This window comes from Papaver somniferum, chromosome 6, assembly GCF_003573695.1.
Source record: "Papaver somniferum cultivar HN1 chromosome 6, ASM357369v1, whole genome shotgun sequence".
NCBI classification, from domain to species: domain Eukaryota; kingdom Viridiplantae; phylum Streptophyta; class Magnoliopsida; order Ranunculales; family Papaveraceae; genus Papaver; species Papaver somniferum.
This window is the reverse complement of record NC_039363.1, coordinates 131,003,222-131,064,810: the sequence shown is the minus strand read 5'-3', so window position 1 is coordinate 131,064,810 and position 61,589 is coordinate 131,003,222. Positions and strand designations below refer to the sequence as shown.

Genomic DNA, 61,589 nt, shown 5'->3' with positions numbered 1-61,589 from the left:
TTATAGTTGAATGTAAGAATGAGGATCGTTTTGGTTCTTTTGGTTTTATAATTGCTAGAAATCTTAAAGATGTCAAAAGCAAAGTCATAATATGGAACAAAGTTGTTTATGGTAACATCTAACCTTGAAGACTGTTTAAAAAAGCTTGATTGGGTCATCAAAAACAAAATGATATCCATATAGGTGCTGCTATTAGGGAAGCTAAAAGAAATATCAGGCGTTGGTATGACATTCAGGAAAAGTTTTGGAAAACCAATAGTAGAGATCAACCCATATGACTTAGAGATAGAAATACAAAAAAAATTCATGATTCTGCGGGGGGAAAAAACATAGGAGAAATAGAATAGATTATAGCCAAAATGATAATAGGAAGTGGATTTATGGCATTAAGGAGTTCTCCGGATGCTTTACTAAGCATTTTGAAGTCATGGCCATTGCAAACAACCATTAGCTTAAATCAGGACATTCTCGAGATTAAACTAGGATATTCTCAAGATCATCCCAAATAACATATATGCCTATGAAAACGAATATATTTTTGTCGTTCCTGATAGATTGTAAAACAAAAAGTTGTGTTTAGTTTGGCAGGGGACAAAGCTGTTGGTTCTAATTGTTTTCCTCCTAACTTCTTCCCAGCCAATTAAAATGTAGTTGGGAAGGAAAATGTGCAAATGATTCAAAAAAAATCAATTCTAGTTTCATCCTCAACGAAATGAACTTTATTTTCATATCTCTTATACCAAAAATTGATTCTCCCACTTTTCCCTCTCACTATAGGCTTGTATCTCTGTGTAATTCTACGTATAAGATCGTTTCCAAACTTTTAGCTCAAAGAATAAAACCTTTTCTCTTGATACTCATCTCTCCCTTTTAATTTGCTTTCATCCATGGTAGACAAATTTCTGACAACATTGGTATCAAAAATGCCGGGGTACCAAAATACACCACCAACTTTTTCTTGGCAACCTGTATGGACAAACTTAAATACAATTCCGAAAATTCAAATTAATGGATCTCAATCAAAGAATAATATTTAGAGTTATATCTCTTTCTCTCACAATCAAGGAATAAGTTTATGTTGCGAGTGCTTGGACGATTCCAAAAGTTAATTGGACGATATGTGGCTGAGAGTCTGCGAACCTGATTTACGTTGAGAGTGCTTGGACGATTCCAAAGATCAATATCCAAGAATCAATCAAGTCGTATCCAACAAATAAGGATGGACGAATATACTTTGATTAATTTACGTACAACCTGTGATATTTCAATTATAAAGATAAATAATATAACGCAGAAAAGAAATAACACAGACACCAGAAATTTTGTTAACGAGGAAACCACAAATGCAGAAAAACTCCGGGACCTAGTCCAGATTGAACACCAAACTGTATTAAACCGCTACAGACACTAGCCTACTACCATTTAACTTCGGACTGGAAATGTATTCAAAAACGAGATATACCCTCGCATCAATTAAATTACAGTCATGCTCCTTACGCCTCTTAAATCTCAACAGGACTCCGCGTAATTGATTCCCTTAGATGACATCCTTTACATCCTAAGAGTTGTTTCAAATCAATTGAAGACTTTAAATCAATATGCCTCCCACACATAAGTCTACGTGTGACTTACTTTCTGATCCATAGATCGAGGTGAGACTGAAAATCAATAAAAATAGACAAAGTTTATCTAACCTCAATATCTGGACTTATGCTTCTCGAAGATCAGCCTAGATTATTATTCACCTCATAAGTATTAAACTCGTGGAATCACAAATTCTGAGACGAAGAGAACTTTGCGATTTCTATCTATCTTATTTGAATGAGCAGCTCAAACAATCAAACAAGGGAAAGATACACGAACTATTATGATAAAAGAAAGTTGGACCTAGCTTCACGAGTCCCTAAGTGAAGTATTTTTAGTCACTAAACCCTAGAAGGGTTTTAGGGAGAGGAGGACTCTAATTTACAACTAGGATACACAAAGAATAGTGTTGGGGATTCAAAGATCCCAGTTGCTTGAGGTTCTCCCTTATATAGACTTTCAAAGTATAGGTTGTTTTAGGTTTAAGCTAATATAGATTTGGAAACAATATCCACCGTTAGAATAATATTTGAAATGAGATTACATACCAAGATATACACTCTGTTTAGGATGAGCCGTAACCGAACCATGCACAAAGACATTGTTCATGAACGGTTAGCCGATTGATTCATAAGCTTAATCATTTTCATTAACACTTATATTGTGATCAATCATGTCTATATATTGTTTTTAGAGATTTATTCCAATGCCAATTATCACACATAAATAATTTTTGTGCATCTGAAAATATTCGACAGGGAAAGTACGTGAATTAGAAATTCACAGAGCTTTTCCGCTTTGCATACCGGGTATGGATACCACACCGATTTCAAAACCAACAATTCTTTTACGGTACGCATACTTGGTATGCGTACTATTTCTGGTTCAAGAGCAACATACTTTTTATGGTATGGATACCGGGTATGCATACCAAAAATTTATTGTCGACATATAGTTACGCCGGTACGTGTAGTGGGTACATGTACTACGGCTCTAGATCTATAACATTTTTCTCCAGTATGTGAACTGGTATGCATACTGTCCTGTATCCATATTTACAGTAGTTCTATATTTCTCTCTAAATCAAATCGAAACATTACATAATAACATCAATGACAGATATCACTGTTCCAGGCTATTTTCGAGTGATAATCTTGAATCATGATTTAGATTATGAAAAATAAATTGTTCTTGACCGAAATTCATCAAGCTTGAACAAATATTCATTAAGCTTAGTCATATATATTTCGAGAACTAATTACCAAGATAAACTTGACACGAAATTCTTGATATGCTTTCAATAGTCTAGTTAGCCATACGACATTGTCTCATAGATAGAAGGATGAATATAACTTGAGAAATATGTGTTCAGTCTTCACTTACCTTTTGTTGAAAAAGTTCTCCAAAAGCTTCGGTTGATCTTCTCCTTCAAATGGTAGAATGCAGTGATGTACGATTCTCAACTACGTACTTCTATCCTAATATTAGACTTAACTAATTCTAGACTATAAATCAAGACATAGTTTTGATCAACTAAATTTGACAAATATCTTGATATACCAACACTTGTGAGTTCAAAAGAGCAATGTTATAACAGGTATAGCTCATGAAATTATCCACCACATGAACACCAAATGATGAAATAAAGGAAAAAAATGAAACATGGGGATAAAGATTGACATAACCAAAGCTTTTGATATAATGGACTGTTAATTCCTTCTTGTCGTTATGGCGCCAATGGATTTAATAAAAAGTGTTATAACCTTATTCATCAATGCATATCTACTACCAATTTGATTGTGCTGATAAATAGGGTGCCTTGAAGTTTTCTTAATCCATCTAGAGGTCTAAGACAAGTGAAGATACGTCAAACTCGTACCTTCACAAATTTTCTATCGATGTCCTCTGTTTGGGATGCGATCTCGGTTGTTACTTTGTTCTCTGATCTCCGATCAGGATTCCGGGAGTGTTATATCTGGATTTTATGATTATCTGCAAAATCGGTTAAGGTTAATGGCGGTTAGAAGAGAATCAAAGAGATGAGAGATAATTGTCTGAAGACTATTTCTTATTATCAGAATCAACTTTTTTACATCATCAGCCTTTCTGGCTATTTATACATGACATGAACACAACAATTACATGTAGATGACTAAGCACGTGACATCCTGGAATGCGGTAGTTTTCTGTCTTATGCTTGTACCGTCCTGGGATTGGTTTCTAGGTCTTCCCTTAGCTTACAACATCGAGAATCTTCTTAGCTTCGCATCTGGACTCAGTTTTTCCGCGCCTAACTCCGTGTCTCTGTCTTGGACGATCACCTATGGATCGGTCAAGGGAATATGGTTTGGGTCTTCTACATCTGACCTTGAGTCTTATTTCGTATCTCAGTTGTATTGCTCTTCGGCTGCTAGTTCTTAGTTAGATGCTATATTTTTTTCATCTACAACAATGGGATCCTTTATCTCCTTATCTATTTATCTTCTAATGGAAGCTCTCGATAGAAGTCTTATGAATGTTGAACACCTAGGCTTGATTCATGATACCCAAATTCGTTTTGGAGTTTCCTGTATAAACCACCTTCTGATGACAATTGTGTGGTATTCTTTAAAGCCAACATGGAGATGCAAGAGGTTGTATGATAGGATTCTTATATTTGGAGATAAAAATGAAAGAGAAAAAAAGAGAAATAAAATATAAGTTTAGATAGGGTCGATACTCTATAGGTGAGGTGAGGTGAGAGATATGGAATTTTAGGTGAGAGAAAAGAGGGAAACAGAGCCGTTATCAATGGGATTTCTCAATCCTTAAAAGGCCCGGAAATATCTACCATAGAAACAATATTATGGTAGTCGACTAATAAATTCCTAACACAATTACATCTTGACTTTAGTCAGCCACACATTCCATATGTGGTTATACCCTGATATTTTTTTGTGTCGTTTCATTTTATCTCAGACATCCTTTTTTCCACTGGTGTTGGGATTCTATTTGAAAGCCTGAAGATTTGGAGGTCTTGGTTTTAGGAATATGAAATTCTTCAACAGTGTTATGATCACAAATTTAGGATGGAGACTTATTAAGGAACCTGATTCCATGGTTTTCTATAGTGAAAGATAAACACTTTGAAGGTCAGTCAATCGTAAGAATGAACACTCAGCCTAAAATAACTGATTCATGTGTCTGGAAAGGTATCCTAGAATGAGCGAAAAACATATAAAAATATTACAAATAGAAAGTGAATGAGACTTTGGTATTCTGACTCTAATGGTTCTCTCTAGAAGATCAAGCAGCTGTCCAAGATACTCATTTCAATCTCCAAGAAGATGATAATATAATATGGAGTCCAAATGACAGTGGAGAGTTCAAATTTCAATATAACAACAAAATACAAGACATGATGTTCTTAACACCGCTTGGAAGGACATATGGAAATTATATACTTCTCTCTCCATCCATATGTTCATCTGGAAATGTGCTCATGGTATCCTCTACCAATGTCAAGAGTGCTATCATTCTCAACTACATTGATCATATCTGCAATCTGTGTAAAAGTGTTGAAGAAGACATATCACATATCCTAATTCTTCCCTGATGCTTCTTCTATTTGGTCTCAACTATTTTGAGTAAACAATAAAGTTTTTGGAGGCTCTATATCTTTACTTGTTTGGATCAACACCTGGTTTATCCCAATGAACCCTCTCAAAGGTTGGGTTTCTATCTATACCACTATATGCTGGTTCATTTGGAAAGTTAGATGTGATTTCATGTTCAGGAAAATCATACCAACAACTGGACTTACTTCCAACAAAATCAGACAGCATCCTTGCTTTTTTGACAGAGTCATGCACAATCATATTCATATCCTTAACAATCCCTACTATCAAAGGAACAATCAGGACACTATGGAAAGGGTTACCAAAAAAACATAAGAAGAAAGTTGGCATAATTATTAGCATAAATTCCATGGATTCTATCTCAGACATGGAAGGAAATTATACTCTTTTTCCCTGTACTAATTTTGTTTTCATTGTTTTGTCTTTCTCAGGGAACTGTTTGGGAGCAAGAAGCTTCACAAACTATGGCTATAGCAGAAACCGAGCAAGAACGAGAGCTGATCTAGCAATCAACTAGGCCAAAGAGGTTCATATAGAAAACATAGACTTACATGACGAGATGATGCAACTCTAGAGGAAATAAAGAAGGCTTATCAAAGAGAAGTCAAAGGCAGATTCAACTTGGGATTTCATCAAATAAATGGTGTAAACTTTGAAGAATTAATTTTGTGCTAGATAATCTGATCAAGATTCAACCGAATCAGAACTCTACGAAATTTAATCTGGCAAGTTTAGCAGCCACCACTATAATTCTAGGAAACTTTAATTGGAAGGTTCCAAATTTGATGTATTTATTTCAAAACTTACAAACTGTGGCCATTAACGGCCATTTCAATATGATGTATGCAAGCTCTATGGTTTTGCTTGAGCTAATCTTAGCTCAGCAATTCTCAATCATGTTATGAGTAGATGTCTTAGCAGTTATCTCATTTTTATAATAGTTACAAAAAAGACATATTTTGTGGAATATATCGTTAACTTTTAGGCCATGAGAAAATTCTAGGACGCATATCAAATCTGTGTCCGTACGAGGCATATTTTAAGTTAAAATACAAACATTAATTGGACCGCGTGAAATATTATGGCACAAATTTTTTAAGTCATTATGGGTATGATAATGAATACTCGTATTACAAAAGGTTTGTTTTTGTTGATGCAATAGAATTAAACATTCATCCTGATATTGTTATTATTAGATATGGACTAAGATTTAAAAGAACGAAAACATGTTATGATCAGACTAAAGAATACAATATAAATGATAATGGGATGAATTGATAATTGTTAGAGGTGAAAGAATAGTGAGCAGAAGTGATAATAAAGGGTTTACAAACGAACCCTAACGTCCGATATATGCTTACAGACGATCCTTCCATCCAAAAACGACACACGCAGTGCTATTTCTTTTTAGTAAATCTCTTAATATATTTCTCATTGATTTTGATAACTTAAATAGAATTATAAGACTTATCCCACGTACCCACTTAACAAATAAATCATAGAAACTAGGAAATAACCCTAACTAAAAGACTCCTAAAGACTACTAGGGACTGCTAATATACGTTTTCATAACCATGTTGAATTGGAAATCCATTCAAACTTATTCCTATCTACTGACGAAAACCAAACGGAACAAAATCAAATGCCTAACTAAAAAAACATAAAAGTTGACTATAACAGCTCATTCCCCCCCTGTTTAAGCCTTGACCTCAAGGCTATGGACTGCCATCTTCCATCACATTGTCTCCATCAATTTCTTCGATGTCCGGAGTTATCATAAACAGTTTTTTGCATCGGTGACCAGGTTTGAACATCTCATCACAGTTGAAGCAAAGCCCATTTTTCCTCCATTCTTGTAATTACAAACTAGTTAATTGTTTTATAGGAACCGAACCTTGATTTTTAGTTGGAGTAAAAGTGAAAAACTGTAACTTATCACGAGCCTCAAACAAACGTGTCAACCCAATTGCTTCTGACAGTGTTTCTGGTTTATTTGCCTGCACATCGGTTCGAATCGATTCTCGCAACCCTCTAACAAATAAACTTACTTATCTAGGTTGTGAGAGTGAACCAGGCTTTGCTAATAACTTTTCAAACTATTTTTAATAATCTTCAACACTTCCAGTTTGCTGCAACTTAGTTAGTTCTCCAAAGAAATCAAGAAAAATATTCGGACTGTAACGATTTTGTAGCGCTGATTTGAAGTCTTCCCAAGTACGTAAATCATTTATTGCTTCAACATTTGGTACTAGATTTGTGCATCATCATCAAGATGATAAGAAGCATAAGAAACTTGTTCACTTTCAGGAATTTCATTAAGAAAAAAGTACTGCTCAGTTCTACATAACCAACTAATAAGATCAATCGTGCCCTTGAAGGTTTGAAAAACTAGTTTAACACAACTTTTGAGTTTTAAGGAGTGTTTGTAGAAGCTTCTCCACCTCCCTTTGATTGTGTTCCATCGCCTTTTGCAGAATTTTTCATTGCATCAACCATTGAGCCAACTTTGTAAAAAGATCATTGAGCTTTTCCATGATCACTTTTTGGTCGTCAACCATGGTAATCATAGACTTTTTTAGGTCTTTAGTAGTTTTCTCTAAGCTTTAAACTATTTCATACATTTTATTATATTTTTATTTGCTGGTGGAAATGAAATAGTATGGTATTTCATCCTGGAAGCAACGATTGTAAAACCCTCTACCCACGATACAAAAAACACTGGCTCTATAATACCACTTGTTACGATCATATTAAAGAATAAAATTAAGATGATGATGGGATGAATTGATAATGGTTAAAGGTGAAAGAATAGTAAGCATAAGTGAAGATCAATGGTTTACAGACGAACCCTAATGTTCGATATAGGCTTACAGACGAGCCTTCCGTCCAAAAACGACACACGCGGTGCTATTTATTTTTAGTAAATCTCTGAATATCTTTCTTTCTCATTGATATTTTGAAAACTTAAATAAAGATTACAAGACATATCCCATGTACCCACTTAACAAATAAATCCTAGAAACTAGGAAATAAATCCATAAATAAAAAACTCCTTAAAACTAGGGACTACTAACACACGTTTTCATATCTTGAATTGGCAAGCCACTCAAACTTATTTCCTATCTATTGACAAAAACCAAACGGAAGAAAATCAGATGCCTAACTAAAAAAACATAAAAGTTTGACTATAACAAAATACAGAGCACAGTTTCAGAACTAACAAATAATAAACATTAATCCTAATATTATTACGGTGGTGCTATTCACTGCTCTAAAACAACACTCTACTCACAGCTCAACAACATCTAAGCCCTACATATTTCAAATGGTGAACCCTTTTACCCAATGGTGGGTCCTGGCTGAATAGCCCTGAACCACTACTCTTATGACACCTAACATTGAGTGGTGAATAGAGCTCTAAGTGGAGAGTTGAATATCATTTCCGATTATCATTAGGGATATTTAATGTTTAGTACCCAACAAATGTCCATTATATTGGTATGGTACCCAACATTTAAAATATTAAGGCTCGGTACCTTGACCCGTCAAGGACTGCTAAATCAAACTGTTAACCTGACAATCTGTTAAGTAAATATTAAAATTATTAATTAATAAAAATTATTTAACGGCGTTTAACTCACCATTACAAAGAAAATAAAAGAATTACAGTACAAAGTGAATTTGTTACATCTCTCTCACACCATCTCTACCATATTTTTCTTCTTGTCTTTCTAGCTAATCATGTCCGGCAGATCAAAAGCACCAGCACGAGCAGCACACATACACCTCATACCGCCACCCAAATCAAACAAAATCAATTTACAACCCATCCCCAATATCATTAATCATACCTAATTTTAGATCCCATTAACGAATCAAAAATCAAACAAAAACTCTTATACACAAAATTCAATGAACACATCAACAAGAACTCTTATATACCCCACTAAAATCCCATTTCCAATTCGATCAACACATCAACTATCAAATATAGAATCCAAACTCTTCAAAACCTAATTTTGTCATCAATTAAACCCTGAAAAATTCAACAAATCAATTAAAGATATAATCAAAACCCTTAAAAAAATCACTACCAATAGTAAATCAATACACCAACAAATTAAACAAAACAAATAAAAGATTAAAGTAATAATTTTCTGAAACCTACCTCTTTTATTTCTTCTTCCTATTCATGATTAGAGACCTAATTTATTTACATATGCAAATCAAAGTTTAGAGTTAGGGGAGAAGTTAGAAAAAAAAACGTTGAATTTCATGATGTCTGGTTTTCGAACTGATGAGGTTTTTAATTTTCTTGTCTATGTTCTTTCTTTTTTTTTTTAACAAAAGTAGTTATTTTATTAAGAGATTAGTTGTCTAGGGTAGAAGGTCCCCATGGAGTCATTCATTACAATTACATTAAGGAAATTAGGGCATGTGTGATCCCAGATATTTGTGGACAAGTTGGTGTTGTTGTTGTTTCCCGTTTGTAACTGTTTCAGTACTGCGTAGTTTGCAATCCATCTGCCGCCTGGTTTGATTCCCTATATGCGTGTGCAATTACGTACTGTTGAATTTGGCGAAGGTGGTACTGAATTTCCTGCAGCATTGTCTAAACTATCCAAGGGCCTTGTGAGTAGTGTTGATTAATCATTGTCACCAGCGTCGTGGAATCTGATTCAAAAAGGATGTGCTTCCATTCTTTTGTCGTAGCCATTCTAGCAGATAGTATAAGGGCCTACGTTTCTGCTACCAACGCTGATGTTTTCCCAATCGGTGCTGCTAAAGCCATTATAACCTCTCCTTGTGAATTGTGACATATCCATCCTACACCTGCAGTTTCCGGCTGATCGCCTGGTTGGATTTTACTTGCTCCATCCGTATTGATTTTAATCCATCCCGAAGTCGGTGCTACCCATCAAACCCATATAGTTCTCATGCTCGTTCTTGTTGGTTGTTGGTCATGTGATTGATGTTTTCGTGGTTGGTTGAGTAGTTTGTGTTTAACCGCCCAATTATATTCTTGTGCTAACAGTGTTGATAGGTAGAAGATCTGATTTGTAGTTTGTGTATTATTGTTGTAGACCTTCGCATTTCTCGCGAGCCATATGTTCCATAGTACGAAGCAACACGTTGTGAAGTGTTCTTTTGTGGACTTGAGATTCAAGAACTCACTGAAGTTTGATGGTGGTTGCACATTGACACGATGTTGGTTAGCAGGAGTAGTATGGATAATGCCAGTGTTGTTGTTGTTTACAATAGTAGCTGGTATTGAGTGTGGTGGCCGTACCAGTCCATCATAAGGATTGTGATTCCCATTGTTAGCATTGTACTAAAGGCACCAGAGTTCCCACACCTGCTTTTATCTGGGACAGGTAAAAAGGAAATGTTGGACTGTCTCCGATTGCATATTACCAATAGGGCAGGAATCGCTGTCAGTGATGTTCCTATGTTGTAGTGCTGAAAAGGTGGCAAGTCCGTCATTGCTGACTTTCGATAAGAAAATTCGGATTTTTGGGGACAATCTGTTTTCCAAATCGATTTGGAAAATTCTTCTTAGAGCCTGTGGTTGATCTGTGGTTGTGCATTGTTGTTGTTCGCTTGGGTTTTAATTAGCACCTCATAACCACTTTTGGTTGTGTAGTGTCCCTTTTTGGCGTGAGGCCAAATTGGTTTATCTGGGATCGGTGGATTTGAAATGTGTATGCCTCTGACTACATCTCTCACCGTAGGTGTGAAAACCTGGTCTAGCATATTAATGTTCCATGATGAAGAGTAAGGTCCAATCAATGTACTAACCAGATTGTCTCCTGAGATGCCATATGATATCGTGTGTGCCTGCTTGGGTATCCAGTTCTCTTTAATTGTTGTTGTTGTGCCATCACCTATTTGGATTCTATGATTGGCCTGAACAAAAGGTGCCACTTTGGCCAGATTTTTCCAAGAAAGACTGGCTGCCGCCGGAGGTTTTGGAATGCTTTTCAGTAATTTCTCCTGTTGTAAATATTTGGTCCTATACATAGTGTTGCAGATAGTATTTAAGGTTGGTATGTATTTGCCAGACCCTCTTACCAAGAAGTGCAAAATTATGTTTTCTTGAATTCCGTATTCCCAAACCTCCTTGCTTGATTGGTATATTGAGTTTCTCTTTACAAATCATGTGAAGTTTCCTTGTAATTTGATCATGGCCCCAAAAGAAATACCTAGCCATCCTGTCAATCTTTTGGTGTACATGTGTTGGTAGCAGTTGGGTTTGCATTACATGGTTGAAAGTTGGTAGGAGGCTTGAGTTGATAAGTTGTCATCGTCCAGCTTGATTGAGACACTTTGACATCCAGCCTTTGACCTTTGTTTCTAGTCTCTGCAGCAGATGAGCAAAGACGGGAGAAGAGTTTCTTCCCTGTTTGAATTCAACTCCTAAATATTTAGGCGGGTTGTGGGTGGTCTGGATGTCAAAAGTGTTCGAAAGCCAATCTCTTGTGGTTTGGTTTGTAAGCGGATGGTGTATAATGATTGAGTTGTGTCTACTAATTTCTTGGCCTGCTGACGTTGAATAGGTGTGAAGAATTTGTTTGAGGTTGTCACAAGTGATCTGATCAGCAGAGCATGTAATGATCAAGTCATCCGCATACATGAGGTGTGAGATAGGCGGTGATTTTGACGAGATGTTCAATCCCTTCAACTTTCCTTCATTCTCCAATATGGCCAAATTGGTTGAAAGTATCTCAGCACACATTATGAAAATGTATGGTGACAACGGGTCACTCTGTCGCAGCCCCCTGGGTGGCCTGATGTGTCCCTGTGGAGATCCATTAACATTGATGGAATATGTAACCGATATTATACAGAGTATCAGATATTCAACAAACTTTGCCTGGAACCCTAGAGAAGTAAGTGTTTGTCTAATGAAACCCCAGTTTAAACTGTCATAAGCCTTCTTGATGTCCAGTTTCAGGGCTATTTTTGGGTTTTTAGTGGGTTTGGATGATCGAATGCGTTGGAAGATCTCAGTTGCAATTGCAACGTTGTCATGAATGGCTCTACCAGGAATAAAAGCACTTTGAAATGGGCTTATCATGCATTGCAGAATCGGGCGAATTCTATCCACTAGAATTTTTGAAATAATTTTATACACCACATTGCAGAGCCCAATGGGTCGAAAGTCATTAGGGTTTGAAGGATTTTCATTTTTCGGAATGAGAGTAATTTTGGTGTGATTGAATTGACCTACTAGTTCTACGTTGTCAAAAAAGTTAACCACTAACTCGATGATTTGATTATGAGTGGTATCCCAATACACCTTGAAAAACTTACTTGTGTACCCATCGGGTCCTGGAGCTTTTTCTGATCCAATGCTGGCCAAAGCTCCACGTATTTCATCTATTGAGGGTCGCTTCATTAATTCCATGCAGTGGTAGTTAGATATTCTTGGAGTGATGTGATTGAATAACTGCATGTCCACCTGGGTTGGGTTGGCTATATACTGGTGCTCAAAGTGTTGTATCAGCATCAAGGCAATCTGTTTTTGGTTATATATCCACCTGTTGTTGGAATCTTGTAGCTGGTAGATATAATTTGTTCTTGCGTTAATCGTTTCCTTTGTGTGGAAGAACCTTGTGTTGAGGTCACCATTCTGCAGACGTTATACCCTAGCTCGTTGCTTCCAATAATTGTCGTGACAGTATAACAACATGAGATGAGAATTTCTTGTTTCTTTTTCATGTTGAAGCCAAAACAGAAGTTCATTGCCCATAGTTGTAGCACACTTTGCTTGTGCCAATTTTATCTGGAATTCCGCTTCACGAATCAGTTCTGGCAGATGGCCAAACGTCTGTTTATGCCATTGCATCAATGTTGTTGCAGTCATTCTAATGAGAAGGTTTTGCGCCACCTCTATTGCTTGATGTTGTTGCCAAGTTGTGGTGACAATTTCTTTCATTTGAGGATGTAGGAACCATAAATGCTTTATACGGAAAATTTTAACGTCTCTTCTTGTCATGGCTCGTTCCATTAGTAGTATAGGAGCATGGTCCGATCCTATTCTTGGGAGATGTCGGAGTAGAGCAGTGGGATTGTTGTCCAGCCAAGATTAAGTCGCCAATCCCCTGTTTAATCTTTGCATGATGAATCCTTCATCAGTTTGATTGTTGGACCTGTGAAGTCATCTCCCTGGATCTTATATCAATGAGTCCATTATTATTGATGAAGTGGTTGAAAAATCTGACCTTACTATTCGTCACAGGTCTGCCTCCTTTCTTTTCATGCTGAGCTACAACATTGTTGAAGTCATCCATAAGCATCCATGGAACTGTAGGAGTTGGTATGAAGTCACCAAACGATTGCCAAAAAGATTTCCTTGGTGCAGGTTGTGGAGGTCCATAAATTCCAGTGAACATCCAGTGTTGAGTAGTATCCTGAGTTGCAGGCCTAATATAAGCATGGATAACATTTTGATTTGCTACTAAAATAGAGACATTAAGGTGGGATGTCCACATCAAGAAGAGGCCACCTTTATGTCCTACACTAGGTACAGTACAAGAACCATTAAACCCTAGAGAAGTTTCCAAGCAAGCGTTTCAGACAAAAAAAGTAAAGATGGTCTAAATCTGCGAGTGTACTCTCGTAGTTTAGAGACTGTCAAGTTATTGTGAATACCTTGACAGTTCCAGGATAAGCAACTTATTGTTTGAGCGGGTGTTGGTTCAAACCAACACCTCTCAAAAAGGGGTGAGTCTCTTCTTGTTCCGCCTCTTGTTCCAAAGATAGCTTCCAGGCCGGTGTAACCTTAGTAGGGGAATAGATTCTTTCATCCTCCATTGGAGCTGAGGTAGACGCACAGTTCTTTGAAGCAGGTAAACCAACAATGATTGGGTGGTGTTGTGGTAGTTTGTTGGAGCTTCTAGTACTTCTCGGCTTCTTTTCTCTTGTGGTCGGTACTTCAAAAGCTATAGCTCTCGGTTTGGTGGCATGTTGTGTTTCTAATTGTGCCAAGGACAGATACTTTCTATCTCTTGGTGGTGGAGGTTGCGCTGAAAGTACGGAGTGTTTGGTAACATAAGATGTTCCAGCAGATTCGTCGTAGTTTTGATTGTTCTTCTCTTATAGGTGGAGAGTGGCTTGATGACATCAAATTGCTTGTCCGGCGTTACATTGGTGGTAACAATAACCTCCGGCTTGCCGTGAACATTAAGGACTAAGAGAGTCACCTTTGCATCCTTTTCTGTAACATATTCAACAAGGTTTTAGTATATTCAGGTGTAAAAAATGCTAGCATTCTATTTACACCCGGATTTGCTCTTGGTTGCTTTGATGCTGCTAGTTGCGGTTTTGGAGTGTGGTCCACGGATCCTGGATGATTTGTTTGGGATTCATGGGTGTTGGCCTTCCCTTTACCTTTGCCTTCCTCCCTAAGATGGGCCTGATGAGTTGAGCTGTTGTGTTGGGTCTCCACCGGTGCAGTGGCTCGGCTAGGGTTTTGAGCTGGCATTGTTGACACGTCTCTAGGTGAGACCTTTTTTTCTGCTATCTTTCCGACATTCCCTGTACCCGAAGAATTGAAGGCAGGTGCTTTTGCATGGGCACAGTTTTTAACTCCAAGGTTTTGCGGCTGTGATGGCTGGTTTGTGGCAGTATCTTTGTCAGGTTTCTGTTGGCTCGAAACCTGGTTCCAAGCTAATCCTCTCTGAGTCATTTCAGGTGAAAGGTGAGTCGGGCACTGTGTAGAGTAGGTTGGATTTGTTGGATCGTTAACCTTACCACCATGGTGATCTTACTGTGTAACTTGTACTTCCTGAACAAATCCATCGACCTTTGGCTGTTGATGTTGTGGTTGTTGTTGTTCTTGGATGACTTCCTTACCTTTGATAATCCGAGTTGTTGATGATTCTCCAACATCCATATGTGTGTTCAAAGCCCTGGCTTGGTGCATGTAGTTTATCCTTGGGATTATAGATGACGGAGCCCTGATCTTAGTGTTGAGCATACCATAGGGGAAGTCTGGAAATTTTTTGTTGTTGTGAGCTTGACCAATTCCAAGAAAATTGGTGCATTCTTTGAGGACATTCCCTGATAGTGTGCTTTTCATCTGAGAAAAATCATTATACCCTCCTATCACTTTAACCGCCAAGTTGTGTTCATTGTGAGATTTCATGAGGCTCTACATCCTTTCTGTTAGCTGGAAGATTGGGGTTTGGGATTCTTTTTTATTTTTGGGTAAAGTTGATGGGTAGATCTTTTCAGAAATACCTTTTGGGGGTATAGATTCATACCCTTTTTCCTTCTTCTGATAATGTATTGAAGGCTTTTCAGGAGATGTTTGAGTGGGAGAATCCTTCTTTATAAAAGTGTTGTTGTTGTTACTCGAGACAGATGCGGAGGAGAAGGAATAAAAGGTTGGGTTTGAGTCTTCAGAGGCAGAAGGGATTTTTAATTCTTTCATTGGGGAACCAGAAGAAAAATCTGCAGGAGGGGTATTGCATGGGATTTGATGTTGTTTACGATGCAGCTTTTCAGAGGAGTTGTTTAAAATTGGTTGATGCAGAGAGTTTGTCGAGGAGCTTGGAACTGTATTGGTGGATGAAGCCGGTGCTTGAGTTTTCATTGGTGAGGACGACGGTGGTGACAGAAGCGTGCGAAACGACTCCAGTAATTCAGACACAGCTTATCCTGGAGAAGAAAAATTGATTCCCAGTTGTGATTCTAATAACTTACAGAATCTTGAACAAATCTACTAATTGGTTGGTACATTTGGATTACTCGGCTCTTCAATTCACAAAAGCATAAATTGTGTTGATATGAGATGTTGATATCTTGACTTTAGTCAATGCCCACGGCCCTCATGTTTTGTTATTTAAAGAATACCGGTATGTATAAGATTCTCTGTTTGTTATGTCTATCATATATAACATCTTCCCCTCAACCCATATAGTATTCTCTGTTGTTGCACCGATCCCGCTCTTATAGAGTTAGTGAAACGAAAAAACTGTTTTTACTCATTGGATTAAGAAACGGGCATCATGAATAGGAAGATGAGAGTCTCTGTTCTTGGAGTTGCAGAGATACGAGAAGAAGATGAAACGGAGAGAGATTGATTTTAGGGTTTGATTAAAAGTGATTTAATCATAGCCATATGTTCGGTTTCCATTCCAGATTCGGACACGTATAACAATATAACTGAACGTTAGGACTCAAGGCTACCACGGTATTAAGTTACATTCTGTCACGGAATTTTGACTTTGTTAAGTCAACGCCTTAATTTGACGGTCAATGACGGGTCAAGATACCAAGACTTAATATTTAAAATTTTAGGTACCAAACCAATGTACTGGACATTTATCGGCTCAAATGTTGAATAACACTTATTATTGTTAGATTTGGAGGAAGAGTTAAAAAAAAGAAAAGAAAACACAAACAACAGTTAATCGGAACCAACGAATAGCTATCACGCTGAATCCAAATTATTCATTATCCTTATCATTATCAAGGTTAAGAGGGGTATATAGCCGTTAAAGCGGTGCCGAGCAGCCAAGTCTTTGCCGCTGGCGGGCAAGTGTCCGTTCCGTTATTATTAACCGCTCAGTTCTTATGTTTCGAATTTGACTAGCCACCTGGCCCATCAAATGTCCCACTCATTTGTGGCAAATATCTTGTAGTTGAGAAACTGCGTTAGAGAGATGTGGAGGGAGTAACTACTAGTACAACTGCAAGCTCAGCAACAGTGAGCTGGGCAGTTCGGGAGAACGTGATATACTTATCCATTCAATTATTCAACATCCCATTTCTAACAAATAAAAATCAACAAGCGGTCTTAATCTCTTGCTTCTTTTGGTTGCCGTCTGTCTCAATAATACATTGTTTTTTTTCAACTCCATTGCCGGCTCTCTGTATAGAAATAGTAATTTTTCCGTATCTTAGATTTTAGTAATCCGTTCTTCCGATCTAAAAGGGAGATATGGTGAGAACAGAGTACATAGCCATGAAAACTGATGAAAAAACCACTGAAGCACTCACTTCTGATCTTCAAGATCTCAAATCCGCTGCTAAGAAATTCGCTAACGATGTCATCAAGCTTGGGGGCTTTGGATTCGGAAGTTCCTTCTTCCAATGGTTAGCTTGTGTCGCTGCCATGTACGTTCTCCTCCCCAACATATATCTCTCTCTAAATTTCAAGTATTTATGTTATGAATCCTGTTTTTTCTGTAAAAGCACATTAAATTCTGTTGATTTTGTCAGTTCATGGATCATAATTCAGGTTTTCTGACAGATTTTTGTCTTGTTGAAAGACCAAAATGTAGAATGTCAGAAGGTTTTCAATTTCTAACTAAATACTCCTACTTGCTACTGCAGCTATTTGTTGATCTTGGATCGAACAAACTGGAAGACAGAAATGTTGACTCAACTTTTGATACCTTACATTTTCTTCACTCTTCCTAGCGTAGTTTTCGACTTCATAAGGTGAGTATTTGTTTCCTTTCAGTTGTCTTCCCTCCCCTGATTCACAACAATACAATTAAATGTCTTCGCGTATGGTGCAGAGGAGACCCAGGAAAATGGGTTGCTTTTGTTGCAGTCGTGTTGCGCCTCTTTTTCCCAAAGCACTTCCCAGGTACTTTCTATCTCCCATTTACCTTTTCTTGTGATTTACTACTTTCCATTATTCTACTACATACGCAAATGATGTGATCCAAGTCCAACACAACTCCATTAAGCTTGTTTGTGTTGATCCACTGATCATAATTTTGTCAACTAATGTGGGCACAGAATGGTTTGAAATGCCTGGAGCATTGGTTCTTCTGTTGGTGGTGACTCCTCATCTGTTTGCTCACACCCTGAGAAATAGTTGGGGTGGTGTTGCCATTTGCCTTGCCATCGCATGTTTCTTGCTACAAGAACACATCCAAAAATCAGGTGGTTTCAGAAAATCATTTACTCAAAGTAAGGGTCTTTCCAATTCCATTGGCATCCTTCTTTTGATGGTCTATCCAGTCTGGGCACTAGTTCGATTTATCATCTAGAAACTGGCCCTCTTTTTATTTTCAGCAACAATGCCTTGTGTTCGAGTGTGTGGGTGTGTATCATGTTCTTGTAAATCTGCAGATAAACTGCCACTGAGTGATAAATGTGATTATATGATGCAATTTATCTTTCATTCTTTTTCTCAGCAGCTTCTTGGCCTTGGTACTGTAAAACAATTTCAATCTGAAATCTACATCATACAGAGATTTAGAAGTTTACATTGGTGGATACTAGAAACACAATTTTATTAGGGAATATACTGATCTTACATGCGGTGTAACTGAGTCTTGATGTACCCGTAGGGTATAAATAGCCAATTTTAAATACATACAGATATTTCAGAAATTATTTTGCTACCGAACGGATGAAAATACATCCGAGATGTTAAACTATTTACCTAAGAGTAACTTAGAGAATAAATTTCTAGTGCAGCATCTATTTTCTTTCCCAATTCTGGTATCTTCGATATCGACCAATCTTGATAACACACTGAATACCAATCCTAGGTGTATTAATTTCTCAAGCTTTAGTTCCTTTGCCTTCAATATAGAGCTGATCAACACGATCCTACAGAAGGTGTTGGCAGAAGCATTATAAATGATCAGATTGGCCAAGGGAAATAAAAGAAATAATAGATTTGATGACCCGTACCTTGTAATAGGCAGCTAGCTGAGATCTCTTCAATTTGAATGTAGGAGTAACCAAATCCCTTTCAATATCGAAGGAAGTTGGCTCCAAATAAATTGCTTTTAGCATCTCAAATCCTCTAAGCTGTGGAAACAATTCATAGAAGCAACCATAACGTAAGTTGTGAAAACATGTTGAACTTTAAATGATAAGTACGCGTACGTACTTTATGTGCTTGGCCAGTGCTGTTCAGTTCATCCAAAATGTACTTATTCGCCTTGGGGTTTTCACACAGCAAGCTGAAATCTACGGGCTCATTGTTGAGTGCTGCCCAATCTTCAAGCGCCTTTCGATCAGGAACCACCACCGCCACAAGAAAGGATTCAAAACTGTTACCGTAGACCCAAATCTAAGGCAAGAAAATTTGTCAAACAACTAATTAAGCATCATAAGCTGGAAGAGAAGACGCGATAAAGTATTGCACGAAATGCAAAAAATGTCTATTTGCAGAATTTATTTCACTTGCTTAGCGTACTATGGTTTAACTCACCGACGTGATAAGTGGGCATTGTCCAAATATGCTTTCAAGATTTTCAACAGCAACATATTCACCTTGGGACAACTTAAAAATGTTCTTTTTCCTGTCAATAATTTTCATTGCCCCGTCGGGCTGCCATTCTCCAATGTCACCTGGAATATCCTCCCATATAAGTTACGTTCATGAATCATGAGGTGGACCAAAATCGTTCCCTTAATTTTTGTGCAAGTTTAGTAACCGTTTACAGAAAACAAATTCAGAACACAATATACCTGTATGAAACCAGCCATCCACAATGACATCTTCCACAAGATCCTGTCTCTTATGGTAACCAGAGAACATAGTCTTACCCCTCAAACAAATTTCTCCACGTGGTACTGCAGAGAGTGCATCATATCCCATCTCAGGCACTGATTCAAGTCTTACTTCAATAGTTGATATTGGAATTCCCACAGTTCCCATCATAGAGAACACATTGGCGACACAGCTCATACAACCACCAGAACTCTCAGTGAGACCTGTCGGTCACACCAGATAAACAAAATATGCATAAGTGGATGTGAGAAAATCTAGAATCGAAAAAGACAATTCATAAGACAATTAAAAAGTTCCTATAAAGGTCGTTTAGTTTAGCATACCATATCCTTGTGATACGATACCGCAGCATGTGACTCTCAGAAACTCTTCCACGGGTCTGCGTAATGGTGCAGCTCCAGATATTAAACAACGAACTCGTCCACCAAGTACTTGTTTGATCTTAATATTAAATTCAGACCGGTGATCAGGGAATAGAAGCATATTATTCACCAAAACAGAAACAACAAGAAAATGAAATAGAGACCTTGCTAAAGATAAGTTTATCAAAGAAGGGTGATGCTTGATCTTGTTTCAGCCCCTTCTCCAGATTCTTCAACTTGCTGTCGTCAATGGAAAAGGTTATTTGAATTAAACAAAAAATGTAAAAGATATGTAAAGGTAATTGTGAGGAGTTTATTGAAAAGCGTACAAGTTATAAGCAAACTGAAACAATCTCTTCTGCAGTGCCCCTCCTGATGAGACTTTATCAAGTGTACCTTCAGAAAGAAAATAATATATGAAGCATGGTCAGAAGTCATAACCAGACATCAAACAAAATGATAACCCAGTAAGAGAAAAATAAATCAAAACCTGTGTATATACGGTCAAAAACTCGAGGTACTCCACATAATATCGTTGGCTTCAGTTCCTGAATGTCCTCCATCAAATACCTCACATCCTGCAAAGTGACAACGAGCGAATACAATGATATAGCAAAGTAGCATGTAGGAAGTAGATGGATTCACAATCTGAAGAATCTTACCCCCCTCCAGAATCCTACGGAGGCACCCTTGTATATACAATAATTCTCCATTATCTGATCAAATACATGAGCAAGTGGAAGGAATGAAAAGTAGGAATCTTCTTCTGACACCTGTTTGTCAAAAAAAAAAAACAGCTTTACTTCTCGTTTGAAACCTCGGGATAGAATCATGAATCACATATCCATTCATAAAATAATAAAGAGCTAGACAATTTACCGCTTTATCTGTTACAAAAAGCATATGATCCGTAACCAAGACTGACGCCATTATAACCTCGTTAGTCAGTATAACTCCTTTTGGATCTCCAGTTGTTCCACTCGTATACATAATTGTGCATATATCACTCTTCTTTCTTGGAGGCAATTCTTTACAGTATTGACTTCCCTGGAAAAATGTGAGAAAATTGGTCAGGTGTCACCACTGAAATGAGAAAACCTTAATCTATGAGCTCGTGCAAATACAACTAGCTAAATATTAAATCAACATACACTAGATTCAAACCAACAAACAAATTTCAAGTTGTTACCAATGAGGAATATTCTTTCCAGGAGAAGCAAGAAACCCCCACTTGCTCAGCTTCTTTCTTTTGCTCATCAGTAACCTTCCCAAAGCTAACAATTGCTGATGAAAAAAGATGAAATTGAGTGTTAGTTTCTCAAACATTACAAACTCCCCTTTCTATAAACGAAAACACATTCTCAACATACTTTTTAGATGTGGTGTACACCTCTCAAGGCATTTTAGCACCTGCACAAAGAATTACCACTTACATATGCGTCTATAAGATATCAAACACTGAGATATTTCAAGTATATCCTAGCATGTTCCATTAGAGATGGAATTTTACCGCTTGTATTTTAATTTCTTGAACAAAGACTAGAGAGATTTCAGCATGGTTTATAATGAACTCCACTGCATTAGCTCCTGCAAAATTGATAGAGCGTAAAACATCAGCTATGTACTCTTGTTTTATCAACTATATAACAAAACCAACAGTAGTTACACACTTTTCTAGACTTCATCAGCAGAGAACCCTTTGCTAAGAAACTGAAAACTTACCAAGAGTGTCATAGAGCGGCACATACTGTACACCATGGCTATTACATGCCTCCATAGCTGTAATCCATTCAGGACAATTGGATCCGTATATGCCACATCGATCTCCCTAACAACATATACATGAAAACCAAACAATTATTTGATGAAATTCCTCAACCAGAATGATTAGAAGTTCATATGAAAAAGAAACAAAATTTAATGACAAATTGAAATGTGAGATAACGGGCTTACTGGATTAACACCAGAATGCCTAATGGCAGACCCAATTTCAATAGATTCATCATATACTTGTTGATATGTTGTCCATACATATGGACCCACCTGTAAATTCAAAAGTGTTAGATGATGTGATTTGGATTCACTTCATATGATCATATGGTGACTATAACAGTATAACTTGGTGTACTGAGAGAGGAAATAGAGGGTAAGAAACTGCAGTACCTTGCCATCAACAATTTCTCGACGACCCAGCATAGGATTTTTAGGATTTTTCTCAACAGATTTACTGCAAAAGCAAAAATATAAAAATATAAAATCAAGATAAGAAATTTGCAGAGAGATGAAAAACGAAAAACAACCCAAGAGCTGGTACAGTGTGTTTGAGAAAGAAGCTGGCTACATTTGTGAGATACAGGAAGAAAAGGTGAGGTTTGTCTCGCCATTGTAGTTGCAGCAAAATTTCTCCTTCGGTTAATTAGTTGGAAATTAGAACTTCTCAAAACGTATTTCGAGAAGGGATATGTTGAGGCTGGCTGGGAAGCATAAACTTAGTAACCTCATCAAATTAATATTTGCCACCACAGTAAGCAAATTGGCCCATTAGCTCAGTTGGTTAGAGCGTCGTGCTAATAACGCGAAGGTCGCAGGTTCGAGACCTGCATGGGCCACTGTTTTTACTTTTCATATTTTTTTATTATCTGAGCTGCTCTCAAATTGTATGAGCACAACTGAGAATTCTGAGATTGTAATGATACTAATAACGAGATGAGTAGCAGTGGGGCGATGAGAAATTGCTGAAATTGGTGCCATAATTAAAAAGCAGGTTTTTCTTCTCCCAGTTTTTGTCAATAATGATATCAAAATGCACGTAAAATGGAGCACTGGTATTGATTGTAATAGAGATGTAACTGACAAGTTAAAAGGTTAAGTTAGCACACCTGAAGAATTCCCAAGGAGATTCAATTCCAGCAGGTAACTCCAAGAGACCATCCTTGGCAAAAATTGATCTATACACAGGTCCAGCTGAAGGCCTGTCTCCTACAGCCGGCTTTGATTCTTCGACTTCAACCGTATACTTCATCAACGCCATTGCTCCCTTTCCTCGCAGATCGATATTGACGATCAGATCATAAGCATATCATGTGATATTTAAGATGAAGAAGATGAAAGAAGTAGACAAGGTTGGTACTCAGAATATTTGAGCTAATGCAGTATTAGTAGCAACTTGCAAAAGAAAAGAGTGACTTATGTAATGGGTGGGAGAAGGTGACAGTTGGGTAGCTGACAATAAATTCAACAGTAATAAATAGAGCCAGTAATCGCTGGATGAAATAGTAGGTGGTTGGTCTTTATGACTTCCAGAAGCAAAGAAAATTACATTTTTCACTCTTCCTTTTAGTTCATTTCTAGTTGGAACCTCACTAAAGAAATCAAGTTCAGATATAATGATTTGGTTTCTGATATTCATTAAGACTTGGTGATTTGGTCTAGAACAAAAGTGACACTCCCAAGATCTACCATCTTGATAAGCCTTATCTACTTGCATTCTGCAAACCAGTATCAACTTGCTCAAACAAATGGGAATCGTGTCTGAAGAACAAAACTCCCCATGTGCCTGTATTGGTTGGTAATTGATACTGTACTTGGAATCTAAATTGAAGAAGTTACTGCAATCATGAAGCTCCGACAAATGAAAGAACATATGACCATGATTGGCACTAGCAGTCAAAACATTCGAGTGTAGAGAACTGAAAAGTCAGAAGCATAAAACACAACAATACGAGGAGGGATTGGGGAAAGAACAAACCTAATGGATCAATGAATTTATGTTTTCAGTGTGCCACTACATGCAACAAAAAAACAATATACAGGCAAGAAAATGGTGATAGAACATCAAATAACCAACCAGTCCACTTATAAGCTGACAAATTTTATAAGAAAGTTTTTAAGGGACATGCTCTGCATGTAGTTTAAGAAACACTAAATTGAATTACAAACAGGAGACTAGGAAAAACTACATTTCCTAATCACAAAAAGGAGAGGGGTATTTCGGACTGTACATTACAAGATAAGGGGAGGGGCGAATAGGCATTCACATTCCTCTCTACATGGTAGCAAGAAGATCTTTCATTTCTGACACAGCGGGAATGGTCTCGTTGGGGTAAATCTTGCCAACCGTTTGTGCAAAGCTCTCATATTTGTCAAGAAACTCTTTCTGTAACAATATACAACTTTCGGTTACTCATTGGATGACAAAATGTTCGCCCTTTTTGAAAATAAAAATTAATGGTTAAAATGAAAAACAGGAAAGAAAAGATTGACCTTGCATTTGTCCCATAAAGAAGGTAACAACTCCTCTGAAGTTAAAAACTTCTGTAACTTTCTATACATTGAGGCTACAGACTTGTCAACCTGTCCAGTGAAAAGTAAAAAAAGATCAGTTAAGAAATCATACTGTAGAAAGAAACTAGCAATTTATATCACATTAATTTTAACTTACCCCTGATAAACTCGATTTCAACATCTTCCTTAACTCCATCTTTGATAGTCCTAGCTGGAAAGGAATCTGCGGATAATGATTTAAAATCATCACTTGAAATATGCATGAGCGGTTTCAGTTTGAGAAAACAAGGACAATTACTAAGATCCGCTAACCTCTTCTGGGGGAATGGTATACATCAAGTCCTCGATTTTGCGGTGAAACTGGAAAAGCTTCTCGAATTGCTGACAAGATATTTTTTATGAATATTAATATCTTCACAAGGCAAAGGTCTCTTAAATGGATACGAAAGGGACAGAGAAAGGGGAAAAGGTGAAATCCTTACGAAGTATATAATAACATTAATATGGCGTGTGCAAGCTTGCTCATAAGATTCACTTGCTTGATGATAGAACTTGGCAAGTGTTGGAACAACATTAGCTAGATCATAGAGACTGCATAGAATAACCTCAAGTCAATATGGTAAACACAGAAAGAGAAACCAAAGAAGAAAAAACACATCTTGACATTAAGAACAAGTTGAGCAAGTGACTAAATATGTGAAGCAGAATACTCGAGACCTGTTCTGGAAGGCTGCATAATTCTCCAAAAGCACAATATCAGCATATTTTGGGTCCGCTTGTGCAATTTTCTCCAAAGTTGCAAACATAATGTTAACCTGTCCCCAGAAGAGCACAGAAAAATCAGTGGGCACGATTAAACAACTAATAAATGCATGTGTGAATATAATTTTGTTTAGATAGTCTTCTTCTCTATTCAAGACCACCTACGTTAGTGACCAGCAAATCCCCTTCTATTTTATTTGCTTGTTCAAAGTTTATTAGAGGACTCTCATACTGACACTCTCAACTAGATCCAACCATTACATGTCTAACGAGGATTGTAAGATATGCGGAGAATGAAAGACATGGTAATGAACAAAATAAATGAAACAAACCAGATCAAGTAAGACCAGCATAAAAAATTACAACGAACTTACGAATTTTGTATATGCTTGATCAACCAAATCCCTAGATTGTCCCTGGATGTACTGTTCCATACGAGTAGCAAGGGTTGCAAACCTATTTCAGTTGGGGGGAAAAAAAAGACATTACATATGCTTAGTCTACGTTGGAATTGAATAGATACACATAGATTGCATAGACATTAAACAGATCAAGAGATTATAATGCAAAATTAGTTTCCAAGAACTATTTTAAACATACTGGGAGGCAATTGAAAGATTAATATGAATGTTTTTGCATAATATACAAGAAAGCATGCCCAAGTGTACCCTTCATCTAAATCATGTAAAAAACGGCTCAAATGTAATACTGTGAGATTGAAACTTAAGAACAACAAACATGAACGCCAAAGTACCTTGGAATATAAGATAAGACACCCATTTGGCGAACATTGCGCTCATTTCTCTCAATCTGGTGGCAAGCTTCGTCCACGAACTGCAAAATTTTGTAGGCTCAAACAAAGAACGGCTTTTAACAAGGCTAGGAAATATGTATATCCACAGGAAGATCATCGCTTACCCGATTGAACTGCATAGAAATTCTTGACTCCAGGTCATCAAGCAAGAGGCGCACAAATCCTGCTGCGTCGGCTTTCTGACCAGAAAGATAACGCTCTGTAATCCCATGCATTGATATGCAACGCAAAGGATCAATCTTGTATGCCCAATCAACAACAGCATAGAAATCCTCCTACAAACATTGGAGCATAATTTTAGCTAGTATATACTTTTGGACGCCTTAAAGGGACAAGAGAGAATAACATGATTGGTTCAAAATAAAATAACACAAATGAACATATCATTCTAACTAATTTTCTTGAGCTGTGCATAGGAAACCAAAGTAGAGCATGTCATAGAACTAGCTCATAATGTTGCAATGACAATAGCCGTATATGAGGTTAACACTTTACTTGGATTCCAGTGAGCAATTCTTGGAGAGAATCATTCAGTGTTCCTAGCTCGACAGAATTTTTAACTGCAAAATGCAAAACCACAGCTCATACTTATGTCATTTCTAGAAAATCATATTGATTGATTGTAAATAAAATAAAACGTAGCTGCTATTGTGATAAGATGATTAATGGGGAAGTCCTACCAGGTTTTACATCATTGTCATCGATCTCCATAATGCCCAAATCATCTACATCATCATTGGCTGCTTTCTTACTATTGGCAGGACCTCCTGGAGGAACAAGTGCAGGAACCTCAAAGCACATGAAATGTGCAAAAAAGGAACTCTGTGTATCAGCACCGTAAGGAGATGGTCAGAAATTCAGATTAGATGTACGTAATGGAAGTTTAAGCAAATAAGAAGAGGAGAATATAACCTCATCTACAAGGAGTGGAATAAAAATTGTAAGCATCTTTGAATATGCATCGGAAACTGTCGAAGTATCTGCATTGTTCGCTGAACTGGAGCCTGAAGAAGCTTCAAGCCATACTGTTGGATTCTTTGATGCTTTTGTACTAGCACGAAGCTCATTTGCAAACTCACGGGCCTACAAATAATGAAAAATATCAAAACCATGGGGTATTTAATTGCTTGTACTATGACATATAGATAACAACAGAGGTGCCTGGTGTAAAACTAATATCAAAAACACAAGGAAATCCCGAGGACGACAAGGGAATCAACTTCAGTGTTAGCAGCTGCGGATATATTAAGCTAACAAATATTCTAAGACAGATATAAGAGTACGGATGAAGGAACTAAGGTATCCTACGATATACGGTGGGGGTTTGAAGAAATAAACCATCGTCTGAGTAAATAAGTGTCAAACTACAACGAAGAAACACTGTACCAAATTAATTATAACTTTTACTGTAAACAAGCAATGCTGCAAAATCACATGACTGCCCAAAATTAAAAATCATATAAAATATGGTGGATAGTACAGTACCTCCCGACGAAGAAGTAAGTTAAGGGAACTACAGTATGCTTTTCTCAAAGGACCTAAGCAATTCTTGTCAAGATTCTGAAGTCAACGCAAAGAAATGTATGAGTCGCAATATGAAAAAAATAACTTAATTTGACTTCTAGCTGCATCTACATATTTGCCCACGAAGTGAAACCTTTAAATGCTGTAGGAGGCGTGCATATGTCCTGCATTTGTACCGGAGATCAGCATGATCAGGTCTCTTTAGCTGTCCTCTCTGAAATCACATCCGAGATAACAAGCAGTTCAAATTTAATAATTTCTAAAATTAAAACATAATAATAGTAACAATAACAAGCAGTTCGAATTCCATCTCTTGTAACCTTGATCCTTCTTCTCAAGAAAATTAAAATACCATTGGGGTACCCTTTTTACAATAACCATGATAAAAATAAAAGGTAGAAAATACCTGGGAAAAATAACTCTTGTCAGTTATCATAAAATCTACCAAGCTAGCAAAATATTTCATCAAGAATTCAGATGCCCTTCGAACAAAAGTAGTTTTCAATTTTTCGAGCTCTATCCGCTTCTCTTTAACCTGTATGAATTTCATAGTTCATTACTACAATACAGAAGGACTGAGAAATATGGTCAGTTGGTCACAGATAATAACAAATAACAATTTCATAGTTTCGTAGTGGATAAACCCTACTGGAGTTCCAGATATCTCCAAACATGCACATATTACGACTTCCTACCCGAATGCCATGCATATTTGCCATAGGTTAATGAAATAATACTTATCCTTTACTACAGCAAGCTAGCCATAAGGTTAACGCTAATAATTTATAGTTGATTCACAACGTTGACCACACCATTCTACTTTTCCCAGGCTAGCCACAAGGTTTGACTCGCCCATTTTTGTAAGTTACCAATTAGTAATTATCTGCCATAATACAGTAACGAGAATAAACTCACAGCTCGAATGTTTGCATAGGAGGGATCCAAATTTGGTACTTCTAGACCACGAAGAGCACCAGTCAACCATTCACAAGCTTCAACATTTTGAATCATGCGAGCCTCGTCAAATGAACCACCAGTTAGACATGCAGCATACTGCAACCAAGTGTAGAATTAGTAAGTTAGACAAACTTTGAGCTACACATATACGAATAATGCAACATAATGAGTCACAAAATATACCTGAGAAGGGACACGCAAGCGTTCAAGAAGTTTGTCAAGCTCCTGAATGAGCGATTTATTATTTACAGACTGCATCTCCAACTTATTGTTACGGGTTTCTATCTGGGCATCACCAAACAAAGACAAAGGATGTTTCAACATATCTAAGTGCATGTGTTTAGAATACTAAACAACCACTCAACTGGACAAAAAAGCTATGAGGTTGTTATCTGTACTATAAAGCAACACAAATAAGCATTTCTTTTTATTGCATTGCCACCATTATATTAATAATCAAAGAGATCTCTTATTTTAGTCGTGCAGATGTATTTTAAGAAGCGGTACTTCACATTTGGTGTTCAGATAGGAATAAGGCCATACCGATGCAATATCCTCTCTCATGTGTCTCAGCTTTACATTAAATATTCCCAACCATTCATCCATATCATCCACACATATTGATGCTGATTCCAGACCATGCACAATCTGCATCTCCAGAAAAGTTAATTAAGCAAACTACCAAAGATGACTTCAAACAGAAATAAAAATATTAAGAACTAGTCAACCACTTCGGTAATCCTAGAAAGAGAGACATTCAGTTTGGTGATCCTTACAAATAAATTACCGTGGAAACAAATGGCATTAGAGGTCCAAAGCATATTAATAAAATAACCATTGTTCTCCTATAGTCCGATGTGCATCATTTTTTTCTCCCTAAGAACTAGTCAACCACTTCAGTAATCCTAAAAATAGAGAAATTCAGTTTGGCGATCCTTACAAAAATAGTACCATGGGAAAGAATGGCATTAGAGGTCCAACACATATGAATAAAATCACCATTGCTCTCCTATAGTCCTACGTGCATCATTTTTCTCCCATTTGGACACAACAATGTAGTCATGTATCTTTCTTTAGTGCTTCATCATAGATCTAAAAGTAATTACCCATGCCTCTTTAGGTCCGTATCCCACCATATCTGGGTAAACTTGCTTATCTAAATGGCGCTCCCTACATGACATAGTTCATATTTATAAATCTATGCTTAACAAGACTCGGAGGGTTACCTCTTCTATCAAGGGATCAGTTTCCAAAATGGCATGCACATTAGCTGCTTCCAGAGCAAGGAGTTCTCGCTTCAACCTTTCGGAAAATGCCTCTGCTTCGCCGATTCCAATGACATACCTGCAAATGAAATATGCTCTCCAACTCAATATCCAGCTGTCACTTTGTACTGAAAGCACTATTTCGAATTTTATCTTAGTTACCACCAACGGAACTCAAAAACAGGAGATGTTTCCAGTTTTGGATTGAAAGTTAATTGGCTATTTTAATTTTGGATGATCTTGGATGGGCTCTCGAATTAAATAATAGAAAACATAACACGCAGGGAAACACTCAACAAGTCAAGAGCAAAGATGATAAGCTAGGGAACAGGAACAAGGATTATACATACGTGCCAAGAAGAGCCTCCATATCCTCTTCTTCAGCTTGTGAGACTAGATCTCTTTCAACAGTCACTTTTAAGTCATCTTCTGTCACCATTGATGCAACCTGCCTATCTTGAGAGTTCGCATAATTGGTAACTGTGGGTGTATTTTCCTACAGATCATTCGTGTAAAGTGTAAACCAATAGTCAAGAAGTGGCGTGCTACATGAATACATACATAGCCCATGTGTGAGGTTAAACCATGAGAAACCACAATCAAACAGTTAGAACAAGTATAAGAAGTAATAAGGAAGGAGAAAGATAAACTGATATACGCACCTTCGCCCAAAGAGCCATCTCCACAACATCTATACCGACTACTTTGGGAAGATGCCCCAGCATCTCTTTACAAATATTTAAGATGCATAATAGAAGGCGGTTCCTGCAAGCAAAAAAGGATAAAGATTAGAATGGTGAAAATAGGCTCTCATGGGATGTTGTCAAATACAAACCAAGTCATATTCATGTGAGCTATTGATTTACCATCTGACTATGAGAATTACTGCCAGCATTTACAAACAGAGAAGAATATAATACACATGAATGGCTATGGCTCCAACTATCCCACCTGTCATAAATGTTACGCATTGTCCATTGAGGTGGTGCAACACTCTGGCTTCTAAGATTATCAAATCCCTGCATCAAAATTCAGTCAGACTGTTTCTGAGCAAAGTATAACTTTGCCTGTCTGATAAGCGAAAAAAATAGCTAATGCGGCATCTCACGAGGTTTGGTAAAAGATGAAAACAATTAGAATTGCGGGTAAGCTTTGAACGAAGAAAAGATTGTATGCATTACCAGCATAAATGTACATCCACTGGGATCACTTGTGAGGACTTCCACCTTCGTAAGATGCTTGAGCTTGTATAGTTTTGCAGGCTAAATCCACAAGAAAATAGAGACATCAGTCACGCTTTAGCACGGAAGATAATATATTCATAAACAGATTATATGATTCATTTGGTTTCCAAACTAACTTCCTCTCTTTCACTCAGTGAGAAACTTCCTCAGTTCAAGTTTCGTTAAGGACTTTTTAGTTTGTATACATTTTAGCAGCCAAGTTGATGTCATAATCAACATACACCAGAAGCCCCAACTGGGTGGCACATCGCTTAGTGAGCATGTCAAATACCTAGTCAAACCTAGTCAACAATTTTCAACTAAATGTCTTCTGATAACCAAACCTACATTTTTTTTATCCAATAGAGAAATAATAACCAATGTGGGGGGAGAAGTACTAGTTAACATTGTCACAAGAAGGAAAAAAACATCAAATGAAGTTCCCTATTTTCAAAAACTCTACACCTTTCATCCCGAGAAATCTCAATCTAATGTGAAAAAGAACTTTAGCGGACAACTTTTTGTTGATAACACTAAAATTACCAGAAAAAAAAATGAATACCTCAAGAACCCCTCCAGATGAATACTTCAAAACATGAAGAAATGCTTTAGTACTCTGGCCCTTTGATTTTGCTGCATAATAACAAAAGCTCGTAATCAATACCATTTCTTTACATTTAATCATTTCTCTTTTCCTGTTAATTATGCCTGTATTATCAGTTATAATAGACAACCAAAGATGCTCATAGAAACCCTTTATTCATGCGCAGACTGATAAACCGCACAATATTACCTCACACTGTCAATCATGGACAAAATATGTCTTACATTCATAAAAGAATCACTTTATTGGAGTGTGTTTAAGTTGTAATCCGGTCCAATACATCAGTAAGAAAATCAAAAAGCAAAATCACTTGCTTCTTAAGTTCAGACTTATCAATAGTCACTAAGAAAGCTAGTACAATATCACAACAAAAAGCAAAATCACTTGCTTCGTAATGTGAGGTGACTTATCAATAGTCACCTCTAAATAGACACTATTTCACAACAAAAAGAATTCCAACCCAATCTAAACCACAATATCACACACATTGTTGCCATTTATCAAATACATGACTAAAACTAGTACAATTCACTAAACTCCAACCACTGCAGATAAATTCAGATGCAAAGTAAACACCTAACCAATACTATGTATGAGTCCACATATCAGATTCACAAAATCTAGAAAGCAGAATAAAAATAACCTAATCAGATCAAAACTTACATGAGAGAGCAAGAACCCTAGGGCTAGCCATATGACCACGGCCTAATCGACCAGATTTACCCCAAATTCCTCTACTCTTAGCAACTCGTATAGACATAACAATTGATTGCTTAGTAGCTTCAATTGCTGCTTGACTTAATCTTTTAAGTTCTTCATCATCAGCACTTGATTTCGCCATTCTTCTTCCTCTTCTATCAATCGAGAGTTAGAATAGAGGGAGGAAGAAATTCCTGGGAGATCTATATATCTGAACCTCTACAAATTGGACCAAATGCTGCCGAAACGCGAGAGCACAAGAAGAAGAAGGGGAAATTGGAAGAACTTATATTGTTGTTTCCTTTTTACTTTTCTTAGATGTGTAGTTACAGACTAGCTTTGCGTGACAGAGAGCAGCAGCAATTACCTTTTTGTTCTTCTTTGAAATTAGTTTTTGACTAGTAAAAAAATAGTAGGAGTAACGAAAAAAAGAGTCAAAAATGAAGTCATCATTTTTTTTTTACTTGCCCGGTGAAATCGGGATCTGACTATCATAACATATCGTCTCCCCAAACAAAATATAAACCGCCTCTCTCAAAACATTTGTGTTGGGTATCATGACATCGAACTAATATTTAGGTGGTCTCGTGACATTCAGTTCGGTACTAAAAAGATTCATCATTCCCATTTTTAAGGTATATTTGGGTTATTATTGTTTAGATGTTGTTTTTTGAACAGTTCGTTTAGAACAACTGTAATTTTGTATAATCATTTTTTGTCCGAGCCAGATTAATATTACTGGATAGGTAAATCAAGTTTCTCATAGTGGAAAAATAAATATTGGTGGAGGTTGAGCCAACCGTCCTTACCAAGGACGGTCGTCCAACTTTAAGCCGAGGATTGGTTCAACATGAGACGTTGGTCTCCATCTCATACGATAATGGATAACGGTTAAATCCAAGGGCTATATGTATATTATAACTATATAAATCAACTTTTGTCCGCCAATAAACTCGCACAACTTCTAGTTTTTTATTTTTATAGAATTTATCAGATTTCTTCCATCAATATATTTCTTGTTTTTTGTCGTTTCAATCAAACTTTTTTCTCTTTATAGATCTGAATTTGGAAAATGAGGAGGCGTATACAGTCGTGATATATATCCAACAACAACAACAATGGATGATTCAAATGGATCAAATGGTTTGAAAAATTAGATGAAGAGGCAACGACGACGAACGCTATGATACAATACACGGGGCAAGTATCGCGAGCTCCAGAACCGATAACAACGTTGACGTGAAGTGTTAGAGCATTGCTCGGTTGAACCCTGCAAACGTTGGTATGTCAAGTTTGGTTGTTGTATTTTAGTTCCAAAACTCAAGGTCGCTTGATTAGATTACTAGAGTCAACTTCATTAGGTTAGACTAGGAAGTCTAGAAGTGTTGAGACAAACTCGTGTTACTATGAAGAACCTAAAGACGTATCAGCATCAGCAAACACATTATCCTTTTGTTCCAAGTTAGTAACACAAAACTTGACTTGTTTTCATTTCCATCTACGTTTCTTTCAAGTCGTTTGTATTGAAAACATAACATGCGAAGTTATATATATGAATCTGTAGTACTAGAGACTTGATCATTTTATTATAATCAAAGTGTTACGGAAGAATATACAAGTTGTATCACAACTTTGATACATTGAATTACGAATTATAACGTCTATCTTTTGAACTTCGTAATTGCGACATTGATATTTTCTTAGTAACTTGTTACTAGATTGTGTAATGAACTTTAGATTGATTCTATTCCTAGAAAACTATGTTTTACTACATGAGTTTAAGGAAGTAAACTTGCAAAACTTGTTTCGTAGTTGAAAGGAATCAATGGGATTGATGGTCTGATTCCTATTGGATATCTTCAGGACCGATCATTATTGGGTATCTTTATCATGACCGACCCTCGTCTTGGAGACCTATAGAAGGACCGATCCCTATTGGGGATCTCTTGCAGGACCGATCCCAAAAATAATTTTGTATTTCTGGTTTTCATATACACATTAGGGTTTGTGTGAATTTCGGGATATGAGTTGCTTTTTGGGAAGCTCAAGATGCTGACATAATGGGTAATTTAAACACCTACTAAAATCTTATCTTTCATTTTTCAAAGATTAATGCACAACCAAAGCATGTATAATGAAATTTGATAGCAAAATAGAAGCGGGGATGCATATTTTTCGTATTGAATGATCGAACTTAAGAAATACGTACCTACACAATACTATGATTAGATTACTCGTTTAGTTCTATGATCTCTAGGTTTAATTTGTTCATGATCTTCGTCTTTAAATAATTATCTCTGAGTCTGATTGGTGATTATCCAGTTATCTCAAGGTCGGAGATCACAATTAAGTAGGAGAGAGAATCATAGAGAAAGATAATTCTTATTCGTTTAGTTAAACTGAATGATACATCTTAGTTTACAAGGTGAGTCTTCGATTTTTATATACAGTTAGTTTATCATGTAACTCACGCTAAGCATATCAATACAGAGGGACCATTTATGCCTAGCTGAAGGTGACTTCATGATTCACTCAGACTTTACTTCGTTAATGGTTTAATCTCTCGATCTGTGATCTTCAATGTCTCTTGATCTCTTTGTCGCAATCTTAATATCCTTGGTTTTGTCTTCATTTTTTACTCCAGAACTTGCATCTTCCACGTGTCATTATATTATATATCGTGTCTCTTCCTATGTTAAGTATTTATCTTCAGATCGTGCTCGATGTGAGGACTTATTATCGATATCGACGTGAGATCCTTCTTAGCTCTGAGTTTCAGGAGCTTCAGCTATCAGTTGCTGGTAAATGCTATATTTTTTCATTCACTAAGTTGCCCCAGTTTATTTAAAATATGGTCTTTAGACTGTTTTTTATTTAAACTTTAGTTTGTTCTATATATTTAGATCTTTTTTGCCCGTCTAAAGGATGTACTTTTTTGCAAACTTAGCTTTGGAAAAAATTTTGACAGCTCATCAAGATGATGTATTATTATTTAAATAGATATGTGATATGACCTAGGTATCAAACCTTAATCCTTTCCTCGGATCGAGGACATATCTGTTGAAATCGAGTATTCATCTCTCTTTCCAGCTTTGCTCTTTTACCTAGTAGCTTTGATTGTTATCCTCTCTGTCCACCATATAAATCTTCCTGCTGAGCCAGAGATGGCAATGGTAATTCTTTTAAAACTGTTTGGTTTCCTCGGATCACGTATTCTCCAGAGCTTGTCATAACAGCTTCTGGTGATAATTTGAAGGAACTTCCTGCATTGCGTGTAACCAATCCTTCACAAGATCACATTGTAAGGTGGATGGTGGATGAGGACCACAAAAGCCACGTTAGTTTTGATTGGGTCAGCTTCAACAGTTAAAGTTACCCCATCCATTGGATAGGTTTTGGATCCATTAAATCCAACCATGGAAGAGTTGTTTACTCTTAGAGGTTTTTCCTTTGTGAGTTTCATCTTCTCAACAACTTGTAAGTAGATAATGTCACATGTAGATCCTGGGTCGATTAGTATCTTCCTGCATTCTCATCAATCAATTGTCAATTATACAACCAGAGCATTAGAATATGGAAACGTTACTCTAGCCAAGTCCCTGACAGAAAACCTTATGTCGTCCGGAGATAGCAGGAAACCTTGAGAGCTTGGGTAGAGACATGTGACATTTATCTCGCAAAGTTTTCTCTTTATGTCAGTGAGGGTTGTGAGTAATTCCCAATTTAAGCTGCATAATGTATCATATTGACACACCTCTTGACTTCTTAGGTTGGTGTTGCAGTTTGACCATTAGAGATGAACTCTTTTAGATGACCTTCTTTGAACATGTCATTGATGAACCTGATCAAAAACCGCAGTCATTAGTATGGTGACCGTGAGCTCCATGGTACAACCAGTAGTTCTTTCTTTTGGACTCATTTCTCATTTTTCGAGTTATCACAAAGTAGGGTTGTTATTGATAAACTATATAATCGTTTCCGGAGATGCCTTTAGTTTGATGTAGCCTTTGACTTGGTTTGACTAATTCGCTTTTGACTCGTCTTTGAATTTAGCTTCTCTAAAGCTTTATTAGGTGATTTTGGAGAACGTGGTGTCTTATATCCATATGAAGGACCATTTGAGTATACTTTATGTTCTGAGGTCGCGGCTGTCAGAATGGTAAGATTGTCCTGCTCTTTTTCCTGGTCGACTTTCCATCTTCGTTGTATACTTTTTCTAAAGAATTCAACTCTAATCCAGTGAAATAGTCTCCGATCTTACCTTGTAGTAGAACGTTTTTGAAATAACACAGAGGAACCTCTCTTGATCTTCTCAACTGATGTTGACGCAACCTTAAACCTTCTCAAAAATTCCGTAAAACTCTCATCTTCTTGTTGATTTAATATGAAGACTCCTTATAGAACATCATCTTGTCTAATGTTACACGAGTAGTTTTGGACGAAAAACTCTTTACTGTCTTGAAATGATCTTACTGAGTTTTGTGGTAAATAGCAGAACCAAGTTAGTACATTATCTTCCAAACTGCTTGCAAAGAATCCTTCTAAAATCAGAGTGTTCTTGAAATACAATACCATTTTGTTGTCCATGATGGAATACATGTTCATTTGGATCTGTATCTCCTTTCAAGCTTCTGAAGTTAGATAAGTGGAATTTCTCGGTAGTTGGCATTCTATCACTTCTTTATATAGTGGGTCGTCCCTGAAGGTGTATAAGGGGTCTGCCCTGGGCTTGTCGATAGATAACTTGAAGATGTTTTCTTGCACTCTGGACATTCTTTCCATTCTTGAATCAACTGAATCTTGGATGTCACTTCGGGAACAACTTGGATTGGCTCAGAGTTATGTTCCCCTGGTGTAGACGAGAACTGGTTAGACGTCGATTTGTAATTTCTAAGTTGTTGTCTCAGCTACTCTTGATGGCTAATCAGTTGTATTGTGTTAGATGGATGAGATATGTTTTCTGCTGATAAAGGTTGAGTTTTTGTCATTGTTGGAGTTGTTGTTGTTGTTGGTTCTAGGGGAGTCATGTGATTGAATCTCTCGGTCAAGGTCGACATCGACTTCAAAAATTCCTCGAACGTGTCCTGAGGTATTCTATGACTGGAGTAGTCGATGTTGGGGGAGCTCGAGGTAGGATCCTTATCTCTTGTGGTGTGACAATTGTACATATCTATACAGTTACTGGCTGGCCGCCTAAAACAGTAGATGTTGTAGTCGGCGCGCCACTACTCAGAGTTGTTCGAGCTGGCAAATCTACTCGACCTGGAAGAGGATCGTGTATGAATGGAGTTATTACCTTGTGGGTAGTAGGTGTAACTTCTCGACTTGGCGATGTTACTCCAGGTCGAGGTTGTTAGAGCATTGCTCGGCTGGACCCACCAAGTGTTGGTATGCCAAGTTTGGTTGTCATATTTTAGTATTAAAACTCAATCAGAGTCGCTTGATTAAATGCACTAGAGTCAACTTCGTTTAGGTTAGACTAGAAAGTCTGGGAATGTTGAGACATACAAGTATTGCCTTGAAAAACGTGAAGACGTATCGACTACAATGAAGGTATCATCCTTCCACTTGAGGTTAGTGATACTGACTTGACTTGTTTACATTCCTATCGTTACTTTCAAGTCGTTTAAGATTGAAAACATAACATGAGAGGTTATATTTAATACTCTAGTACTAGACTTGGTCATTTTATTAGAATCAAAGTGTCAAGAAAGAATATCTAATTACGAAGTATAACGTTTATCTTTTGACTTCGTAAATGCGACATCAGCATTAATTTATGTAACTCGTTACTTGATTGTGTATTGGATATAAGTATGATTTCATCATAGAAAACTATATTTGATTATATATGTTTGAAGAAAATACATATAAGAAACTTGTTTCGTAATCAAAAAGAAATCAATAGGTGTTTTGGTCCGGTTTTCAATGAAGATCTATTTTTTGACCAATTTGAACCTAAGGTGGGAGTTTTAATAGAACCGATCTTAATTTATGTTGAGAGTTATGGTAGAACCCATCTCTACCTATTTTATAGTACATGGTATAACCAATCTTAAATTATGTTGAGAGTTACGGAAGAACCGATCCTTACCTATATTGAGATACATGGTAGAACCGATCGATCCTAGCTTTTGCTGGGAGTCTTGGTAGAATCGATCCTTACCTATATTGGGATACATGGTAGATCCGATCCTATCTTATGTTGGGAGTCATGGTAAAACCTATCCCTACCTATATTTGGAGACTTGGTAGAACTGATCTTAACCTATGTTAGGAGTGATTATTGATTTAATGGGGGTTTTAGTAATGAGGGTTCAAACTCTCGGATTTGTGAAGGATAATTTTTTAGACTTAATAAAAAAGATAAATAATTTTATATGCACAATATTAACAAAATATGGGAGAGAATTTTTACCGGGGATCAGGATTCCACCATTCACCAAAATTTATGTGATTCAATAACAATTCTTATCATGCAATTCTAGACAATATAACTCCAATCAAAGGAAATTGTGATTCTAATCATTGCCTAAATTAGATTTTGAAAACATCCACTGTTAATCGCGAGCATGAAGTATCAAAAGCAATTTACTAAGCATACTCCATCAAGAGAAAACACAATTGATTAATAAAAATCATTTACTCCATTTTTATTCGGTGCATTAATCATAAAAGAGTTGCATAAATAAATTTAAATAAATTTTACTACATAACTTTTGGAAGAATGGCTTCCTCCGTCACCCCTGGGATTGGGTTTAGCTACTCATGATGAAAAACCTCTCAAATTGATTCATTGATACTCAAAAGTTGTTTACAATCAAGAGAAAATGGAGAAAAACGGTTTACAACAGTGTTTGCGACACATATAGAGCGTTCAAAAAGAACGATACAACAGAGGTGCTGTTGTTCCGAAGTCGGGAAAGGAATTGAGTATTGTCGCAATTAAGCGACACTAATCAACGACTGTCCCTGAGGGTATTATGTTCTTCGTGTTCTTCCTTGCACCAGCAACAAGTTTTTCTCCTGCGTGAGTTTCTTTCGATTCTTCTCGGCTTTTAAACTCTCCCAAAGACTCTCCCACTCTTCTAAACTCTTTAGCCTTGTATTTATAGTGTTTTAGAACAAAAATATCTGACCATAACACCGTATAATCTCCCATTAATCCCGTCATTGCTCGCTGCCCATATTTAACAATAATTTCCATTTTTGGCTTCTACACACGTAAACTTTGATCCTGCACGCTCTATTTAACCTTCCCCACGCCTCCGAAGTCATCGAACTCCTCCAAAACACTCCATGCATGGCAAACACACAATAAAACTCGTGTTACAGGACACGTTGCTCTGTTTTGAGCTCGTGACTCAAACCAGGATTTCCATCCAATTCCGATCGAATCTAATGCCCACAATGTGTTCCCTATCCCATATCACAACTTCCCACCAAATTTCAGCGATTGAATCGCACTAAAACACCTTCATTTTCTCGATCACAAATCTGCCAGTTTTGAATATATTTTTCCCGCCAAAAAGCTGTTTTTGAATTTAAAGAGAAGATGGATGCCCCTTAACCAGATCTTGGGTGCGAATAGCAATTGGGTGGAAATAGTAATTTTTGTGGGTTCCTCCGGGACATTTCTGGGATGCTTCCGGTGCATTTCTGGGGTGCCTACGATACATTTCTCCGGGGTGTAAAACACTGCTTTTTGATCCCATTTCGCCGCAAGGGGTTATTTCTCTAAAAATTCCTACAAAGACATAAAAGAACACAATAAATACAAAATTGAGCACTAACAATACATACAATAGAGACATATTAGACACATAAATGCGTCTATCAAGGATTCATGGTAGAACTGGTCCCAACAGCAAAACCGAATTTCAACATTCACATATTACTTGCAGTTTTGTGTGAGTTTGGAATTAAGGTTTGCTAAATAGGAAAATTCTAGATATCGATATAATTTGAACATGTATATAATTCTTATCTTTAATTGTTCAAAGATATTCCTTGATACTCAAGATGATCCCAAGCCGAAATCTTAAGAATCTTTTAATTAAGATTATCGAATAATATGTTTTTGATTTTCCAGCAATCAAAACATATCTCTTGAAAATCTATATTAGTTAAGGGCTAAACTAATATTAGACATTTTGTAAAGAGAGATTTCGGAATTACAGGTTGGATAATAGTTGGAAATATGAAAACCGAAATTAGGTACATATTGCATATCTTGAGAATCTTTCGGTTTTTGAATTTCCTTGTTGTCCAAACAACCTTAGTCTATAAATAGTTGAGTTTCAAACTATCCTAAGAGCCGGGAAAACTTCATTCATGTTGTTTCTGGTGGAACCGTCTATCCGGAGATAAAAAGTACTCTAATTAGGCGAAATCTCTTATAACCGTTCATTTAAATACGTATGTGGGATCAAGAAGATCTACGAGTACCTTTGGTGTGAAACTAGGTAATTGCATTGGTATTTTAGTTTTCGATTATTGATTTGATTGACTAACGGTTGTTTAAACTTTGATTGCACCTATTTTTTTGTTTTTGAGAGTCTTATTTTCTGATAGAAGGTCACTCAAACTAGATCAAAGTATCAACAGGATCTTCAGAACTGTTTTTAGATCTAAAGACAACTTGTTATCATCCACTGTTAACACACCCCGTTCTGTGTGTGGTCGATCATAAGTGGAATCAAGTTTGTGTTGTGCAAGTACAATAAAAAACAATTGAAGATTTGAAGACAAAAGATTTTTCTTGTTGGTTTTTGTATCTCGTAATTTGTACACACGTTTTGATCGGCTGGGATTCAAATTAGATCTAATTTATCTTTGATAGATTTGATCACGTAGTTGTTTAGATCGGCAACTATCATTTGGCTGTATTCTTCAGTATCCGAATCTGATAGTTGCGAATTTAGATCTGATTTTCGGATATGGATTGATCTTATCCGACAAAAGAGTTTACTAGTTTAAACGGAAGATCCTTTGTAAAAAATCAACGAATCTTTTCTTAAAATATCACTGAAGTGGTTACCAAATAGCTTTGTTCCTTTAATGTTTGGAAGATGATCAAAATAAGTTGAGTGCTTAAGACTTTACATAGGTAAAGCAACTCAAAATAGTGATTTTTGTCTTGGAATTCACGTGAGTTTAGATTACTTGGTCTCAACTATACGAAGTTGGCTTTGTTATTTGTATAGAGGCTTAATACTGAGAGTAATCAAAACTGGATTAGGTCCCGGGATCTTTCTGCATTTTTCGGTTTCCTCGTTAACAAAATCTTGTTGTGTCATTTGCTTTACTTCCGCATTATAATTATCTTATTATAATAAAGTAAATAATACTTGTATGTTAATCCTAATCACTCGATATTGATCTTATAGGAAATTTGTTTTGGACTTTAACTATTATCAAGTGAATATCTTGAAGTTGTATTGTCTCGACTTTGTTTATAGACGATCACTTGAGATATCAGACCTATAGGTTGGAATGAAAATATTGTGGTGTACTTGGGTACCTCGTCATTTCAGAGGTGGTAAGACTCATCTTGTCGGTTGCAATGTCATTTTCTTGTACTACACAAGATGAAAAACAACACGTGAGTAGTATGATCATGTGATTTATTATATCTTTCAATCTCAAATCGTCATTTTCGCCCAAAATAGAAAAACTCTTTAAAAGAAGTATTTTCTCAACTTGGGATTATGCATTTACCATGCTTTTAGTTTTTGATTCGTCTTATCTGGATATTTTCTTATGAGTGTAGCTCGAAAATAGACAAAAGATGTTAGATCGATAAGATAATCTATATTTTCAGCATCATAATGATAATAATTCCATTTTTGCGGCCAGATTCTTAAACTTCTAGAAATATTGTTTTAGGGACATAAATCGGTTAAAAATTATGGAACATAACTGCTTTATGGTTTAAAATTTTAAAGATGGATAATCGATCCAATGTTTTATCAATTAGCTCTAAATTTGCTTCATATCATTCAATCAGTAAAAGATACGATCAACAGAGCGTTAAACATCGAATTTCTATGATGAAATTATTAGCATTTGAGATAAGATATAATTAAGCATTCAAGATAGCAAGATCTAAATAATGATGATATTAGCAAGAAAGATGACTGACGGTAGTAAATAACACTTTTAAACTTGATAATGGGTGTTTTTGAGAAACATATGCCGAGATCTCGATATGTAGAGGAGACGAAAGGGTAAATAAAAATTAGACGAAAAGAATAAGAGGACTGAGAGCCAAAGCTCAGATGCCACTTAATGCAGAACGAAAGCGTGAATAAAAAAAGTAGGGTCGAAAAGAATGATAACTGAGATTAACTGATGTTTTGATTGAATACTTATAACAGTCTATAAAATTACATAGACTTGTCACCTATTTATAGAGAGAATAATAAACTCATATTCCTAAAATAACTCTAAGACGCTAACTTGGAAAATAAGAAATCCCTAGAATAAACAATTTTCTTGAAAACATACTCTAAGAATAAAAAATACTTCAATTAATAATAAAAATAGAAACCTCAATAATCGATGTCCTACATCAAAGATATTCCTTGATACTCAATGTGAGATCCTAAATCGAAATATTTGAGAATCTTTTAATTAGGGTTTTCGAATTTATATGTGAGAACGCGGGGGTACTAAAATACACCACCACTTTTTTCTTATGAAATTTGTATGGACAAACTCAATATAATTTCGAGAGTAAAACTCAATCAAAGAATTTTATTAGGAGTTGTATGTCTATCTCTTGTGCTTAGAATGTTTACAGAACCAATTCTGTCAACCTAATCACAAATAGGTAGCTTGGACGGTACCAAAGATCAGTATCCAAGAATCAATCAAGCCGTATCCAACAAACTAGGTCGGACGTCTCTACTATGATTGATTAATGCACAACCTGTGATATTTCAATTATAAAGATAAGCAATATAATGCAGAAAAAGAAATAACACAGACACCAGAAGTTTTGTTAACGGGAAAACCGCAAATGCAGAAAAACCTCGGAGCCTAGTCCAGATTGAACACATGTATTAAGCCGCTACAGACACTAACCTACTACCAATTAACTTCGGACTGGAATGCAGTTGAGCCTTAAAAGGTATCCCATGATTAAGGTACAGTCGCGCTCCTTACTCCTCTTGAATCCCATCAGGACTCCGCGTAATTGATTCCCTTAGATGACGTTACACCAACTAAGAGTTGCTTCAACTCAATTGAAGACTTTAAACTAAATCTGCCTCCCACGGATTAAGCCTATATAATTGATTTCCTGATTATGATCAAAACATATGATCAAGGTGATGGAAATCGATAACAATTTGACAGAAGTCTAGATATCCTCAAAATCCGGACTTATGCAACCCGAAGTGCATCCTAGATTATTATTCACCTCACAAGTATAAAACTTGTGGAATCAACAAAGTCTGATACAAAGAGAACTTTGATGATCACTATCTATCTTGATCGTTAGAGAAAACTCTACAAAAAATCAAGATCAAGATTCTTGAGTTATCAAGGAAAGATAACTAGACCTGGCTTCACGAATCCCAATGAATTCTTTATAGTCGCAAAACCCTAAAAGGGTTTCTCGAGAGGACGACTCTAGATACAACCGGGAACACCAAAAAGTAGTGTGAGGATTCAAAAATCCCAGTTGCTTGGAGTTCTCCTTTTATAGACATTCAAAGCATAAGTTGCTTTAGGTTTAAGCTAAGATAGCTTTGGAACCAAGCAAACAATATTCAATGTTAGATGAAACTTTGAATATGATTTACATAAACGATATATACACTCTGGTTAGGTGAGACAGTAACCGAGCCGTGTAGAAAGACTATGTTCAACATGGTTAGCCGAAACTAGCCTGTTTGAGCTTAAAAACTTAATCTTCATTTTCATGAACACATAAGACATTAACTCTGAGTCACAAACATGTGATCCATTAAGTTTAGTGTTTATAGAGAATTAATCAAATGTTAATTATCTCGAAGAAATCATTTGAACACACTTGAAAGTATAATCGACATGATTAGAAGATGTACGAATACAAATACATAGTAGTTCATGAGTCGGTTTAGTCACAGTTCGCAAACTGGTTTGGAAACTTTATACCAAAAACGAGTTCCCTATTTCACAACACTTTTTAGGTTTGCGTACCAGTTTCCAAACTTTCAACCAAACCTAAGTTCCGTAGTTCACATAACTTTTAAGGTTTGCGTACCGGTTTGAAAACTCAAAGATTGTTTCCGATTCCGGAGTTTACAGAACTGAATCGGTTTATGTACCGGTTTGGAAACGCTACTGAGTTTCAGAACACATAACTTTTTAGCTTGCGTACCGGTTTGGATACTCCCCCCCGGTTCGCAACTGCAGTTCAAGAATGGTTTGCATACGAGTATGCACACCTATCCAGTTCACGAGTCACACAAAATTTTAAGTTTACCACTAATCTGTAAGTCGATATGTATATAGCTACTCCGCCACTTGTATGAATACATGTAATATGATTTCAGACTTATAACAGTTTTCCCAGTAAAACTGATACCACTGTCTTGTATATGAATCAATACTAGTCTATATTTCTTTAAATGAATTCAAAATATTTCTGAATAACATCAATGACACATATCACTGCTCCATGTTATTTCCGAATGATAAACTTGAATCACAATTTTGATTCTGAATAATAAATTATCATAAACTGAAATCATCATGTATGAACAAATGTTCATTAAGCTTAGTCATTATATTTCGAGAGATTATCAAGCTAAACTTGACTCTAAATTCTTGTGTATGCATACTAGTCTAATTAGTTATGCGACATCGTCTCAAATGATAGAAAGTGAATATAACTTGATATATAGGTGGTTCATTCTTCACTTACCTTTTGTTGATGAAGTTCTCCAAAATCTTCGGTTGATCTTCTCCTTCAAACGGTAGAACGCAATGATGATTGTTGTAATCCTATGTTTCTCAACCAGATTTTTATCCTAGTCCGAGACTTAACTAATTATAGACTAGAAATCAAGATATAGTTTTGACAACTAAATTTGACGACAAGCTTGAGATAAGAACACTTGTGAGTTCGACTGAGCAATGCTCTAACAATATGTTTTATTTCTTAGTAAGTAAAACATATCTTTGGAAGATATATTAGTAAAGTATACTTGCATGTTATCTAATATTGATTTGTTATCCATGAGGGATTTTGGTTTGTTAGTTGGATATCAGCTGAAAATAGACAATACCGAAAATTGTTATTGCATATCTTTTGATATTTCGGTTATGAAAATTCTTTGTTGTTCTAACACTCGTACTTCAGGTAGTCAGAGTGGTATCCAGCTAATAACATTACCTGTGATACTATTTCGGAGAGGAAAGTAACATAATTAGGCGAAATCTCTTACTTCTGCTAGTTTAAAGTCTTATGTGGGATCAAGAAGCTCTAGGTGGGAAACTAGAATCCTATTGTTACTTTAGTTTTCGATTATTACTTTGATTGACTAACGGTGGTTGACCTTGATTAAATCTAGTTTAATTATTCTTGAGATCCTTCTCTTCTGACATTAGGTTACTCAAACTAGATCAATGATCTACAAAATTCAAATCTGTCTTTAGATCTCATGATAGGCTTGTGATCATCCATTGTTAACAAACTTCATTTTGTGCGTGATCGATCACTTGTACGGGTATATTGAAGACTGGAGATATGAAGACAAGAAGATTTATTATTGGTTTCTAATCTTTGTGATTTAATTCATGCACACACTTGATTGGCTGGGATCCGACATAACTTTGTTTATATTTGATAGACATCTTATAGCTTGTCGCATAGATCGACAATCTATTATTTGGTGCTTTTCTTCAGGATCTGAATCTGATAGGTTGTGTTAGAGCACTGCTCGGTCAAACTCGCAAGCATTTCTATGTCAAGATTGTTGTCAAGTTTAGTTTCCAAAACTATAAGTCTTGATTTCTAGTCTACTATAGCTAAGTCTCGGATTAGGATAGAAAGTGTAGTTGAATTAGACTTCACGACGTTCATCGATTGAAAACGAAGAACTACTAAGGGGAGCTTATGGAACTTCATCAACAAAAGGTATGTGGGGAGACTTGAACTCATCTATCACTCAAAAGTCTATCTACTCTCTCTCTTATTTGAGATAAAAGTCGTATAGTTATATAAACTTCAATTATACACATTTGATATTTCGAGATGAGTTTAACTCGCTTACATATTTCTCGAAATATGTGGTAAGCTTTCGATTTAACCAAATTCATCTTTTATTCTTGACGAAAGTCAAAATATGATCATGTGAAAATCGCCTTGTAACATCTTACATGATTTGTGTGAGGCGGTCATTTGATGTAGACTGGGAATGTTTCATATTGATCATTCAATCACTTGAAAATTGCTTTGAAGCTAACAGTTTGTGTGAGACAGCTATTGTCGTCTTCTAAGAATGTTTCAATGATTGAAATGGGAGTTTAGAACACTTAACCATAATTGGACTTTAAGCACAGTATGCGTACTTGCATATATGTTGATCCAAGACCGGAATGCAGTATGCATACCCGTATGCATACTGGCGAGATCAGGTAAAGTCCGGGAGCTAAAGTATGTGTAGCTGTACGCATATTGGCGAAGTTAGTTGAAGTCCGAGTACTATAGTATGCGAACCAGTACGCGTACTGGATTCAACTGAAACTTGGAAGTATCAATAGTATGCGTACCCGCTTGCATACTGGCGAACATAGTCCAAGTCCGGCTACTTAAGTATGCGTAGCCGTTTTCATACTTAAGTGGGTTATGTTCTAAAATCGGTTTGTTCATGAACTAATACATTTATATAATAAGGAATGCAATCCTTTGCAAACCGTGGCTATAATGTTCATGAATTGATTTGAGCGAATCAAAATCAATTTTGCTTCAATTGTGTGTTGTATACTTCTATGAGAATATAAACAATTGAACAACTCTAGAACTAGTTTAATTTGAGTCATTTGAACTAGTTATGGTTAAGATGTATAAGGTTGATATGAAAGTGTTCATATGGATAACTTTGGTTAACTATTGTTGAGCCAACAAAGGTTCGCACGTTTAGGTACGGTTATTCATATCTAAATGAAGTCACTTTTCATTTGTGTGTAACAAGCAAAGTTCGATCTAACGGTTGAAAGATATTAGCTTGAGTCTAATCAGGTTTTCATCTAACGGTGAATATTGAATGCTTTGTTAACAAGGTAACATCGATTGCAAACCCTGATTTGAAGACTATATAAAGGAGAAGTCTAGCAACTGGGAAACCTAATCTCCACACCTCTTGTGTGATACTAGTTGCGACTAGAGTCGATTCTCCTTTAACCTTAGGTTTTTCTAAAACCCAGTAGGTTAATGACACGAAGACTTCATTGGGATTATGAAGCCAGACCCAACTATTTTCTTTGTAGTTTCGTGTTTTTATCTTGCTTTTTTGTATCGTGATTGAGTACTATCTTCTCTAAAATTTGCTCGAGATTTAATCTCTGAAAGGCAAGATAAAAAGTAATCACAAATATCTTGGTCTCATCGTTTGTGATTCCACAATATCTTGTTTCATTACCATACGACTAAGATTATTGTAAGGTGATTGATATTTCTAGACTTTTCTTCAGGAATATAAGTCCGGTATATCAATTGGTTCCTGTTCACCTTGATTTATCAAAAGACGGAACAAAACTCATAGGTATATCTGTGGGAGACAGATTTATCTATTCAATAGACTTTTTTGTGTGAGACAGATTGGTTTATCAAGTCTTCGACTTTGGGTCGTAGCGCCTCTTAGTTGTGGGTGAGATTAGCTAGGGGAATCAAGTGCATAGAATCCGGCGTGGTTCTAGAGGCGTAAGGAACACGACTGTACCTTGATCAGTGTGAGATTGGTTAGGGCTCAACTATATTCCAGTCCGAAGTTAACTTGGAGTAGGCTAGTGTTTGTAGCGGCTTAATACAGTGTGGTGTTCAAATCTGGACTAGGTCCCGGGTTTTTTTTTGCATTTGCGGTTTCCACGTTAACAAAACTTCTGGTATCTGTGTTATTTCTTTTTTTCGTTATATTTATTTATATAATTGAAATATCACAGGTTGTGCGTAAGTTCAATCAATTGTGAATCCAACCTTTGGTTGTTGATTAAATTGATTCACACTTAGATATTGGTTTTTGATACCGTCCAAGTTGTTTCTTATAATAATCAGGATCACGGATTCCTATCTGTTTGATTTGCTGATTACATTAAGAAACCGAGATATAACTCTTTGATATACTTTTCTTAAGATTGAGTCTGATTGTCTAGTTGATTCTCTTGAAAGTATATAGGAGATAGTCCATACAGATTGCTAAGAGAAATATTGGGTGTGGTTGTTAGACCCCCGCTTTTTCAGGTTGTGAACCTATAATTGATTATCTTGATAATCAAGATCTTGGTTGATCTAAACCAAACAAAGAAGCTTTTATTATTTAAATAGAAGAGCCTTTGTTTAACTCAACACATCTCTGATTATTCTTGAAATTGATAAAGCATCTACCGAATACGGATTAATCCTTTACAGTTTCGGAATACGGTCCAAAAGAGTTGAGTGAAAGAAGTCTTCACAACAAGTGAAGTAACTTAAGATAACAGATTATATCTTAGGATTTATGTGCATTGTCTATATTGGTTGAAGGAGTAGGAATACTGAAGGAATTAGGTAACTTGGAGTTAGTTTACTTGGTCTCAACTATATAAAGTTGGTAGTTTTCTTTGTATAACGGCTTAATTATAAGAGTATTCAAAATTGGACTAGGTCCCAAGGTTTTTATGAGTTTGCGACTTCCTCGTTAACAAAATCTTGTGTTGTGATTTTACGTTACTTACCGCATTATAATTATTTCTTTAGTTATAATAAAGTAATTTCACTTGTACGTCAACCAAACACTTGGGTTTGATTCCTATATATAATTATATTCGGTTTTGTTAACGAGGAAAACTGCACCTGCAAAAAAAAAACCGAGACCTCGTCCATATTTAAACATCAAACTGTATTAAGCCATTACATACACTAGTGCACTATCATACTTCGGACTGGAATCTAGTTGAGATAGAATTCACCCTCCAAACAATTCAGCTGCAGTCGTGCTCATTATGTCTCTTAAATGTCGCAAGGCTCTACGCAATTGATTCCCTTAGCTGATGTCCTTTACAACCTAAGAGTTTCTTCAGCCTAAGTGAGGACTTTTTGATTTTTTTTTCACAAAATACCGATTTGATTTCTCTTTAGATCCAAATCAAGGTTTTGGAAATCTTATGTTTGTTTTGAACAATTACTAGGTAAAAAGTAAAAAGCAAAACAAAAAATTGTAGAGTTAGGGATTACACTCTTCAAAACTTGTAGAGATACCTAATCTTGTTGTACAACAAGAACACATCTAGAGATATCTTGTAAAACTTCTTAAGGAATTTAGGCGACGCCTTTATGAAGTTTTCTTTCTAATCCAGATTTCGACCAACTTGTGTCGATATACGATCTTAGATAGAAATCTATCAAATCTAAAATTTATGATCCACAATCCTCGAATGACCTTATATCAGAAGAGAAAGACCTTAGAATAAACAAGGATTACTAAATTAACCTAGATACAAGTTTCGTAATTATCTAAGAAGATCATTAGCAACTTTTGCTTTGCGATCCCAAGCAAAATCTTATTGTCTCACTCTTGTTCTTGAAGAACTGAAGTAGTGGAAAACAACCTTATGAAGCATACACGCAAATTTTCCAAGGGATGGTTTGTGTAGCTTAAATGAACCATTTATTTATAGTGAATGGTTGCTTGAATCCTAAGCAAATTCGTGAACTATTTTCCTTTTACAAGATTCTCCTTATTTTGAGAGTCTTTCCTAAGTTACAACTCTAGCATAAATAGTTAAATAAATAATTACCTAGCATAAATTTTATATTTAGTAAATAAGTTACAATTCAACTTAGGTAGGGGTTCAAAACATCACACACACTTTACTATATGACAACCAATTGTGTGTGGAGTTCAAGGCATATAGTCACATTTTTACGGTTTAGTCTGTGAACCGTAACAAACAATTCGTGGATTGTTTCTTACTCACGAACTGCAACACATAATGAGTGTTGCTTTAATAAATCACTCAAAACTTCTTCATTCTAACTCGGAATTGAGTGATTCTTGGCTCGTTGGATTCATATGCTCATCCAGTATAACATGAGGACCTTTCCATGGATAAAGGTCATTTTCACTAAATTCTTGGGCTCAACCATCCTCGAGTCTATACATATATGTATATTTACCATCATAGGAATCGTTTCATAGCGTGAGGACTTGTTTTGATGGATTAGAAAGGTAGAATTAAAAAATAATTCCAAATGAAATTAGTATCCACATACCTTTGTTGATGAAGCCCTCATTGTTGTCTTTGTTGTCATTCAGTTTTCAATTTTCAAGGGCATTAGGTAATTTCTGATACTCAACTACCATGCTCTAATCCTATTCTAAGACTTGACTTAGTATACTATAAATCAAGACATAGTTTTGTACATCTAACATTGATAACATGCTTGAGATAGCAAACCTTGCGTGTTCGCGTGAACAGGGCTCTAACACCTCTCCCTGTTGTTGTCTTTTCTTTTCTTTTTTATGAATTTTTATTTTGAAAAAAAAAAGTTAGTAGCTTTGGTCTTGTTGGAAGTTGCAACCATTAAATTCCAAAATAGCATGATAATAATAATAATAATAATAATAATAGAAGACGAAAAATAGGGGGAGCATGGTTTCGTTAGATCAACCCTTTTTCTTTCTTATTCTCCTTCTTGAATCAAATCACTTGAGTTCCCATCTCTTCAAGCCTTTTTGTGACGTTTTTTTTAACAATATGTCATTGCAGTTACCTAGTGGTTATTTAGTTGGTGGGTTTTCTTTAGCAAAAACATGTGAAGAACAACGCTTGCATCAACACAGAGCCCTGATTATTTTCCTGAATCAGTTGGATAATCTATATTGAGAAGTTTAGTTCACTTGGTATCGAATTAAATTTTAAACACAGAAACTAGTTTATAACTAAGTTTTGATTGTATGCTACCCATCCTTGTTCATCGTTATTAATAGAGGACACGTATGCAACCTAAAATATTTATCCTGATAGTTATGTCCTAGTTGCGGTTAGAGTCACCCTTTAAATACCTAGGTTTCCTCGATAGATTAACATAATTATGTTAACACTTTTGAAGTCTTCATTAAGGGATTCGTGAAGCCCGGTTATATTATATTTTACCTGATGGTTATTGATATAATAAGATCCGACTCTTCTGTTATACGACCATTCAAGAACTATCGATTTGGAAATAAGATTGATAGAAATTATAAAGTACGCTTCGTCTCAAACTTTGTAATCCATAAGATTCATATTTGTTCTTAGATTGGTTTTGTGTAGTAGAATTTATTAGGCATCTCCATAACCTTTTCAAGAGATAAGTTATCATAATTATCGATGTTTACTTGATATATTATTTATTCTTGAAGATCTCTCATAAGCAAACACATTTCGATTACCTTGATTGAATATATTTCTGAAGGAAATCAATAAGCTATCTGTTAAAGGTAAAATAATCATAAAAGCCTTTAATGAGGTTGAAGCAACTCCTAAGACTATTAGGGACGTCAACTAGGGAAATCAAGTGCGTAGGATTGTTAGATCCAAAAGACATAAGGAGCATGACCGAAGCTAAATTGCTCGGAGGGTTGATTCAGTTTCAACTACATGCCAGTCCTAAACATGATTGTAAGCTAGTGTTTATAGAAGTTTAACATAATGCAATGTTCAAGTTGAACTAGGTCCTAGGTTTTTCTACAAGATTGAAATTTTCCCGTTAACAAAATTTATAATGTCTTATGTTATTTGTTTCCACATTATTTCATTTTCTATATAAATGTAATATCACAAGTAGTATAAAAATCAACTTAAATAGTTTTTAACTTGATGTGTACAAAACCTACAAGACTTGTTCTTGTGAATTCCTATCTTGAAAAATAAATTACAAGACTTGTTCTTGTTAAAATTCATTTTGTACAATTTGAGTACACACTAGGTTGACATTGATATACAATTAAGTATAAATATCTTTTACTATTGATTTATACTTATTGATTGTACTAGAAATTGTCCATATAGGTTAATGAATAAAAAAGTTGGCGGTGTACTAGGTAGCCTCTCCTTTTAAACTACCAACCGAACCTTCATTAACTTTAAAGTAATATCCTTCATTTTATTAGTATATATATACAAACTCTTTTAATGTTCTTTATCAAAATAATGATCAGTGATAAGTGGGTTAGTACGAGCATGAAAAATCTCATCACCTATATAACTCCCAGACAGAACTAGTGAAATATTATTCCTACATTATCCTTACCTACGTTGGATGTATGAATGATTGTATTCTGAAAGGATTAGTTTCCCTTTTATTGTAAATAAAAAAAATAACTCTCCCAAGAAAACCTTTTCAGGTTCTAAATATCCAAATTATATTTGGAAAAACATCATTTATATTTTGGATCTCTTAGTTTTTATCGAAGGGTAAGAACCCATTTAAATGAATAAAAGTTGAAAGACAACAATTAAGTCACTCGTCTATTTCTATCGTCCCATAAAATGATAGAACCCCATACAAAAATATAGCCGCAACTGTTTTTTTCCATGAGACTTCATAACAAATAACAACCATCTTCACAAAATAAAATTATAACTCTAAAAACAAATAGTTTCACAACCCTTCAATGCACAAACTTGATGGTCATCTAACATAAGAACTTAATAGAAATATCATAAGAATCGTGATCCTCTTAAAAACTTATAACCTTCAGTCTTTTCGTTCTTACTTTCCCATCACCCTTATCGGTTTTGATTCCAGCTCCACATAATATTAGGGGAGGCAAACACACGTGTTTGCACATTAGTATTGATGTTCATACTCACCACCGTTGTTGTTATCTGCGGTCACATTTGCACCATTGTCTTTCTTGTATGGTACAACATCTGAACCACTTCCATTTTTGTTTATGAGTAAATTTACACCACCTTTGTTTTTGTATGCGAGCACGTTAACACCACCTTTATTTCCATTTGCAAGTACATTTACTCCACCTTTGTTTTTGTCGGCGAGCACATTTACTCCACCTTGGTTCTTGTTTGCGAGAATATTTACTCCATCTTGGTTCTTGTTTGATAGAACATTTACTCCCCCTTGGTTCTTGTTGGAGAGCACATTCACTCCGCCTTTGTTGTTGTCAGAAAGGACATTTACCCCACCTTGGTTCTTGTCAGAAAGTACATTCACTTCGTTTTGGTTTTTGTTTGAAATCACATTCACACCATTTTTGTTGTCGTCAGCGAGCACATTAACACCGCCTTTATTTTTGTCTGTGAGCACATTCACGCGACCTTGGTTCTTATCGGAGAGCTCATTCACTCCTCCTTTGTTGTTGTCAGAAAGCACATATACTCCACCTTGGTTCTTGTCAGAAAGTACATTCACTCCGTTTTGGTTTTTGTCTGAAAGCACATTTACACCATTGTTGTTGTTGTCTGCGAGCACATTAACACCTCCTTTGTTTTGGTCGGCGAGCACATTTACTCCACCTTGGTTCTTATCTGAGAGCACATTCACTCCGCCTTGGTTCTTGTCAGAAAGTACATTCACTCCGTTTTGGTTTTTGTCTGAAAGAAAATTTACACCATTGTTGTTGTTGTCAGCGAGCACATTAACACCGCCTTTGTTTTGGTCTGCGAACACATTCACTCCACCTTGGTTCTTATCTGAGAGAACATTCACTCCTCCTTTGTTGTTGTCAGAAAGCACATTTACTCCACCTTGGTTCTTGTCAGAAAGTACATTCACTCCGTTTTGGTTTTTGTCTGAAAGAACATTTATACCATTGTAATTGTTGTCAGCGAGCACATCGACACCTCATTTGTTTTGGTCGGCGAGCACATTTACTCCACCTTGGTTGTTGTCAGAAAGCACATTCATTCCACCTTGGTTCTTGTCAGAAAGTACATTTACTCCGCCTTGGTTCTTGTTTGAAAGAACATTTACACCATTGTTGTTATTGTCAGAGATAACATTAACCCCTCCTTTGTTTTGGTCGGCGAGCACATTTACTCCTCCCTGGTTCTTATCTGAGAGCACATTCACCCCGCCTTGGTTGTTATCAGAAAGTACATTAACTCCACCCTGGTTCTTGTCAGAGAGTACATTGACTCCATTTTGGTTGTTGTCTGAAAGCACATTCACACCATTTTTGTTGTTATCGGAGAGCACATTTACTCCGCCTTGGTTCTTATCCGAGAGCACATTTACTCCACCTTGGTTGTTGTCATAAAGCACATTTACTCCGCCTTGGTTATTGTCTGAAAGCACATTTACACCATTTTTGTTGTTGCCGGCGATCACATTTACTCCACCTTGGTTTTTGTTTGAGAGCACATCTATACCTCCTAATCGCCTCTGTATGAGTGTTTAAATGCTCTTGTCAGAAGCACAAAATGCCGATAAAAAATAAAATAAGAATATATGCGAATTTTTTTATGGAAATTGATGACAAGGGCAGGATAAACTTGAGGGAGAAAAAAGTAACTATTCTATACTGAGAGCAAGTTTTATGATGGAAAAATTCCATCTTCCATGTTTCATGCCAACAAACCACTTAAAGCATGATCATGGAAATGCAAGCCTAGTAGTAAAAACTTTTAAAGCGACAAGAGAAACAACGTTAAGATATTATTTGCATTGACACTCCTAAAACTTAGTGTTGAGCATTAATCCTAATGACGCTCAACGTGAATTGGAATCACACTCACCTAAATTTATTTAAGTGATTCTTTATTTTAACCTTATTATTTCTTTGAAAAGACGTCTTTTATCGTAGAATGTTGTACATCTATTTTTATATTCCCAGTTTCAGATTTCTTTCTCTCTTTTTCTTTTGAAATAGTGATAATGATAATGATAATGATAGTAACAGCACTAACAATAATAGATAAAATGTAAATATAAAATTATTATATCATAATAATAATAAAGTACCTGAAAAATAATATTATATTTATTTAAAAATACTGGAATTAAAAAACCTATTTTATTCTAATTAGATTGTATTTCGAAATAATAATTAAAATATGTCTATATTCGACATTGGTTCCATCAACAACATCTCAGCATAATGATTTACCAAACAAAATTTACATTTTGTTAGTCTCGCAACATATAATATGTTGTAGTTTACTAAATGTCCAACTGCTTTATTTTCACAACACAACACAACTGAAAAATACATGTCTAAAACTCTCGATAATTATATAAAATTCACCTTTAGGGATGGTATTTAAATGCATTCCAACACGTACTAGCAGCTAGCCAATGGATTTTAACAAAATGACTAATACAGGGAGATAGAATACGTACCGCGTGGACAATGGATGAACACATCATCCCAATTAGACCAAGAAAAAGGATCGTAGTAAACATACTGCCGCTACGGTTTGCCATTTCTAATTCACCTGATCAACTCAACTTGAAATATGTTAATTCTCTCTCTCTCTACCAAAGTTTGTCGACCTCCTAAATAAGATTGACTTGCTTTTTAAAGAGAAAGAGAACTTAACTTGATAGATAGTGGAAACTTGATGAGATTTAAATGGGAAACAGAGCTCTATTTATAGCAATGCCTCCTAGATTCTCATTGGATAGTCTCTGATTAGTTCTGTTTCAAGAAAATAAATAATGTTTGGATTAATTGATTTTCTTTTAGATATGAAATCTTCAACTATTCTGTTTTTATTTCAAATTGGGCATCGTAAGATATTTTAACAATATTGTCAGATGACCAACAGCAGTGGTGCATTATAAGTTTTATCAGGAAAATAGACGTGAAAGTGAATGATTAACTCTGAACCCGTGTATATGGACGGATGTTCAGTACACATCCGTTGTAACAATAGTTGATTACTGGACGTTTTTGTTTTCAGAAACCCATAGATAGATTTAGTTAAACTGATAATCCTCTTGTAAGATCAAAGTTTCTAACTTACAAATGGAGCTTGAGAATATCCTAACAACATAGCCCATAAGTAAAATATTGATACTAATTGAAAAATAATGATAATGTTTTTCATTCGTAAATTATCGGTGTTGTTAGAGCATAACTCAGTTGAACTCACCAAGCGCTGGTATATCAAGTTTGGTTGTCATATTTTAGTATCAAAACTCATTTAGAGTCGCTTGACTATATAGTATAGTCAACTTCGTTTAGGTTAGACTAGAAAGTCTAGGAATGTTGATACATACAAGTATTACTCTGAAGACCTGAAGAACGTGGAGAACTAAAAAACTATGACAACGACATCATCCTTCCATTTGAGGTTAGTAATACTGACTTGAAATTGTTTCAATTCCTAACGTATCTTTCAAGTCGTGCATATTGAAAATATAACATGCGAAGTTGTATATATTGTATATGTTGTATATTATAATCTAGTGATGTTACATGATCATAATAGTATGATCATAGTATTAAGGAATTAGACTACGAAGTATAATGCTTATATTTTGAACTTCGTAGATATAACATCGACATAATCTTGTATATAGTTTTATGATTGTGTGTATGGGTTTATGGTGAAGATTTCATCCAAGGAAACAATGTTTTACATTTGTTTAAAGAAAGTATATTCATGAACTTGTTTCATGAATCGAAAGGGAAATCAATAAGTTTATTGGTCTTGTTATTCATTGCATATCTTTGGATGACCAATATGTGTGAGTTGGTAGAACCAATCTTAACTCAAGTTATGTATATTGGTATAAATGATTACAATACCTAGAGTTATGATTTGGTATGACCGGTCTTGGTAATTAGTGTAACCGATCCTAAGTAATCACCGTGAGATGGTATGATCGATCCTTGTAATTGGTGTGACTGATCCTAGTAATTGGTGCGACCGATCATAAGAATTGTGTGACCGATCCTTGCAATTGTTTTTACCGATCCTAGTGACTGGTGTGACCGATCAAAAGTAGATACCATGTTTAGGTAGAACTGATCCTAGTGATTGGTATAACCGATCCAAACCCATGTACGTGACTTGGTAGGGCCGATCACAACTAACCATTGTGACTTGGTATGACTGATCACATAGTAGTCTTGGAATACTGGTAGAACCAATTCTAAACTTGTTTGGAAGTGCGGTAGAACCAATTCCAAGAAGCAAATCCATGTAAATATGAAATAAGGATTTCCAGTGAAAAGATGTCAACATATTTTGAAAATGAGCAGTAACTCTTATTATTTATTGTTCAAAGATATTCCTTGGTACTCAAGGAAATCATGTGCCGAAATAAATTAAGAATCTTTTGATTAAAGTTTTTGGTTATATATACTTTAATTACCAGTAATTAATGCATAGCTCTAGAGAATAAAAATTAGTAATGTGCATTTACTAATTCGAGATTTTCTATTGAGAGATTTCAGAAATATTGGACTAACATTTATTGGAATTATGAAAACCGACTTTGGGCATTCATTACATATCTTGAGAATATTTCGGTTTTGGAAATTCCTTGGCGTCCAAACATCCTTGGTCTATAAATACTTAAGTTTGCATTTCTAGTAAATTATCCTAAGAGCCAGGCAAACTTCATTTCTTGTTTTTTCTGGTGGAATCGTCTATTCGGAGAGGAAAGTATCCTAATTAGGTGAAATCTCTTATAACCGCTCGTTTAAAGACTTCTATGGGATCAAGAAGCTCTACAAGTACCGTTGGTGGGAAATTGGATAATTTTAGTGTTATTAGTTTTCGATTTGATTTGATTGACTAACGGTTGTTGAAGCTTTGATTGCACATAGTTTGTTTATTCTTGAGAATCTTCTTTTCTGATATAAGATTCAGTCAGACTAGACCAAAGTATCTATGTGATCTTTAGAACTGTTTTTAGATAAAGATATGTTGTGATAATCCATTGTTAACAGACTCCGTTCTGTGAGTGATTGATCACAAGATATTCAAGTGGTGTTGTGCAGTTATTTGAAGGCAATAGAAAATTTGAAGACGAAGAAGAATTCTTATTAGTTTTTATATCTTGTGGATTTAGTGCACAAACCTTGATCAGATGGGATCCAACTAGAATCAATTTATATTTGATAGATCTGATTGATTAGTCACGTGAGATAGGCATTCTCTATATTTCTCTTTGAGATCTATATTGATTGAGTGCGAATCTAGACTTGACTATTTCGGTAGTTATTGGATAGATTGATCTAACCAGGAAAAGGAGTTAATTAGATTAAACATAAGAGCCTTTGTCAACGACATCTTATATTTATCAAGATTGATTGGAGTGGCTACCAAACATATTATTCTTTTGTTGTTTGGAATACGATCCAAAAGACTTGCTATTCATGTGCGTGACTCTAGAAGTCGAAGGCGCAGGATACTTAGGGAACTAAATAGCTAGGGGTAGTCTGCTTGGTCTCAACTATACGAAGTTGGTATTTGATTTTGTATAGCGACTTAATTCTGAGAGTATTCAAAATTGGATTAGGTATGGAGTTTTTCTGCATTTGCGGTTTCCTCGTTAACTAAATCTTGCTGTGTCTTTTACTTTGTTTTCCGCATTATAATCGTTATTATAATTAAGTAAAATACACAAGTATGTTAACTCTGTAATACTTGATATTGATCCTATATAGTTTCGGTTATCAAGTACACACTTTGTTGTCGTATCGCCTATATCTTGTATCCATGGTCAATCACACAAGTGATCTTGTTGTTGTATTGTCTCGATCTCGTATCCATAGACGAACACACGAAGTGTGAACCGAATTGTCGTATTGTATCGACTCTGTCCATAGACGATCATATTCGGTAGAGGACTTATAGGTTGAAATAAAAAGATTGTGGTGTATTTGGGTACCCACATATTTCAAACCGGCTGGCATAAAACAATTGTTGGTGATTGAGGTCTTGCTGGTGAACCCAATACCATTAGTGTTACCAAAATATTTTTGCCCAAAACACATAGCTAAGATTTTGTCTGAGATTCCCGAGAGCCTTTGTAAATCACACTTGAGGGTATCAATCTCATTATCTTTTACAGACATCATTCCAATGAAATTTCATTAAGTTTATCCAACTCTAGATTTTTCACTTGAAGAGATGATTCGAGTTTTTCCAAAGCTTTCTTCAAATGTAGGTTTTATCGGTGAATTTATTCACTTTTTTTCAGCAAATCGAAAATCTCCTTTTATGTCTCGGAATCATAGACGGAATCATAACCAAAAGATATTTCTGCACAAGGAGCTGAATTTTCTGTCTGATTTTTAGAAGTAAGCTCATCAGAGTTATCAAGTGAAACAATGAGAGTATTATTTCTTTGAAGAGAAATTCCGTCTTGAATAATTAAATCATCTTGGATCTCGGTTCGGGAGCGTCGCTTTTTATATTATATGTTCTTCCTTGGGACATTTTTGACTTGTTGTGTGATCATAGATATATTCTCTTCATCGTGATCAACACAACAATCATCAGCCCAAGACAATTTTTCCTTTGAAGAAGTTTTGCTTGCTTTGGTTTTATCTTCAAGTTCAAAAGCGTTATCCTAAGCCATTTTGTGCTCGTGATCAAATATTTTCAACTTCCCAACGAGACTATTTCTGGAAAGAGTTTCAAGGTTATTTCCTTCCATGATGGCATGTTTCTTAGATTTGTATCTTGCTAGTAAAGATCAGAGAATTTTCATCATGGTGTACTTTTGGGGAATAGTTTTACTTAATGCATAACATGCATTAACAATTCCAAACACCTTTTGATTAAACTCATCAAACGAATCTTCATCACACGTATGCATATTTTCACAGTCAGAATTTAGGTTTTGAAGCCTAGCTTCTTTCTCTAAGGTATCTCCTTCGAATACGGTTTCTAAGATATCCCAAGCATCTTCAAATGTAGTGCATGAAGGCACATGTTGCTGAAGATCTTGGCTTATGGATTGGATAATAACATTTAACCCGTCAGAATGATGCTTTGAAGCGCTTAGCTCGGTTTCGCTATATTCTCCTAAAGGCTTCGCAATAGTGGTTTCGTCTCTAACAACTGTTGGAGGAACGTATCATGTAACCACAAGTTTCCATGTCTGAAAGTCACGAGCTTGTAGAAAGGGACGCATATCTGAAAAGACGAGGGTACCCAAATACACCATAATATTTTATTTGTCAACCTATAAGTCATATATCGAATGTGATCGTCTATGGACAGAGTCGAGACAATACAACAAATTAGGTTCACACTTATTGTGATCGTCTATGGATACGAGATCGAGACAACACAACAACAAGATCACTTGTGTGATTAACTACGGATGCAAGATCGAGACGACACGACAAAAAAATGTGCACTTGGTGATAGGTTCTGTAATAGCCGAAACACTATAAGATCAATATCAAGTGTTACGGAATTAACGTACGTGTGTAATTTACTTAATTATAACAACAATTATAATGCGAAAAACAAAGTGTTAGAGCATAGATCGGTTGAACCCACCAAGTGTTGGTATGTCAAGTTTGGTTGTCATATTTTAGTGAACCAAAACTCCTTTAAAGAGTCGCTTGATTATGTACTAGAGTCAACTTCGTATAGGTTGGATTGAAAGTATTAGGATATGAGACATTACAAGTATTGCGAAGACTTGAAGAAGTGAAGAAGTAAGGAGATACAACAACAACATCATCCTTCCACTTGAGGTTAGTGATATTTGACTTGAACTGTTTCATTCCCTAACGTATGTTTCAAGTCGTGCATATTGAAAACATAACTGTGAAGCATAAACGATTACACTCTAGTTATACGTAGTATTAAGGAATACAATACGAAATATAATGCTCATCTTTTGAACTTCGTATATAAGACATCGACATAATCGTTTGAATGCTATTGTGATTATGTATGGGTATGAGGTGAATATTTTATCCTAGGAAACAATGTTTTACATTAGTTTAAAGGAAGTAAATTCATAAACTTGTTTCGTGAATCGAAAGGGAAATCGCTAGGCTTATTGGTATTGTTATTCATTGCATATCTTTTGAATTACCAATATGTGTGATTAGTATAACCGCTCATGACTTGTTTATGTTCTTGGTAAAACTATTCACAAGGCCTGACTTTTGTATTGGTATGACTTTTATTAGTGAAACCGATCTTAAGTAATCATCTGAGATGGTATGATCGATTTAGTGTTATTGGTATGACCAACTCTAGGCAAAGGGGAACCGATCC

General features: G+C 35.9%; 4 protein-coding genes and 1 non-coding gene across 5 annotated transcripts; 2 read left to right on the top strand and 3 right to left on the bottom strand.

The window, feature by feature from the left end:
- Positions 1-16,926: 16,926 nt before the first annotated feature.
- On the top strand, positions 16,927-18,363 carry LOC113289320 (cold-regulated 413 plasma membrane protein 2-like). Its single transcript, XM_026538552.1, has 4 exons — positions 16,927-17,327; positions 17,547-17,654; positions 17,735-17,805; positions 17,961-18,363. The coding sequence occupies exons 1-4, from the start codon at positions 17,152-17,154 to the stop codon at positions 18,212-18,214; spliced, it is 609 nt and encodes a 202-aa protein (XP_026394337.1). The 5' UTR covers positions 16,927-17,151; the 3' UTR covers positions 18,215-18,363.
- Positions 18,364-18,443: 80 nt separating this feature from the next.
- Positions 18,444-23,342, bottom strand: LOC113289318 (long chain acyl-CoA synthetase 2-like). The gene is made up of 18 exons (XM_026538551.1): positions 22,937-23,342; positions 22,221-22,284; positions 22,011-22,100; positions 21,780-21,885; positions 21,568-21,644; positions 21,428-21,467; positions 21,247-21,341; positions 20,937-21,104; positions 20,720-20,830; positions 20,548-20,635; positions 20,387-20,453; positions 20,222-20,297; positions 20,019-20,136; positions 19,653-19,898; positions 19,393-19,532; positions 19,069-19,251; positions 18,867-18,986; positions 18,444-18,782 (listed from the first exon to the last, which is right to left on the bottom strand). The coding sequence occupies exons 1-18, from the start codon at positions 23,086-23,088 to the stop codon at positions 18,735-18,737; spliced, it is 1,989 nt and encodes a 662-aa protein (XP_026394336.1). The 5' UTR covers positions 23,089-23,342; the 3' UTR covers positions 18,444-18,734.
- Positions 22,593-22,666, top strand: TRNAI-AAU. Its single transcript has one exon. It is a non-coding gene; the product is annotated as a tRNA-Ile (tRNA).
- Positions 23,343-23,788: 446 nt separating the features above from the next.
- LOC113289317 (exocyst complex component SEC3A-like) lies at positions 23,789-32,599 on the bottom strand. The gene is made up of 25 exons (XM_026538550.1): positions 32,154-32,599; positions 31,449-31,519; positions 30,845-30,925; positions 30,615-30,682; positions 30,326-30,428; positions 30,014-30,159; positions 29,625-29,742; positions 28,942-29,046; positions 28,582-28,683; positions 28,357-28,494; positions 27,848-27,976; positions 27,575-27,655; positions 27,403-27,477; positions 26,830-27,000; positions 26,598-26,739; positions 26,413-26,477; positions 26,022-26,192; positions 25,858-25,937; positions 25,478-25,559; positions 25,059-25,156; positions 24,824-24,932; positions 24,654-24,722; positions 24,499-24,564; positions 24,321-24,410; positions 23,789-24,213 (listed from the first exon to the last, which is right to left on the bottom strand). Exons 1-25 carry the CDS (start codon positions 32,329-32,331, stop codon positions 24,103-24,105), a joined length of 2,649 nt encoding a protein of 882 aa, XP_026394335.1. The 5' UTR covers positions 32,332-32,599; the 3' UTR covers positions 23,789-24,102.
- Positions 32,600-53,214: 20,615 nt separating this feature from the next.
- Positions 53,215-55,809, bottom strand: LOC113291495 (uncharacterized protein DDB_G0290685-like). Its single transcript, XM_026541021.1, has 3 exons — positions 55,726-55,809; positions 54,264-54,768; positions 53,215-54,176 (listed from the first exon to the last, which is right to left on the bottom strand). The coding sequence occupies exons 1-3, from the start codon at positions 55,807-55,809 to the stop codon at positions 53,215-53,217; spliced, it is 1,551 nt and encodes a 516-aa protein (XP_026396806.1).
- Positions 55,810-61,589: the final 5,780 nt, after the last annotated feature.

Bases quoted from the DNA above. Each gene is read 5' to 3' on its own strand.
- LOC113289320 (XM_026538552.1), top strand. From the start codon at position 17,152: ATGGTGAGAACAGAGTACATAGCCATGAAAACTGATGAAAAAACCACT. The intron at 17,655-17,734 runs GTGAGTATTTGT...CGTATGGTGCAG, and splicing joins GTAGTTTTCGACTTCATAAG to AGGAGACCCAGGAAAATGGG. The intron at 17,806-17,960 runs GTACTTTCTATC...ATGTGGGCACAG, and splicing joins TTTCCCAAAGCACTTCCCAG to AATGGTTTGAAATGCCTGGA.
- LOC113289318 (XM_026538551.1), bottom strand. From the start codon at position 23,088: ATGGCGTTGATGAAGTATACGGTTGAAGTCGAAGAATCAAAGCCGGCT. The intron at 22,101-22,220 runs GTACTGCAGTTT...TTGAATTTACAG, and splicing joins GAGAAATTGTTGATGGCAAG to GTGGGTCCATATGTATGGAC. The intron at 21,342-21,427 runs GTATGTTGAGAA...TTTTTTCATCAG, and splicing joins GTGTACACCACATCTAAAAA to CAATTGTTAGCTTTGGGAAG.
- LOC113289317 (XM_026538550.1), bottom strand. From the start codon at position 32,331: ATGGCGAAATCAAGTGCTGATGATGAAGAACTTAAAAGATTAAGTCAA. The intron at 31,520-32,153 runs GTAAGTTTTGAT...GTTATTATGCAG, and splicing joins TAGGGTTCTTGCTCTCTCAT to CAAAATCAAAGGGCCAGAGT. The intron at 24,565-24,653 runs GTTAGCGGATCT...CATTATCCGCAG, and splicing joins ATACCATTCCCCCAGAAGAG to ATTCCTTTCCAGCTAGGACT.
- LOC113291495 (XM_026541021.1), bottom strand. From the start codon at position 55,809: ATGGCAAACCGTAGCGGCAGTATGTTTACTACGATCCTTTTTCTTGGT. The intron at 54,769-55,725 runs GTACGTATTCTA...ACACTCATACAG, and splicing joins GTTCATCCATTGTCCACGCG to AGGCGATTAGGAGGTATAGA. The intron at 54,177-54,263 runs GTGGAGTAAATG...ATGTTCTTTCAG, and splicing joins GCTTTCTGACAACAACCAAG to ACAAAAACCAAAACGGAGTG.